General features: G+C 32.2%; 2 protein-coding genes across 3 annotated transcripts; both read left to right on the top strand.

Annotated features, from left to right (window-relative positions):
• Positions 1-24,836: 24,836 nt before the first annotated feature.
• LOC139515844 (uncharacterized) lies at positions 24,837-40,003 on the top strand. Its single transcript, XM_071305571.1, has 8 exons — positions 24,837-24,952; positions 27,897-27,968; positions 28,689-28,776; positions 29,584-29,735; positions 30,451-30,663; positions 33,063-33,185; positions 35,319-35,479; positions 39,704-40,003. Exons 2-7 carry the CDS (start codon positions 27,904-27,906, stop codon positions 35,476-35,478), a joined length of 801 nt encoding a protein of 266 aa, XP_071161672.1. The 5' UTR covers positions 24,837-24,952; positions 27,897-27,903; the 3' UTR covers position 35,479; positions 39,704-40,003.
• Positions 40,004-50,292: 10,289 nt separating this feature from the next.
• LOC139515872 (dnaJ homolog subfamily C member 4-like) lies at positions 50,293-67,965 on the top strand. Of its 2 annotated transcripts, none has more exons than XM_071305611.1 (7): positions 50,293-50,449; positions 55,227-55,312; positions 56,652-56,745; positions 57,941-58,134; positions 59,715-59,888; positions 60,358-60,450; positions 67,615-67,965. In XM_071305611.1, exons 2-6 carry the CDS (start codon positions 55,248-55,250, stop codon positions 60,431-60,433), a joined length of 603 nt encoding a protein of 200 aa, XP_071161712.1. In that variant the 5' UTR covers positions 50,293-50,449; positions 55,227-55,247; the 3' UTR covers positions 60,434-60,450; positions 67,615-67,965. The 2 variants fall into 2 exon arrangements, with proteins under 2 accessions (XP_071161712.1, XP_071161713.1); XM_071305612.1 differs by having other exon boundaries at positions 50,310-50,371; positions 67,615-67,892.
• Positions 67,966-72,089: the final 4,124 nt, after the last annotated feature.

Here is a 72,089-nt window from a genome sequence, read left to right as displayed (position 1 = left end):
GTCGTCGTCGTCGTCCGAATACTTTTAGTTTTCGCACTCTAACTAAAAGTGAACAGAAATCAATTAAATTTTAACACAAGGTTTATGACCACAAAAGGAAGGTTGGGATTGATTTTGGGAGTTTTGGGACCAACATTTTAGGAATTAGGGGCCAAAAAGGGCCCAAATAAGCATTTTCTTGGTTTTCGCACTATAACTTTAGTTTAAGTGAATAGACATCTATGAAATTTAAACACAAGGTTTATGACCATAAAAGGAAGGTTGGGTTTGATTTTGGGAGTTTTGGTCCCAACAGTTTAGGAATAAGGGGCCCAAAGGGTCCAAAATTGAACTTTGTGTGATTTCATCAAAAATTGAATAATTGGGGTTCTTTGATATGCCGAATCTAACTATGTATGTAGATTCTTAATTTTTGGTCCCGTTTTCAAATTGGTCTACATTAAGGTCCAAAGGGTCCAAAATTAAACTTAGTTTGATTTTAACAAAAATTGAATCCTTGGGGTTCTTTGATATGCTGAATTTAAAAATGTACTTAGATTTTTAATTATTGGCCTAGTTTTCAAGTTAGTCCAAATGGGGGTCCATAATTAAACTTTGTTTGATTTCATCAAAAATTGAATAAATGGGTTCTTTGATATGCCAAATCTAACTGTGTATGTAGATTCTTAATTTTTGGTCCAGTTTTCAAATTGGTCTACATTAAGGTCCAAAGGGTCCAAAATTAAACTAAGTTTGATTTTAACAAAAATTAAATTCTTGGGCTTATTTGATATGCTTTATCTCAACATGTACTTTGATTTTTGATTATGGGCCCAGTTTTCAAGTTGGTCCAAATCAGGATTCCATATCAAGTATTGTGCAATAGCAAGAAATTTTCAATTGCACAGTATTGCACAATAGCAAGAAATATCTAATTGCACAATATTGTGCAATAGCAATTAATTTTCAATTGGAGTTATCTTTCTTTGTATAGAATAGTAGTTGATAATATATGTTGGAAATTTGCCAGACATAACTATGATGTCATTTTCTATTTTTATTTGCCAATAACTTTATGTAAATAACTTCATTGGAAATTTGCCAATATAAAATGTTGCTGATGAAGCTTTTTTTCCTTATCTTATCTAAAATGTTTTTAGATAATGTATGTTGGACATTTGCCAGACATGACTATGATGTCATTTTCTATTTTTATTTGCCAATAACTTTATGTAAATAACTTCATTGGAAATTTGCCAATATAAAATGTTGCTGATGAAGTTTTTTTTATTGTTTTATACAATAAACAATTTATATTCACTTTTACTACCAACCAATCTTTACCATTCAGTGATAACAAGCACTTTATTTTACATTTTAATATTTTATGATGTATTTAAAAGAGTAGTTATTGTTGCAAACTCCATTAGAAATTTGAATTGATATCAGTTTTGGAAAAAGGGAAACGGTGATGTGAAAAAAAAATGGGGGGGGGGGGTTAAATTTTTCTCATTTCAGATTTCATAAATAAAAAGAAAATTTCTTCAAACATTTTTTTGAGAGGATTAATATTCAACAGCATAGTGAATTGCTCAAAGGCAAAAAAATATTTTTAAGTTCATTAGACCACATTCATTCTGTGTCAGAAAGCTATGCTGTGTCAACTATTTAATTTTAGATTTAAATAAGTTTGAAGAAGAAATCTTTAATTGATTTGTAAAATCTTGACATTTGTTTTGTGTAAAAAAAACCATGTAATGTCAAAAATTATATTCAACAGCATAGTGAATTGCTCAAAGGCAAAAAAATATTTTTAAGTTCATTAGACCACATTCATTCTGTGTCAGAAAGCTATGCTGTGTCAACTATTTAATTTTAGATTTAAATAAGTTTGAAGAAGAAATCTTTAATTGATTTGTAAAATCTTGACATTTGTTTTGTGTAAAAAAAACCATGTAATGTCAAAAATTTGATCACAATCCAAATTCAGAGCTGTATCACGCTTGAATGTTTTGTCCATACTTGCCCCAACTGTTCAGGGTTCGACCTCTGCGGTCGTATAAAGCTGCGCCCTGCGCAGCACCTGGTTGTTTTTTGATTCTATTTGAATTTAATAGCAATTGATATAAAGATTGACATAAGCAATATCCCAGATGAGTTGGAAAAGTAGCGTTATTCAAATAGTTTGGACATGACCCCTAAATATATTATATATGTGGGAAATCACTACTGAAGTCGCTGTTACACCAAGGTTAAATATATCAGATGAATGAAATTTGTGTCCAATTGGTCATATATGATATTCAAGATGAATAAAAAAATCAGTCTAGATTTGTTTCCAGACATGCCGAATCCCTTTGAACACTCCAGATTGTAAGATGGTACCTAATTCTGAGTTGCAGAAAGTTTACACAGCATTTGATTCATCTTCTACTTACTTTAGTGCTGGTGGAGTTTTTAGTCTCCGAGGGTACAGATCACCAGCCCAGTGGTCAGCAGTTCTGTGCTGACATAAATTATCATTGATATGGTCATAATTACAAATTAACTGTCACAACATTTTAAACTTTTGAAATACTCAGGCTTCTCTACCACTTTATTCTTTATTTGGCCTTTTTACCTTTTTTTTTATTCGCACGTCCCTAATGAGTATTGTAGGTGCGTCTGACGCAAATATTAAATTTCAATCCTGGTATCTATGACGAGTTTATTCAACTTATGTCATCAATTTTGGACTGTAAGCTACATGATGGATGATATAGTGACACGTGTTTAATCATGATCAACACTCTGAGACATATAAAAAACCTATAAGCATGAAAATGTTTTAAGAAAATCCAAAATATGTCTATTATATACTATCAACAAGACAAAATCCGTTTTTAGCTCACCTGTCCCGAAGGGCCAAGTGAGCTTTTCTCATCACTTGACAAATATAATGCATGCATGTATATAAAATGCCTATCTAAATTTAAAAATCAGAGACATGATTATCTGATTATTCAATACTTTAAGTTAATTCAAGTTGAAATTATCAGTAATTTGCCTGAAACCGTAGACAACTTGTGCGTTATTTTTTCTCTCGAAATTATATGAAACAATGGGTTAACTCCCTTATAGTGCCTAACAAGATTTTGTGAGGGAATTCGATGTTTAGTATGCCACTGTTCATTTCAACGCACTTTATGGCAATACCATTGTACCAATCGAAATGATTTTTTTGTAGTGTTTAGAGAAATGATTTTGCTTTGTAGTCACGTATTGTATGTGAAACATTTTATGTTTTTAATTTTCTGTATAAAGTCAATAGTTATGTGGACTTTTGAAACCCAAACTTTGTATTGCATTAAATACACAACTGAAAGATAAAAAAACCTGTACCAATACAGAATGACATGTTAAAGAAATGATAGCAAAATTTTTGGTTGAATTTTTTTATTCGTTATTGCAAAATAATGAACTCAGAATATCTCACGTTTTCTCCCTACCCAATTAACCCCTATTACTTATTATGATGTCACTGTCATTGAATATCACGCGATTTGATTGGATTAAGTTATTATTAGTTTACCTTCAAACTGTTTCTGCTTTTGATACATGACTATTGATTAAATCAAAACGTGCATGGATGTGACAGTAACTAAAATGACCGTTTATCTGGACACTGGATGAATCTTTGTTATGTTTTATCAATGAAAGTATAGGTATGAAAGGTAAGAATTACCAATTCTCCCCTTTTCACAAAATTTTACGAATACACAGTAGATAGATCATTTTTTAATAGAAGAGGGACGAAAGATACCAGAGGGACAGTCAAACTCATAAAACAAAAATAACCTGATAACGCCATGTCTAAAAATGAAAAGGACAAACAGACAAACAAAAGTACACATGACACAACATAGAAAACTAAAGAATATACAACACGAACCCCACTAAAAAACTAGGGGTGATCTCAGGTGCTCCGGAAGGGTAAGCAGATCCTGCTCCACATGTGGCACCCATTGTTTTGCTTATGAGATAACAAATCCGGTAAATAGCTTCTTGCGGAGAAAAAAGATAAAAGTTTACAAATAAGACGTTTTAATCCAATCAAAAAATCATTTTTCAAAGAGAAACAAAGAATTCATTTTACGCACGGCTAAGCAAAGGTAAAATTATTGTTTCAAAAGCAAAACATTTTTCAGTCTCATAAGTACATACTACTTAAAATTAATCCCAAACTAAACAAGTCATTAGATAAAGTTAATATATGTCGGATCTACCTATTTGTGAACCAAAAAACACAATACGATCGTTTTAAGGTCAATTTCGTCTACCTCACAAAATCTTGTTAGGCACTATAGGCAAACATTACCCGAGATAAAATTCGCTATTTTTATGTCCTTTTTGGTTATACAACTCTTCAACTGTTTATGTCCTTATAATCCTTTGCTTTCAATTATTCGACTTTGAGCGTTCCTAAAGAAGGTAAATCAAGAAAAGCGATTCGGATGCATAAAATTTATAACTTTAGTTTATGTTTCATGTTTTACAGCAGTGAGTCGATATCTCTGCTGGTGGACTACTAGTCCACAAGGGTATAATCAGCTCAGAAGTCAGTACTTCGGTATAACGTGTTTTCGTTTTTTATCCTGAACTCTCTCTGCAATGCAACTTGTGTGTTTGCTTTTTCCCTATTATATAGCTAATTTGCAGTATAAAGTATTTGTAGTAGTTTATTTGTAGACAGGAAATATATTGTTCCCGAATAAGAATGAACATCAATTTAGATAAGAATTTATTATTCAGTATTTGGTTGTTATATAAAAATGCAAATTCATTGCTTTTATCTGAAAAATATTGAGTCGAACGTCAATAAAGTATACATTACACCCTCCTGAAAATGTTTATCACCATTCGTGTAAACATTTTATTGAAAAATGTTGATAAAAATCACTGCACTTTATAAAATTCGCTTTCTTTAGGCAATAGAATAGTAGATAACGAAAATAACCTTATAAACCCATCGTACTCGGAAACATATAAATTGTTAAAGAGGCAAGGTAAATAGTATGTTAAAATGAATGATACCACAGAATTTAATGAAATATTGCATAAAACTAGAACGACAGTACAAAGAAAAAAATAATATGAATTGCAATTATTCTCCGAGATTAAATGTTTGGTTATCTAGTCATTTTTATAGATAGAAGGACAATCATTCAATGTTAAAATTGACCACTATCTAATTGCCATAATTGAAGTCAGATCTGCAAATTATTCAACATTGTCGTAATCATCATATGACTCCTTATTGGAGCAATTATCAACGAGTCGTTGTTTAAAGCTTATCTGAGTTTTTAACATTCTTTTGCGTCAGTCGTCCGAGGTAAACTTCTTCAAAAATCTTTACCTCTTGGACGACATTCAACCAAACTTATCCTGAATAGTCGTTAGGTGCATTGTATAAAAGGAGAAGAGCAAGCAATCCAGATAAACGGCCCTTTAAATGCGCATTTGTTGATCCAAATAATAAATGATCTCGCTGTGTTGAATATCCATTGGTGGCATTTGGTTGTTTTATGCTCTTTGGTTGGGTTGTTGTTTCTCTGAAACAATCTCAATTTCCATTCTTAATTTGATATTTATTTATCTTTATTTTTGAAAGAATATTTAGAAAAAGTCTATAACTGGTTTATATATTAAAGATATATAAGCCTGTTATAGGAAGACATTTCATTTTCCATTGAAATTTTATGAAAACTAAAGAATGTGGTATATTAAAGTATATTAACAGATATACATTTTGGCGAAGCATGACATTACTCTTTTAGAAAATTGACTTTAATTTTACAAATTCTTTCACAGAAACAATGGGCTTTATTAACATTTGCTAACAACAAATTTTCACACGCAACATCATCACAGTATAAAGAAAATTGAGTTTCAAGGGAGTTAAAGAATTGTTACTCTTGAAAGTCCTTTTTTAAAACATTTTTTTAAAGAATAAAAACCCAAATCATCATAGAAACGTTTGATTAACAAAGCTCTTTTATCAACTTAAAGCTACAAACAATTTGAAATGACAGAAATGGCAAATCGTTTCAAGAACTATTCATGATGTGTTCAAAGTGTCTCAAATAGTTATCAAAGATAACTTTATTGTATACCGATGTGACCAGATGTGATTATTGCATGTGTATGGTGACCACAGAATATCAAAAGGTAAAAAATATCTAAAAGTTAGGAATTTGTCAGTTGTTTTCTACTCATTTCGTTGATTTCAAGCGTTTATATTTGTATTTTTTTCGACTTAACCGAGGAAACCAAAGAACATATGCATGTGTATGGTGACCACAGAATATCAAAAGTTAATATTTGGTGACGGACCAGAGGTAATCAAAGTTGATATATATATGTTAGGTGACCAGAGGTAGGCAAATTGAATATTTGTGTAAGATGATCAGATGTTACCAAAGTCAATAGGTGTAAGGCGATCAGCGTAACCGAAGTTATATTTTTTTTAAATGAGCAGAAATATGTTATACTATGGGTGAGGTGAAGTAAGTGACAAGAGTAAACCGAAGTCAATATCTATGTAAGGTGACGTAACGAAATCCAATATCTATGTAAGTTAATATTATTGGAAATTTAATGCGACTATCATACAAGTGAGAGGTTTCGCGCTTTTAAACCAGGATCAATCCACCATTTTCTATATTTAAAAATGCCTGTACCAAGTCAGGAATATGACAATTGTTGTCCATTCGTGTGATTTGTTTTATCGTTTGATTTTGCCATTTGATATAGGGACTTGTCGTTTTGAATTTTCCTCGGAGTTCAGTATTTTTGTGATTTTACTTTTGACTAGATGCAACCTAAATTAATTACTACATGTGTATAGTGACGAGATATTACCAAATGTGTTAGGTAATCAGAGATGACTGTGAACAAGTTAATCTATAAACAATTTATTTATTTCATAATGTTCCAAACTTTGTATATCATTCATATCTCTATTTTTCTTTTATATAATTATGATGTACTTTAAAAAAAAATTTTTGCTAATAGGGTAGTGTTAATCAAAAGACTCCATTTAGGTTCTTAAATTTTGACCCATTACTGGCTATAGCACAAACCTCTGAATATATGTTTTCTCTAGTGCTGGCTTTTAACCTTGTATTTTGACTACTTTATTTTTATCTATATTGTCAATGCCGAATAAGGACGATTAGAAGCATCATTATGACCAATATTCAGCAGTAAAAGGTATTATTAATTTCACCGTTTTTTAAATTACTTGTAATCAAGGTTCATATAACAAATGGATACACATTGCTGTATTTACACATAAACAATACTCTGAGTACAGACTACCTGTATAGCTGGAAAAGTTTTAAGGCCTGGCATCCACTAAATTTATAAAAGTTATATGTATTTTGTTTTTCAAAAGCATAAAATCTTCTGGTGATCTTATGGGTATTTTTTTGTTGTTGCTTTTTTTGTGTAAAAAAATAAACAAACACATTATTTGCATTTGATTCTGTCCACTAAGTTACACCCTTAAACTCTCTTATAGCTGTGAAGATGTCGAATTCATGTCTTTTGATCAAGTCAACCAAGGACACTTCGGAGAGAACATTTCAGAGACAGAATCGTCGGCTCTGCCTTGACACCATTTGCGAATATGGTCTTGTGGAAATGACGAAAAAGTCCGTCGGAAGGGGACGATAAACGACTGACCCTTGAAAGAGAAAACCATAACTCTTGCAGGTGGAAGACACTTCTGTAGATTTCGAAAAAAAGTAGGCTGTGGAGCTATAAGACAGCACTCGCACCTGAAAAGTGGAAAGGGATTAATATAAGTTGCAATAACTTGTTTTCCAATCTACTACAAACAAATATGTGTAAACTAAGGACAATCAATACAATACAATACAGTTGTTTACTGAGAAGGAGCATCTGAAAATTGTTCATGGACTAAGGTACGAAAAAATGGCCATAAAAGAGGGACGAAAGATACCAAAGGGACAGTCAAACTCATAAATCGAAAATAAACTGAGAACGCCATGGCTAAAATGAAAAGGACAAACATACAAACAATAGTACACATGACACAACATAGAAAAGTAAAGAATAAACAGTGTTTGGGGAGATAACTCATACAAAGAAAAGTATTCGGTTACGCATGGTAAATTTCAAAGGCACATAATAATCATAAAAAGATTTTGTCTTTCTGAAACACAAAATGCGTTTAACTTTTATATATCTTATGAATGTCACAATACGTGACAGGTGACCAGAGGTGGTAACCAAAGATAACATCTTTATTAAGGAAATTGTTAGGTAACAAGAAGTAACTAAAGCAAATATTTGGTGTAAGCAAGTCAATACTTATTTTAGATGTCCAGAGTAACTATATATAAGGCCACCAGAAGTCACTAAAGTTAATATATATGTAAGGCGACCAGAGGTGACCAAAGTCAATATTTAGATTATCTGCGTAGCGCGGTTAATTAAAAGTAATCTTTGTCTTTCCATGCATTGTGTTGGAAGATTTATTAGCTTTTGTTCTGATGATTAGGCTTTCCACCGTCGAGAAAAGACCTTGCTTGTGTTCTGATAATGTTTTGATCGTATTCCGTCTGAGATGGGTTTTTTTATCTCACGACCTTTTCAAAGAATGTTTGGACAATACTGATGTAGAGTATTTGGGTTTTTCCCCATTCATAATGTGTTACCAAACGCTTATTAAGTCTTTCCACTTTTCTGTGGAAAGACCTATTGTTTTTCTTTTGATTATTAGGTCATTCCACTTTCTGTGGAAAGACCTAATGTTTTTCTTCTTCTGATTATTTTTTTCCCGCCTAATTTTGTTCTTGCGATAAATATTTGTTTCGCAATATGTCGCTAAGATATTTGGTATATGATATTGAACAGTTTATGCGCCTTTGAAATTTACCATGCATAACAGACTACTTTTCTTTGTAGGAGTTATCTCCCCAAACACTGTTTTCCTTGTGTCCAATACTCCTTCGCAACCGTTAAATATTACGGCAAATTTATTTTATAAAATTGCTCGTTTTATCTTTCGCATGATTTGTTGTATTTTGACTGAAACGATATGAACACTCCATATGCGAGTTATTTCCCCTTATGCATTCGATATAAGTGATATGCATTTCTATCTCGTAAAACATTAGTTATAGAGACCTAGGATCTTTTGATTTAAGATCCTTGATCCAAAAATAAGAAAATTAGGTCAAGGTCAAAGGTCAAGTTCTCAATTAGGATTCGGAGGAAATTGAAGTCTAGGTCAACAGTCAATGTCATGTTTTGAATTGTGAACTCTGTTTGGTATCTTTATTCCAATAAATCATAATAGGATATAATGCGTTTGCAAAATGATTGTTACGACATGGTGCAACTTATTTAAGTCGGAGTATTTTGCTAACAATGGGTACCCATTTTATAAGAGTTTTCTACCCTCATGTATTTGAAATCAGTATTTCTCCTCAACCATACAAGTGAATAACCTTCGATCTTTTGATTTGATTACACATTCCTATGACATTGAAAATTATGTCTAGGTCGAAGGTCAATTCAATTTTCTCGATTTTACCCTTTGCTAAAATTCATATTGGTTCATTGCAAAATTATTAGGTCTTAAAGTATTAGGTTGGTAGACATATTACCTTGTTTAAACCTACATGTTCATTTTCAAATGATGTATAAATGACTGTGGTGAAGCATTATTTTTTTTACCGTTTCTTTAAACCTAATTATATTCATATGTTTCATACTTATAATCATTATTTATCTTAAATTTCGGTTTTGTCCTGTAAATGTAGATGGCGATTCAGAATATTTCGCTGCTCAAGTGAAGTTTCAAATTGATATTTGTCGCTATCACAAATGTGTGAGGCAAACTTCTGATATGATAAATATATATTCTATAAAGAGTTAAGTTGAACTAGAGTTTCTGTAATTCACGATAAAACACCATTTGCTCTTTTCGCTACTGTACTTTAGAAAAGTTTACGCAAACTGTCTGGTATAAATATGACTAGTGTAGTTTTTTTTAAGAACCAATGAATTTTTTAAATTTTATTTTCACTGAGCAGAATAGGGCTATTCATAGATCTGACCTCTGAACTTTAATCATAATGTGCAATTTTATAAAAAAAATTGTGATTTCCGATGCGTCATGTTTATCTTGATTTCTTCTCGATTTCCTTTCATACGAAAATAGTGTAACTTTTATTCTATTGAAATGTAAGTTAACTTATGTTGACGAAACGCGCGTCTGGCGTACTAAATTAAATTATAATTCTGGTACTTTTGATAACTATTTACACCACTGGGTCGATGTCACTGCTGGTGAACGTTTCGTTCCCGAGGGTATCACCAGCCCAGTAGTTAACACTTCGGTGTTGACATGAATATCAATAATGTGGTCATTTTTATAAATTTCCTGTTTACAAAACTTTGAATTTTCGTAAAACTAAGGATTTTCTTATCCCAGACATCGATTACCTTAGCCGTATTAGGCACAACTTTTTGGAATTTTGGATCCTTAATGCTCTTCAACTTTGTACTTGTTTGGCTTTATAAATATTTTGATATTAGCGTCACTGATGAGTCTTATGTAGACGAAACGCGCGTATGGCGTACTAAACTATAAACCTGGTACTTTTGGTAACTATTCAAGGGTACACTCATGTCTATTAATTTTCGTTAAACTGTAGATTTAAAAAGTAAAAAATATAATGGATAACTGGTTTTTAATTTCCTAAGCGACAAAAGTATTGCAACGGTTTAGAAAACAGTTGATATGTCGATAATTAAAAAAAAACAAAACAAAAAAAAAACAAACAAACAAACAAACATATCTATGACGCGTTGACTGTTCAACTGAGACAACCATTTGTTTAAAGATTTTCGAACAGTTAACACGGTATATATTAAAGATGTTCAAATAAATCAACTGGAAAAAAAATCAATCAACAAATTCTTGTGTCCAGCTCTAAGTACAGGAAAATCATTTTAATGATTGTTTTAATAGGTATACATTTGTGTTGATTGTTTTGGTTTCAACTGTGGATCTACATGTGATTTCGTTTGTACTGTTCATTTACATAATCTCTGAGATGGTAAGTCTTTTTAATAATTTGCATTGATTAATAATTGATTTATTTCAAATAATTGTCATTACTAAACAGTTTAATCGCATATCAACCAAAATAAGTTTGGTTTCAATTCCCGCCATGTAAATCGTTTTTATGATTTTGTTGTGGAGTTGAATGACACATTATCAAAAACCGTTTTTTGAAGAATGTTAGCCAATTGTTGCTTAATATCACATCATGTGTCAATTCACATAAATAGGTATGAAACGTACAATCAAATAATATTATTATACTTCACGTTAAAATGCCATATTTTGATTAGCTAAATTAAATTACACATAGCCGAGAGGGTGATAGAGCAGATTAGTTCCCCACGAACTAGCTTCGCCGCGGTTGACAATGTTTTCTCGGGGTAACAATCTACTCTTTCACCCTCTCAGCTATGTGATATTCATATAATGTCGCATGAGTGAACAAGGTGTTTAAATACTTTCTGAAGAATTAGATATGTAAAATAATAACATGACGTCGCTTTTATACATCCGTCATTGTGTTATTGTCTTATGATTATTTTTGATAACATGCCTTGTCTATATGCCTTTTTTTGTTTCTTTGATGCATATGACGTGGCTCTGAACTTATACATCCCGGCATTGTGCTATTGTACCAATGTTCGTTTACATATTTGTTGGTTGTGATTGATTGTGATTACATGCAGTCTATAGTTTAAGTTTAGACAACTATTTGTGAAACATCAACGATTTTTTTTAACATTTCTCATTATTGAAAGCCGTATGCTGACGTATTGATGATACCATTAACGTCATTAGCATTAGATTAGATTAATATAGTTGTCTCATCAGCAATCATGTACATGTCAGGTTGATAGATGCAAGGATACTACATCTCCTTATAGGTGTCCTTCCAAAAAAAGCATAATGGTACTTTATGTTTACACAACATGTTCCATCTGTCCGTCTGTCTGTAATTCTGTTTGTCTGGCAAATAAGATTTTTCACACTTTTGTGGCTTGAAGAGATTGATTGGATATTTGGTTTATAGTTGTATCATGAACAGTGTTAGATCATGTCCGAATTCTGTTTAGGTGTGATGATTTTGGACAGAGTTATGGTCATTGCACTTCTAAAATCACGCAAATGATCTTTTTTCAGCACTTCTGTTGTGTTATGCTTAAATGCATTGAACTGACCATGACAAGTTATATTTCAATCTCGTTTTGATTGGGTTCGGATGTTTTTTCGCAGATTTATAGTCCTCGGACTTAAAAAAATAAAGTTAGCGTTTTGTTCCAGTACAACGAATTTTTAACCGGGAGGGGACTATATAAAGTCATCCAATACTCTTAGAATATTTGCTTTAATAATCATTTGAACAAATACTTCCAACAAGATGAAAAGGTAAAATCTGGAGAAAAAGTTGTATGTTTATGTTTAAATGTTCTTTATTTCTGTATTTAACTGGTAAATGTGATCATTTTTTTGGAGTAACTGTAGATACATATACGTATATGCAATGTCTGGGGATAGGTTTTATTGAACGGTGCATCTATGGAAATATTCTGTATGTATGTAATAACACTCAAGTTCTGATAACTTAGAGACCAATTCCTAAAAGATTTCATACTTTTTTTTGGAATCTATTAGTCATTATACTTTCGTGATCACACTATTGCCATTTAAAGTACCTAGCTATTGTGATACATTGATGTGAAACAATCTGAATGCCTTTACCATTGAAAAGACGTTTATTGTTATTTTCCAAGATTCTCACGTCAATAGTTTTGTACTTTACATTTAATATCAACTTATATTCATTCAGATTGTTTTGTTTCAGAGTGAAACAATTAATCAGATTATTTTTCCATTAATTTTCTTCTCAGAATCATCAAATCTTCAAAAGTAATCTAATATGCACAGATTATGTCAAAAACAACACTCCCTTTAAAGTGAACATGAAATCATTCCTTCGTAAATTTAACGGATGCCATCACGAGTTGATTGCCCGTTATGGAATAACCCTTTCACAGATGATATCGGATATGTTTCTTGCGCTGTAACACAATTCCCTTCCCTTTTCACGAATATACACTATTTGTGCATATTTGATTACTTTTGAATATTTGATGATTCTGAGAAGAAAATTAATGGAAACATAATTTGATTATTCAATTCAATTCAATTCAATATTTTATTGGAAAGAGCACAATAGAGGCGTGGTCCAAATAGTTATCAAAGGTACCAGGATTATAATTTAGTATGCCATACGCGCGTTTCGTCTACATAAGACTCATCAGTGACGCTCATATCAAAATATTTTAAAGCCAAATAAAGAATATTATAATATTAAAACAACATATAAATAAAATATAGTTGCATGTAACAACAAGTCATAAGTAAATTCTCTGAATACCATATAACATTATAAACTGATATTGATACCATAAACTTTAACTATGAAACAAAACAAACTTAAGAATCAAAGTTGATTTTAAATGTAAAGTACAAAACTATTGAGGTGAGAATCTTGGAAAATAAACATGAACGTCTTAATTGTTAATGGTTAAGATATTCTGATAATTTCACATCAATGTATTACAATAATTAGGTACTTTAAATAACAGTATTGTGATCATGAAAGTATGATGACGACTGGGTTTGAAATAACACAAGCAACACGACGGGTGCCACATGTAAAGAAGGGTCTGCTTACCCTTCCGGAGCGAGCACATGATAAAACCCCAAGTTTTGATCGGGTTCGTGATGCCTAGTCTGAATTTTTCTATGTTGTGTCTTGTGTAATATTATTGTTTTTTTTGTTTATCTTTTTCATTTTTAAACATGAAGTTAATATTTTCAGTATGTTTTCGATCAATGAGAATGACTGTCCCTTTGTTATTTGTTATTTTTCATCACTCTTTTATAAAAGGTCTTACCAAGAACATTCAAGAAGAACACATCATTTCAAAAGTTGGCTGGTATATTTGTTGTCGAGCCTGCGACTTTTGTCGCAGAAAGCTCGACATAGGGATAGTGATCCGGAGGCGGCTACGGCGTTAGCTCATTTCTTAGAAGCTTTATATTTTAAAAGATAGAAGTCCTGGAAACTTTATACTTTATATATTGATGCCTCATGTTACTACGTTTCCATCTGTCACATGTCAATGGCCATTGCCCACATGTTCATTGTTAAGCGACTACAAGTACTTGAAAAAAATTAAGATTTTTCTGTAATGTTAATTTCTCTCTTATCATGAGTAATACCTATATTTTGTATGTGCGTACCTTACAAGGGCCTCAGGTGGTATGGGATTCTAAAATAAAAATGATAGAATTTGTTCATACTTTTCCAAAACGTAGTATCTATTGATATATGGTCAAAAATATAATAAAAATGATAGGTCACCACGCATTGTCTCAAGCTACAGCTTGTGATAATATGACACATTTGTATGGATAATACAGGGAAAATCAATATTTTGAAGCTTTCAGGCAATGCTTTGAGAATATCACAAGAAAAGTTAAGGTCACCGTACGTTTTTTTCCGGCTGAAAAACAAATAGGAAAATTCCGTGTAGATTCCTTCAGAAAATGCACTGTTTGAGAGTTACCTCCCCTTCAAATGCCAATTTTAAAGCTTTTCCAAAAACTTAAACTAATGTACAAGTGTAAAAATATTAATATTTCGTCATGTTTGGAGACAAAATTTGACATCAGCGCCAACGTAGACCATCTTGAAATTTTCAACCATCAACTGTACTCTGATGTATCTTTCACATAATAAAATATCATGGTGGTCTACGTTGGCGCTCATGTCTAAAAATTTGAAAAATAATTCGACTGTTTACATATTTTGACAAGTTTAAAAATAAAATTTAGTAAATGTTTTGACTAGTTTGTGATATCGAAAACCCTGGTGTAATAATTTTTCAGTAATACATAAATTTCTCTCGTTAAAATCTAAAACATTGTTACATACACGAGCGAATCGTACTAGTTCAGATATATAAACACCGTAAGATGGTGACAAGGGAACGTCACCATCTAAAAATGGATAATTAACGATAGGAAATCAGAAATCATCTCTTTTATCATAAATTTTAGTATTAAGCTTTCCGTTAATGATATATATATCAAGATCGAGGAAAGGGCAGTGGTCATTGTTAGTATTAGCTTTATTGAAAGTAGGTTCAACAGGATAAATTTCTTTAGTATACATACTGAAGTCGTCATTATTGAGAGCTAAAATATCATCCAAATATCTAAAAGTATTATTAAATTTGTGTATCAGATGTTGTTTCGATGGGTCTTTGCTGATTTTTGTTATAAATTGTAACTCATACCAATGCAAAAACAGGTCTGCAATAAGTGGTGCACAGTTAGTCTCCAATGGAATTCCGATACCCTGACGATATACGGAATCACCAAAGCGAACAAAAATAATATCTAGTAAAAATTCAAGGGCAGATATAGTATCAAAGCATGTCCAATGGACATAGTTTTTTGTTTATTGCTACTAAAAAATGACCTAAAAGAGTTTGAACATATATATTCACATTCTGACTTTTAAATGCCCATTTAATTAGGTGTGTGAATTTTTTTCTTAATGAGAATGTGAGGCAATGTGGTAAATAGGGTAGAAAAATCAAAACTTTGAACAGATTCAAAATCACCAATATAAGCATGCAATTTATCAAGTACTTCCAACGAGTTTTTGACACTCCAAAAGTAGTTAATTCAACTATTTTCGAAGGCCTTATTTGAACAATTTATTATCAAGTTTTTAATTGTACCAAGTGTAAGAAGAATAGATAATTTAGTAGTGGAACAATGGCTTGAAGACGAAATAAATCTATATTTGAAAGTGTTTTGTGTAGTTTCGGAAGCCAATACATAGTTGGGACTTTCATCGTTTTTGGTTCTGCCTGTAAAACGGTAGATAAAAGTTTATGTTTGTTACAGATGTCGTTTTCTTAAAATGGAGTCAGTTGGAATGTTGGTGAATTGGTGATTTCTTTTTGTAGAACCTCAATGTAAAATTTACGTCAAACAATAATAATATTATTAGCAGCTTTATCGGCCGGGACAAAAACAAATTCCTTGGCTAGTTCTTTTAGTTTATGTTTGATACGAGAAATAGGTATATTGTGGTTATTGTTAAGAGTAAAATGTTCTTTAAAATGTTGAATACGTATATCAACAATGTTTATTACTGAATTAAAAAAAGAGTCCAAAGATTTTATGTCAGCTTTTTCCCGTTTTATCCATTTTAAACAGTAAGTACGGAGTGAGTCGTGGATGATATCACGACACTCATTCCAATCAATAGTTGAAGGGGGCGATATTTAGGTTCTTTAATGAGGAATGATTTAAACTCTCGGTCTCTTTGAATGTCTCTTTGGTATACCTTTCAACTCTCTCCTCTCATCTTTCTATTGGTGATTTGGGTCACTTTGATTTTCAGAATAAATACATTTTATTCTAAGAATTTCATAAGCTGAACGGGTTATTGTAAAAAGGAAAATAACTCAGGGTGTTTTTTTTTATATTTACACATCTATTAATCATAAGAAGGGTCTAAGTAATCACGTGTGTTTGAAGTTTCTGTTACCGAACGACATTTCTGACTGCGAGTCAATAATCGGACGTGGATAAAGATAAAGTATTCTTAAGTTTTCTGACTTCGTCCCCTTTCACAGGAAACACTAGTCCTATAACATATGAATTCGCATTCTTATTCAATTTTTAACATTTTTATACTGATATTTGGTGACACATTGATAGTTAAAAAAATATCAGAACAGTAAATAGAAATAGTAAATAATGCCCCAAGGTCATATGTTATAAGACTAAGGTAACACCTGCCTCATATTACTTTTTATCATATACTTAGCATTGATATGAGAGATTTTGCATATGTGTAATGAGCGGAAGTACACAAGCCATAATTTTCCACTCAGGCTGATAACCTATATCAGCCCGGGCTGATAACCCATATCAGGGGCGTCTCGTGCAAAAACCCATAACAGTGCTTCTCGTGCAAGTTGTTTCCGGTGTTTCTGGTATTGATTTTTTACTTTTTCATTGTGACGTCAGATATTTTTTATGACGTCAAAATTTACGGGAACTTTTGTGGGGATAGTTTAGTACTTGCTAACAAATGCCATTGACAATTAAGAATAATTTTATAGTACAACAAACATGGAGTAATAATGATCATAAAACTTTTCAATGTTTCAAAATGCCTCATTAGGAAATGTACCTATACATATATATGGAGGTACTGGTGCTGTTGTTGGACAATTATAGTACATGTATATTTGATTCATAATTCAACTTCTTTATAATAGTCCGGCGGCTACAAGCATATTTCTGACGAATTGTGCACATCCTGCTACAAGCATGAAATTTGGCATAGACCTTCCGCAACTATTTGTCTTTTATTTCAGATAGGGAGGCATTTGAAAAAAAATGTCTCACTTCCGGTAAAATTCAAAATGGCGGACATCATACTGAAATCAGCCCTATATCGAAGGCTAGTATGTGAAAAGGTGTTATTATCATATACTTAGACTAAATAACATCTGATTTTTACTGTATGATAATAGCATTAAATTTACGTAAATTCCATATTTTTCGAATTGGTGCTTAGCAGGCTGATATGAAAAGTTTATCGCATGCTTCGATTGTTATCACATGCCTTTCCGTAACGTTATCGCATGGCATTCCGGTGATACTCGGTAAATTCCGGAAAATACACATCAATGCTACGTTTTCAGTAAAAAACATTACAAAATAGTGTACAAATCATTTATTTGGATACTCAAAAGTATATTGTGTAAAATAATAATAAAAAATAACAAATAAAACAAACAAATTATTAAATAAATGCATTTTTTATAAGTTTCAAACATTATTATTTATTATTTAAAAATTATTTTGAAAAGGTTAACTTTTCCTAACAGTCTTCATAATGTATATTGTTGAATTTTTTTTGTCGATTCGTCCATATTAAAAATAAAATTCTCTGTTGGTAGAAAGATTTCATATCGAATGTACTAAATTTGCGGTCTGACGTCCGTGAACTTTTCACTCTTTGAACTTCTATTTGGGAACCACGTAAAAGGATCAATATATGAATCTGTTATTTGTCTCAATTGTTGAAGCATATGATAAAAAGATCATAACATGTCATTTTTCATATCGCATGTATTATCAGCCCTCGGTCAATATCAGCCCTCGAGCCATGCGGCTCTTGGGCTGATATTGAACCTAGGGCTGATAATACATGCGATATGAAAAATGCCATGTAATAATCTGATATTATCATGCTACTAACATAATATTTAGTACCAACCTTTGTTATATACTACTGTTGGATATATAATATAGATAAGATGTCTTCAAAAACCCTACTTCCGGTAAAATCTAACATGGCGGATATAGTACTAGAATAAGCTTTTTTTTATGGAGGGTAATTGAAATGTGTTTTAATGTAATGCTACTATCATTACATTGGGCAGGAATCTATCTTTTGTGCTTCTCATGGATACAATATATAAGACATCTCTTTAAAAACCTTACTTCCGGAAATATCCAGAATGGCGGACATAGACATATCAATTTTCTATTTTAATATTCAACTTTTTTCAAAATGTAAAGAAAATGTTTTTGTTGTGGTTTTTTTTTTTTTGCTTGTCATTAAACTATTGGTAGTTAGTTATCCTCAAAACTACTAATTTTATTCTATTGTAAATTTTTACATCACACTTCCGGTAAAAAAAACAACAATATGGTGTAAATTCCAAAAATGAGTCTTAGATAGATTGGTTAAAACAAAATGAAATTACTGAAGTACTAAAACATTTTTTCAAATTACTACTATTTGGCTAAAAATACATGTTTATTCACAGTCACCACCACATGCAAACACAGCAGTGCACGGGAGACCCGATTTTCCACATTAACAACGACCGCGAAATCCTCTATATCTGTATATGTTTGCATACGTTGTCGATACCAATTATGGCTTTAACGGTTTGAGAGAGCGCCGCCGATTTATTGACGAAGCGTTAGAGCAGATTTGACGTTTTCTACGCTTGATGCACGCACTACAGTGTCGTCTAGCTGATTCGACGCGATCACTGTCTTTACAAAGAATGAGATTGAGTATTGTGGTGTTTTGCTGTGTGGAATGTCAAAACACTTAGAGTGATTCTTTACTTGCTTTTCCACAATATTTGTTGCGTGGTATTCTTCGAACTTCTTGGCAGTTATGATTCTCATAGGACGTCTTTTTTTGAGAAATTCGTCTGGTTCAATAGCGGGAATCAGCCCCTAAACCACTTTGTACATAAATATCAACTTCTAGCTTGTTCGTCTTGCAATTGTCTGGAGGTATGGTAGTTCCAGTTGGGAAAGCATATTGAAGACACACCCGTCCTCTCTTGACTTGTAATCTATGGTGATAAATCTTGCCGCTTGCCGTTGTATCCTTTCTAGCTTATGTATGTTTGTTACCGTGTATGGGTCCCATACTATGGATCCATATTCAATCTTTAATCAACAAGCGAGATGTAAGCTGTTTGTTTGCAATCTTGTGGGCAGTATTTCAAGTTTCTTCTTTGAAAGCCTAGTGTTGAATTTGCTTTCTTTGCCACTTTAACATGTGGGTGGTCCATTTGAGGTCTTCCGAAATTTGTAGGCCTAGGTACGGGTTATATTTGACTTGTTGTAGTATGTGTCCATTTAAACTGTAGATTTTATGGCTTTTGTTTCTTATGCTTAGGATGTAGCATTTTTTGGCATTGAACCGCATTCCCCAGTACATCCACAATGTACAAGCTTCTGACAAAATGATGAGGCCTTAGAAAGAGTTATTTAAAAGTTATCATCTTTGTCCCTTCGCCATCCATTAGAGCCTGATCTGGGTAGCATAAGAGTCAATTCCCAGCTCGTCCCCCTAAACACCTGCCTTAGTATATTGCACGTTTTATATGCTGGAAAAAACTAGACCAAGTTTAAAGAATACCCTCAATTAGTCTTCCCTTTTGCGCAAATAGTTATTTTCTTGATTCGCTAACCGTGTATACCCCATCTGATAAGTTTGTGTGATCTTACAGTTAAACCTCGATGATTTAGGCTGATCAATCATCATTCTTTATTTCAAAATCACATTTTCAAATGCCATCAATGTCTACCACGCAGTCTTGTTTCCTTTTCAAGCAATCAGAGAACCATATCACAACTGGTAAAGACATGGATCACAATAAGTATGTGTTATCACTCATTGCCAGGTGCATTTGAAAGGTCATTGATATATATTTATCCAAAGCTTTTTGCCCTCCCAAACACAATCCATAGTTCGTCTACCCCTGTCAAGGAATAGCGAAACAGTAACGACTATTCGAATCATGACTCGTTTTAGTTCGTGTTTCATTGCATCAGACACATGCACCATGATTCTATTGTTAGCCCCTTAATGTGAACATTGTGATAAACTTGAAATACATCTCGAGGTAGATAAGATAGAATATCATGAGCACTTGTTATAAGAAGCAAGAGCTACATTTAGGGGAAAAGGGAATACACAGACGAATCAAGAGTCAAAACAAGATTACGACAATAAGAAAGAACTTTTAAGTTTTCATTCGCAACAGCTTGCTCAATAGATTTTGAGGAAAGGGTAGTTGTATCAACAATTGCTCAGGATGTTCTGTGTTATCCACCACATGGTGATATTTCAAGCTTAGCATCATGTTCACGTGAAGAAGAGGCTGACACTTGAATCATGATGCATGTGTCTAATGCAGTGAAACACAGACTTAACTGAGTCATGACTCGAACAGTCGATACTGATGTTGCTGTCATTGCTGTTTCGCTTTTCAGTGACATAGGGGCAGACAAACTTTGGCTTGCATTTGAAAGTGGGAAAAGCTTCAGATATATATCTATCCATGACCTTCCAAATACACTAGGCATTGAGAGATTACACGTTTGCTGGAAAAGGAACTGCGTTGGTGACATGGATGGTGTTTAAAGATGTGACTCTATCATTTAGAATGATGATTGATCAGCCAACATCACCAGATATGAATTTGACAATGTCATTGATAGAACGATACGTGGTTGTGTTGTAAGATCGAACAAACTTATCAGATGAGATTAACGAAGCAAGAAAAAATGTGTTTTCGGAAGAGGAAATACTAATTGAGGCTATTCCCACGACTCGGTCTAGTCTTTTTCAGCAAGTAAAACGTGCAATATACCATGGCGGGTACGAATGAGTAACAAGCTTGGTATTGGTTCCTATGCTAACTAGTCCATCGCTTATGAATGGCGAAGGGGAAAATATGATCCATGGTAACCCATTTGGACAACTCTTTGTGAGGCCTCTTCATCTTATCAGGAGCTTGTACATTATAGATGTAAGAAACAATACCACGATCTTTGTAAATTTGGAAAATAAGCACTCCCATTTTGAATAAACATGTATTTACGGCCATAAATAAGTCATTATAAACTTAAGATGTTTAAAACATTAGTGATTTTATTTTTGTTTTAATCAGTCTATCCAAATCTCTACACCGAAGATATGGATTGAGGTCTCATCTTTGTAATTTACGCCATATTGGTTTTTTACCGGAAGTGTTAATTTTGTATTTAAACATATATAGCTGAATAGAATTAGTGGTTTTGAGGATGACATAAAGCCAAAAAGTTAATGAACAGCTAAACAACACCATTTTAGATAAATTTTGAAAAATGATTAAAAAAAAAAATGAAAATGAAAAATTATCATTATTTCTATGTCCGCCATATTGAATATCACCGGAAGTAAGAGTTTCAAAAACATATGTCTTATACATTGTATCCATGAGAAGCACCAAAGAAAGGTTCCTGCACAATATAATGATAGTAGCAATACTTTAAAACACATTTCAAATACCCTCCCTAAAAATAAGCTTATTCTAGTATTATATCCGCAATGTTGGATTTTACCGGAAGTAGGGTTTTTGAAGACATCTTATCTATATCACATATCCAAAATTAGTACAAAACAAAGGTTTGTACCAAATATTATGATAGTAGCATGTTAATAACACCTTTTCACATACTAGCCTTCGATATAGGGCTGATTTCAGTATGATGTCCGCCATTTTGAATTTTACCGGGAGTGAGACATTTTTTTCAAATGCCTCCCTATCTGAAATGAAAGAGAAATAGTTGAGGAAGGTCTATGCCAAAATTCATGCTTGTAGCAGGATGTGCACAATTTTTCACAAAGCCGTCGTACTATAAAGTTTTTGACTGTTTTAGTTATTGCATTTGTTTATTTGCATTACATAAAACTATTGTCGGAAGTATATGATAAAGCGATTACTGATCATTACTACATGGCATTTTCCATATCAGCCTGGGTATCATCCCTCGACCCATATCAGCACCTCGACTCCGTCTCGGGCTGATATGGAAAAGGCCATGTATTAATCTCTATGTGTATAACTGACAATCCTAGGCTTGAGTCATTATGTCATCCTGGGAAAAGTATATCTAATATATTTATATATGTTCCTGTGTCATCTATTTGCTCGTTCATCCGCAATGCGGGGACGTTTGATCTGGATTATATAAAAAAGAAGATATGGTATGATTGCCAAGGAGACAACTGTCCGGCACAAGAGACCAAAATGACACAGACATTAACAACTATAGGTCACCGTACGGCCTTCAGCAATGATCAAAGCCCATACCGCATAGTCTGCTATAAAAGGCCCCGATAAGACAATGGAAAACAATTCAACGAGAAAACTAACGGCCTTGTTTATATATAAAAAAATGAACGAAAAACAAATATGTAACACATAAACAAATGACAACCACTAAATTACAGGCTCCTGACTTGGGACAGGCACATACTTAAATAATGTGGCGGGGTTAAACATGTTAGTGGGATCCCAACCCTCCCCCTAACCTGGGACAGTGGTATAACAGTACAACATAAGAACGAACCTTACCTGTTACCTGTTACCTAGTCTTTATCTTCCTCCTCTAGCAGGAGCTTCGCTTCTATAGCGTAATTCCAATTTGCACCCTTATTTGCACCCTAACCCTTACACACGGGGCACTCATAAAAACAGTATACGTAGGTAGTTATTATAATAATTTATATAACAGTAACATATATACAGCATGCGGACTAATCCATCACCATGTAAACGTAGTTAACTATATATCTTACACAGTCCAATCGTTTCATAGCCGGATCACTATTATATCTCCATATAACATAGTGTTATAGACTATAATTAAAATACTCCTGCCCTCGCAATAGCATTTACTGTTCAAAACACTGTCCTTGGTATCTTTAAAATCTAAAAAACGTTTCACTGTTCATCTTGTAGACAATTATTCCATATAAAACACGCTAATAAAATATTTAAAATCTAAAACCACTTGATATTTTACAAGCCTTGGATACGAGTTTTCAGTTCAAACACTATCCATCTCTCAATATTGCAGAATAAATCCTGACACAATCCAGTAAGTGCGAATCAAATTTACTCAGACATTAAAAGTAAACGTTTGTGATATAGTTTGTAACACAGACCTCTGGTTAATGTCTCTATACGGACCTGTTCCTTGTAGGTAAGAAAATGATATGATGTACAGTCTATAATTAGATGTAAAAGATTCTCCTTGTCATCAAATAGTTCTTGAATTAGCAAAGGTGGCTTATTACAATCTACGAGAAGAGATTTCAACTCTTGCATAAAGCGATTTCTTATGCTTGACAGTTTTTCACATTTAAGTATAAAGTGAGTCATATCTTCTGGTTCAATGTTACATAATGGACAGATTGCTGAGATACAGTTTTTTGAAAATCTAGACCTCTGATACTGAAGAATCATTATTCCGGTGGCGATTTTAACTTTAATTGCAGCCATATTAATAGAGTATGGGTCAGTCCCATTGCTTTTCCAAATATTATGCACAGTTCCTATGTTGGAATCATTAAAATTAATATATTTCAAGGATGACTTTTCTTTAGCTTCCTTCTTTAAATTTTGTAAAAAATGATTATTTATACAGTTATTCACAAGTCTATTCCAGCTTATTTTTGATGGTGGATTCTCAATGATATCATAAGGCGATGGCAATCCATAAATTACAGTTAAATTGTGTAGTTTTGTAAACCAACTTCCAGATTTTTCATCTTTCATAGCCAATTGTCTAAAAGCAATTTCTCTTTCAACAGACTTATCATTTCTAATTATATTTCCAAATGTTTTCAGAATTTTCTTATGAATTTCTCCCTCTATAGGAATACGCCCTAATAATAGTAAAGTTGCAGCTATTGATGTGCGTTTAGGCAAGTGCTGAACTCTAAAAATTAGTTGAAAAAGGCTTAACTTATCAGATGGACAAAAATGCAAGTGGAATGAATTTTTATGTGGTCGTGTTTGGTCTAGGCATGGAAATGAGTCTTTGTGGTGGCATATTTGTCAAGCATGTTAAAAGTTAACTCAGAACAATTAAACTATGCGGTCCACTATTTTTAAATAACTGTTTCAACTAAGGGAAATCCCGGAATTCCAACCATGACGTGAATGAGGGTTCCGAATAAGTGTGCTATATTTAGCCCTTCATTACTTCAGGGTAAACGGGTACGTTGTTACTTATATTGTTTCAAACTTTTTGGTTTATAACACTTTCATTCTTGTTTTACGACAGCCGAAGTTTGGTCGCTGCGGTTTCGTAACATATCCCTGCAGAGGACAAAACAATAGTTAGGCTGGGTTTGGGTTTAACTACAATATCATGACTTGAACATCTGGTTAAAAAGTAATGTGATTTAAAATACTCTGGTCCTATAACTTCCGTTTCTGAACGTCTATCTCCTATGCATTACACTCATGAACTTTAATTACAAGCTTACAGTGTTGATCATCAACTTGATGTGTAGGACTTCAGTTAACTGTTATGTATAAGTACCAAATTCATTATACATGATATCTTTCTTTTTCTCCCAATGACGAACAATTTGACAGAGAGACAACCTTGACCAAGAGGATCAGAATGCACATTTCTGTCAGCCCTCAAACAGAAATTTTCAGCTACCTTTCAGTTTTATATCATATTTGGTTAAAATTTTATCATGATTTGTCAACACATCCTTATCATGACTTGCCAAAGTTCCCAAATTATAGACTCCTTCACAGTAAGGATAAGTTCAGGCTCGTAGCCAGGAATTTCCTAAAGGGGGTTATTTGGCCTCAAACACTCGACTTTAACAGTCACAATTCGAATAGAACATTGACTTTAACAGTCAATATTTGTTTGCAAAAAGGGGGGGGGGGGGTTCGAACCCCCCTGGCTGTGGGTATGAAGTTGGACCATATCAGAATAACTAAAAAATACCAGAAAACATCATTAAAACATAGCATAATAATTTGTCATTGAAGTGCTTTGAAACATGCACAGGATTTCTTGTACTACTATACTAATTTACCACTTCAACCTCTGTAAAAAAAATATGCCTCCTTTTAAAAAAACATTATAATCATGCTAATTCTTTAAAATTCTGTCAAACAACAATTTTATTATTAAAATTTATTGTTTTTTTTGGTGTGTCTATAGTATACATGTATATAGTAGGATTTCAGATGACTGTTATATATAAGTACCAATACATTTTATCTTTCCTTTTCTCCGAACTGAACAAAGAAATAACACGACAGGTGCCGTATACACCATGCAGGAAATGCTTACCCTTCCGTAGCACCTGATTTCACTCCCTGTTTTTAGTGGAGTTTGTGTTGTTTCTTAATTATTACATACCTGTCAACCGACCCGTATTTTGCGGGTGTGACCCAAGATTTTCACAACTCTGAGTGATCACTCAGGACACCCGCCCGGTCACTGAATAACCCGGGAATTCCGAAAATGAGCCGTTTTCACCTGGATTTCTAAGCCTAGAGAATGATTTCATAAGTGATTTTTCTTTGAAATACCAGCAAATTCGTAATTCTTCCATCAACAGAAGTTCAGCTACCTGTGTAATTTGTCAAATAAAGTGACCCATCAAGTGCATTGCTTCACTTGACAGCTTTTGGTGTCAAACACACTGTTAATTAACACCAATTACCTTAGCTTTAGGTGGTAAATAAATTTCACTGTTGTCACGTTTTACAAACATTTTTCAACTGAGTTACTTCTCCTTTTTTGTCACCATTCAAAATTGTTCCTTATATTTACGTTTTTTGGGGTAAAAAGATCAAATCTACTACAAATAGAATTCAAATACATATTGAAATATAACTTTTAATTTAATTCATACTGTTGTCACAGGCTGTACTGTACCTTAATACAATTATAAAAATAATAAAGTTGAAAATTATTTTTTTCATCTGTACTTCCTTTCATGCCTTTAACTGTTTAATTTTATTTTACTATACTCTGATTAAGAAGACAATATGAGCAAAGACTGAATAGTCAAATGATAGTCAGTCACAACTTTCTAAAAATAATTTAAAAAAAAAGCCAGTCACAACTTGAGGGTGAAATACTATACTTATAGAACAATGTAGAAATGTCAGTAATAACATTAACCAAAGAAGAGGAGAAAGTGTCACAAAGTTATCAAAAGCTTTTCAAAGTGCAATGAAATAATGATTAATAAAGTGAACGTGTTAGGCAAACATTTATTTAAATTATAAAAAAAATGTCCCCTAATTACTGAAATTCAGCTCGAAAAAGTTCGTACGCGTTATGACCTGTTCATTCTTCAATGCTGGTCATGACCTGCATTTTCATCGTCACAGGTTGACAGGTATGTTATAATTTATAACTGTTGATGTTAATGTCCTTTGGTTTTGTGAGTCTTTGTTTACTCCTTGGTTTAGATTGTTATTGTCTCTATTCTGGAATGCAAGACCGAATCTGATAATCAAGAACCCTTATCATGCTTGTTAGGGCCCCGCCCTATAGTGATCAGTCTGTCCGTCCGTAACACTTTAACTTTGTGTCCGCTCCATATCTAGAGAACCATTATGATTTCATACTTTATACTTTACATGTTTATTAACCACCACCAGAGGGTGTGTCATGATGTATGTACAACTTCCTAGGTCAAAGGTCAAGGTAAAAAAAACTTTGGTTTCAGTTGACAACCCTGTGTCCTGTGGTGAATATCGTGTCCGCTCTATATCTTGAGAACCGTTATGATTTCAAAGTTTATACTTGACTTGTGCATGTATATGAACCAACAGCAGAGGGTGTGTCATAATTTATGAACGACTGCCTAGGGCAAAGTTCAAGGTCAAAAACTTTGGTTTCAGTTGACAACCCCATGTCCTATGGTAAAGATTGTGTCCGCTCTATATCTTGAGAACCGTTATCATTTTAAAGTTTATACCTGAAATTTATATAAACCAATATCAGAGTGTATGTCATAATTTATGTACAACTTCCTAGGTCAAAGGTCAAGGTCAAAAACTTTGATTTCAGTTGACAAACCCATGTCCTATGGTAAAGATACAATTTTTTAATGCATATTATTCACAGCGGGGCCCACAGAGATGGCTCCCATCTCAATGATATCTAGTTAAAGATAATTACACCATAATATTATTCTGAATTTACAATCTCTACTCACATGACTAAGCATGCCTGCAATTATCTTAATTTTACAAAAAAATATAAATTAGTAAGACTTACGAAATTGTCTTCGAGATGTCTTCCATGGCTTGTGTTTTTTTTGTAGTTTAATTTTTGCTTTGCATTTCAGGTGAATAATGCTCAAATGTTTCACTCTTGGGAAGTGCTTGAAGCTAACAATCTGGTCTTTGCAGTCAGTCAGGTAATTTATTGTAACCCCCTATGATCATAATGATACATGTATAAGTGGGTGTTATCATTGTTATAGTCACATCAACTTGAAAACTTAAAATTAATTACAAAAATGTAATAGACACATATATATGAATAAGGAGATTTGATATGCTTGTCAATGAGACAACCTTCCACCTGTCCACAAGACATGCTAGAGACCAAAAACAAGATAAAAAACCCATGTTAATTGTACTGTCAACTCATGACAGTGAACATTTACAAAAATTTATACCAAATTATGTTTATTTTTCCCCAACATGCCAAACATTAACATTGAAACATATGGAACATTGAAGAGTTTGAGCTTATTACATTCTTATTTTTTGTTTTACATGTACAGTACATTTAAGTAGTAAACTATGTATTTGTGGTTAAAAAAAAATCAAATTTCAAATGATATTTTTACACTAAAGCTACCAAACTATCCTAATGCTTTTAAGTGATTTTGAAGCAATTATTTAGGATTTTACTTTATTTTAAATTCAATGGATAAATTAATACGCTCTTAAATTTTCTTGTACTGATGACAATTGAGTTAAACAAAAAACTTCAGGCTTAATTTGAAGAATGTATGATTTAAAGTGAAACAACTTCTATTAAACAATCTTTTTAAAATTTATTATCATGGCTATTTTTTTTTTACTTGTGAAGATAACAACTCTAGTTACTTATAAATTTCTTCTTAAAGGCACTTAACCCATTATGAAATTCTTGGAGTGAAACCAGATGCTTCGAAAGATGAGATTAAAAAGGCATATAAGAAGAGGTCCTTAGAGGTAATATGATATACTGGTAAATTCAATGCTTTTCAAGTTTAGGATTTTCTGATCATGTGATCACAAGGAGAATTAGCTGGCGTAACACTGTTGTGTGCTAACAGGGGATGAGACATAGTTTACTCTGCCTACTTGTCCATTTAATTTTATTTGGAACTGTAGAACTACCTAGAACTATGAACTGCCAAAGAAGACAGTAGCTCATAAAATCAGGGTTGCCTCGATGGCTTAGTGGTGTAAATAGTTCTGATAACTTCTGATACACATAGTAGGTGTGTTTTACTCCAATCCTAATTGATTTGGATTGGTAGTCTTTCATTCTAAAGGTCATGATACTTCTCAGGTCACTTTGGCTTCCTTTGTCCAGTAAAATTGTCTGCCACTAAATATACTATAATAAGTCATTGTAAGTGCTGACTATGCAGTATGGGCTTTGCTCATTGTTGAAGGCCGTATGGTGACCTATAGTTGTTAATGTCTGTGTCATTTTGGTCTTTTATGGATAGTTGTCTCATTGGCAATCACACCACATCTTCTTTTTTATATTTAACCTAAAAAAAAAAATCAATAGTTCCATCAATTATGAGGTTAACCTTCTTTGGAACATAAAATTAGTTTACCGTTAAATAAGAAGATTCAACTTTTTGCATAACAAAAGATATTCAAAGACCTTTCAGTGAGAACCAATGTTTATCTTGTTTACAGAGAATTGTTAATTTCTCATTGAAACAGTACTTTAACAGTCAATATTGAAACCAAGCTGATTGTTTGATGAGTTTTAAATCTTTTCACTATTTTATTTTTTAGCTACATCCTGATGTGAATCAAGATGATCCAAAAACACACGACAAGTTTGTTGAATTAAAAGATGCATACGGTACACTGCTCAAAGAAGATTCACGAGAACAATATGACAAAGACCTTAACATGGCTTTCATATACCATCGACATAAGACAAGGTATGACCAAGTAAATTCAAACATACCCCACCCCACCCTTTCATATAAAAACAACATCTATAATGCAAGTTAAAAGCAACAGATATAATCTGTGAAAAGTTGAAAAATTTATCAAAACCACCTGCATGAAAGCATACATGCATGTTCAACTCACCTTTTCTTCACGAATCAAATCAAGAAAGCTGCTGGATTGTGATTCCTTTTTATATGTCTATGCATATTCATCAGAACGTATATTATAGAATCTTAGACCTGTTGGATTATCAACACAAATCACCTACAATCATCCTGATTCACAGTGAGTCACTCCACACCAGCTAAAGTGATGTTTTGACTCTATCTCCTTGTGGGTTCTGTAAGGGCTATTCCATTAAAATGTATTTTGGAGGGTAGGAAGAGACTTTCAGAATATCCCTACAACCTAGAAATATTTTTTATAGATGATTTTGCATAATGGGTATACTGATAGACCATACTGAAAAAGACCCATGACCCACATTCAATAATTAAACTTCCTACCCTCCCACATGCATTTTAATAGAGTAGCTCTAACCCGTAAATGTTAAATCTGGTAATATTTAGTGATATCCACCTTTGGTGATGCTCACCAGTAGAAAAACCAACTTTCTCCAACATGTTTGATAATTATATAATTATATAATCAGCTTTCAGTACATGGTGATCTTTTGATCATTTTTAATTAAATTTTTTACAGAAACAGATCTCTTGAAGATGAACATGATCTTCAACATCAAAACTTTGAGAGACATTTTAATGTGAAGATTGATAAAGCTGATTTTATAAAGCAAGTGGAAGAGATGGAGAAAGAATCCCGCTCTGCTGCTGGACCTAAGATAGATAGAAGTGTTGGGAAATATATTGTGGCATTTTATATATGTGCAGCAGTTTTTGCCCTCTTTGTTGTGTAGTAAGTTCATAGTTTTAGTTAAGAAATAAAGACTTTTTAGTGAAAAGGTAAATGCAGACAAGGTGATGCAGTGAGAGCAATTACTGTTGATTTATTATTATTCATAAGATACTAATTATACCCCTGCTTTTAAAAAAGTGTGAGCTTACTGTAGCTGGTTTACTGTTTTATAATACAAAAAAGAGGAATATGTCCAGCCATATAACAAGAAATAAAATAGAAATTTTATAATAAACGAAAATAAGATATAGGTTACACATTGTGCTTTTATGCCCCACCTATGATAGTAGATGGGCATTATGTTTTCTGGTCTTCGTCTGTCTGTTCCGCTTCAGGTTAAAGTTTTTGGTCAAGGTAGTTTTTGATAAAGCTAAATTCCAATCAATTGAAACTTAGTTCACATGTTCCCTATGGTAAGATCTTCCCAATTTTAATGTTAAATAAGGTTTTTGTCGAGCCTTCGACTTTAGTTGAAAAAGCGAGACTAAGCGATCCTACATTCCATCGTCGGCGGCGTCCACAAATATTCAATCTGTGGTTAAAGTTTTTGAAATTTTAATTACTTTCTTAAACTATACTGAATTTCTACCAAACTTAGACAGAAGCTTGTTTATGATCATAAGAAAGTATCCAGAAGAAAATTTTGTAAAAATAAAATTCCATTTTTTCCGTATTTTACTTATAAATGGACTTCGTTTTTCTGCGAGGAAACATTACATTCACTCTGTGGTTTTAAGTTTTTAAAATTTTAATAACTTTCATAAACTATCCTTGATTTGTACCAAACTTGGACAGAAGCTTGTTTATGATCATAAGATAGTGTCAAGAAGAAAATTTTGTAAAAATAAATTTCCACTTTTCCGTATTTTACTTATAAATGGACTTAGATATTATTCAGAAGTAAATTTTGTAAAAAAAAAATCACTTTTTCCGTATTTTACTTATAAATGGACTTAGTTTTTCTTCCAGTTAACATTACATACAGTCTGCAGTTAAAGTTTATAAAACATTTATTATATTCATAAACTATCCTGGATTTTTTGACCAAACTTGGAAGCTTCTTTCAATCAAAAGACAGTATCCAGAGGGACATTTTTATTGATGTCTTTCCTCATTTTTGTTGAGTCTGCGATTAACAGCAAAAGTAGGCAAGACACTGGGTTCCGTGGAACCCTTACAAATTTTTATGCCCCACCTACGATAGTAGAGGGGCATTATGTTTTCTGGTCTGTGCGTCCGTTCGTACGCCTGTCCGTCCGTCCGTCCGTCTGTCCCGCTTCAGGTTAAAGTTTTTGGTCAAGGTAGTTTTTGATGAAGTTGAAGTCCAATCAACTTGAAACTTAGTATACATGTACCGTATGATATGATCTTTCTAATTTAAATGCCAAATTAGAGTTTTGACCCCAATTTTACGGTTCACTGAACATAGAAAATGATAGTGCAAATTTCAGGTTAAAGTTTTTGGTCAAGGTAGTTTTTGATGAAGTTGAAGTCCAATCAACTTGAAACTTAGTATACATGTGCCCTATGATATGATCTTTCTAATTTAAATGCCAAATTAGAGTTTTGACCCCAATTTTACGGTTCACTGAACATAGAAAATGATAGTGCAAATTTCAGGTTAAAGTTTTTGGTCAAGGTAGTTTTTGATGAAGTTGAAGTCCAATCAACTTGAAACTTAGTATACATGTGCCCTATGATATGATCTTTCTAATTTTAATGCCAAATTAGAGTTTTGACCCCAATTTTACGCTTCACTGAACATAGAAAATGATAGTGCATATTTCAGGTTAAAGTTTTTGGTCAAGGTAGTTTTTGATAAAGTAGAAGTCCAATCAACTTGAAACTTAGTATACATGTTCCCTTTGATAAGATCATTCTAATTTTAATGCCAAATTAGAGAATTTATTCCAATTTCACAGTCCTTTAAACATAGAAAATGATAGTGCGAGTGGGGCATCCGTGTACTGTGGACACATTCTTGTTTACTCAATTTCAGGGTCGATTGAACATGAAAAATAATAGTGCGAGTGGGGCATCTGTGTACTTTGGACACATTCTTGTTTTTAACTAATTTGCACAAAACACAGAAAATAATGAGCTTGAAACACATTGATTGAATAAAGACTGTGCATAAGGACAAGAATGCCCCTGCACATGCCCAAGTTGAAAAAGACGAAAATGGGACAGACTGTTAAGGCTAACACTTAATGCTCCCTTTGCCTACAGTGGGGACATAAAAATGACAAACAATGTTGCATGAAAATCTATACAATCTTTGATCTAGAAGTAGTTCCCAAGAGTACAATACATTCATATCAGAATTCAGCAAAAAAAGAATTATCAATGATATTTTTAATCAAATTAATAATTTATTGAATTTTCTTTTTTCTTTTAAGTTCTGAGATGACGAAAAGGAAGTTTTCTGAAATTCCACCACAACAGAGATATGTACATCCAAGTCAAAAGGCCATGAGTCATGAAAAAGAAGCATTCATGAATCATTATAAGGACCAACAAGAGTAAGTGTTATCAACCTAAGTGAATCAGAATAATTGAAGGATCTGGGCTATTCCAGAAAAGGGGGAAGGCACTTTATATAAATAATAAATCAGAAAAAGATATCAGAGCATCTTTTCACAATTTTATGCACTTCCACTGTCAATTACAATTGTTTTGGTAGCATGTGCTGAAACACACTGCCTTCAAACCTCCATGAATAGCCCTCATGTAATTATAAAATTAGACAGAATACAGCAGTGTTAAAGTACCATAGAATTCAATACTGTAAATACAGAAATTGATGTGCAGTTTTATTTATGAGAATAATGGGACATTTTAAGTATCACAATTTTAAAAACTCTCTTTCTGATATGTGATACCCAGATATGTATAAATCTTTTCCTAAAATCTCAATAATAAAACTCACATTTTTGTAGATTCTTTAAGAATTGCATTAATAAAGGCATTTATCATATATTTATTACAAAATACAGCAATTTTGTATATCTAATAAAGGTTCTTTTTTCCAGTCTGTATCACCTACCCTAGGCCTGTATCACATACCCCATATCACATTCCTGGCGTGACATCATAATTAGAATGACGTCAACGTTTGACCTATGACGTCCAGTTGCTGCATTTTCAGGCTTAGGGGAAAAAATGATTTCTATAAAAAAAAAAAAAAAACGTCCTATCATTTCAACTGAAATTGATTTTTTTCCAAATAATTATAACCCAGTAACTTGACAAGCAATTTTTATATAAAATAGTACACTAAGATGTAGAAATATCTGAAGTTTTATTGTTTATTTGGTCATAATTTTCGTGAAGTTTGTTTCTGCACAAATGCATTTTTTTACAATTTTAATTTGGTTTTAAAAAATATCTGATAAACAGAATAATACATGGCAAAATCTGTATCACACGCCGTATCACCCTCGACCAATATCATCCCTCGGGTCTAAAGGCCCTCTGGCTGATATTGGTATCTCGGGATGATACGGTGTATGATACGGATTTTGCCATGTATTATTCTCTATGTAATATTTTCTGAATTTACAGTATTATCCAGTGTTCTAGGATTTTTTTGGCACCTTGACTTACCACGGGTAAGATCAATAAAAAAATTACTTACCCACATCTAAAAGTTAATTTACTGAACAAAGCTGGATTCGGATACGATTGAATTTTGTACAAAATTTAAAAAAAACGATTTCTTACTAAATTTGACAAATATGTTATAGTTATTACTATGTCATTTATTAAGAGCTATAATAAATGCAACTGTAAGTCTATTTTCCTCCGATGACAAGAAAAAAAATCGTTTATGTCCCGATTTAAGCACCAGTTATCAATCCGGATTTCCCGATTTTACCGACACCGTGACCGACTTTTAGAATGATAGGAGAAGAATGTGGTCTCTTTTGCCCTTGATTACACCTAGTAAACGAGTGCTTGAATAAAAGCGCCGATAGACATCGACAAAATCTTCGATCTTTTATCAAAGTTTTTTCTCATGATTTAATAAAAATAAAAAGCAGATATGGGAAAATTGAAGAGGACCGGGAAATTTCAAGAGTTTTTCGGCTTCCCCGAACTTGAAAATTGACTTACCACCGGGTGACAAAGGCTAAAAAATGACTTACCCGTTGTCCTAATCCACTTACCCCGGGTAACGGGTAATGGGAATCCTAGAACACTGTTACACTGTTATCAGTATTTTTTTGTCTTTGTTTTGGTAAATTAGAACTTTTGAAGCCTTTTTAGCATGATATCAATACTGTAAACACAGAAATTATTGTATTAGGTAAAATATATGTGGGAGATATATGTCAATGAGACAGCAAACTAATGAATCAAGCAACAAAAAGACCGCCAGTGGTCTAATAAAGGCAGCTGTAGTATACCGCTGTTCAATAGTCTTAAATTGATTAACCAAAAATTAAGAGAAACACATCAACTGTAAGAGGAAAATAAACAGAAATACTAAAATACAACACAAGCAAACGTCAACATAAAAAGAAAAGATGGAAGATAACATTTTTTGAAGAACTAATGTATGATCAACTATTTAATATTTCTGGAAATGCTACATGCTACTTATACTAATTTACACAATTAACAAAAGATCACATAATTTGTATATGTTACAGTAAAGAATTGGGTCACATGTACATGATGATGCGTGCCAAGAAAATAAAGGAAACAAAAGAAGACAATATAAAGCAAGCAAAATTTGCTGAAGAAAAGGTTAGAAAGAACAGAAGACTAAATATAGGTGGTTCAAAAAGGAAAGAAGAAACTTCTCAGTAAGGTAAATACACATAGTAAATTCTCCATGTGTGTTGTGTATTGATTTTTCTCCATGCTGTCCCTTTCTCAGTGACAATAGCATTCAATTGGAAAATATCCTATATTTTATGAAAACTGAACAGAATTATACCTTTAGATTTATTTTTGATCAGATTAATATTGAGGTTCCTCATAACAAAGACGTTTTGTATATGCAAAATGATTAGTTTAAAAGTGCAACTTGAAAAAGTCTCAAAATGGTATTCTGAATCGCCAAATCCTCTTTCAGAATCACAGTTACTAGAACAGATCAGCAACATTGAATGTCTGTCACTGAATTGAAGTACCGACAACTTATTTTAGTCTAGATTTTTTTAGTAACCGAATTGTCATCTGATAAAGTCATACTGATGAAAAGGTGCACATTTTTGTCTGCATTCAAAATCTTTCGGTTTGAACCTGTCCTGGTTTTATTTACTATTCTAAATGTTCATATTAAATCTATACCAGTACATTGCAGTGGCAGATGCAGAAACTTTCATAAGGGAGGGCCCACTGACTGCCTTAAGAGGGTGCCCACTCCAGTCATGCTTCAGTGATACCCTATATAATGACCCCTTTTTAGCTCACCTGGCCCGAAGGGCCAAGTGAGCTTTTCCCATCACTTTGCGTCCGTCGTCCGTCGTCCGTCGTCGTCCTGCGTCCGTCGTCGTTAACTTTTACAAAAATCTTCTCCTCTGAAACTACTGGGCCAAATTAATCCAAACTTGGCCACAATCATCATTGGGGTATGTAGTTTAAAAAATGTGTGGCTTGACCCGGCCAACCAACCAAGATGGCCGCCATGGCTAAAAATAGACCATAGGGGTAAAATGCAGTTTTTGGCTTATAACTCAAAAACCAAAGCATTTAGAGCAAATCTGACATGGGGTACAATTGTTTATCAGGTCAAGATCTATCTGCCCTGAAATTTTCAGATGAATGGGACAACCCCTTGTTGGGTTGCTGCCCCTGAATTGGTAATTTTAAGGAAATTTTGCTGTTTTTGGTTATTATCTTGAATACTATTAAAGATAGAGATAAACTGTAAACTGCAATAATGTTCAGCAAAGTAAGATTTACATATAAGTCAACATGACCGAAATGGTCAGTTGACCCCTATATGAGTTATTGCCCTTTATAGTCGAATTTTTAACCATTTTTAGCTCACCTGGCCCGAAGGGCCAAGTTAGCTTTTCTCATCACTTGGCGTCCGTCGTCCGTTGTCGTCCGTCGTCCGTCGTCCGTCGTCGTCGTCGTCGTCCGTCGTCGTTAACTTTTACAAAAATCTTCTCCTCTGAAACTACTGGGCCAAATCAAACCAAACTTGGCCACAATCATCATTGGGGTATCTAGTTTAAAAAATGTGTGGCGTGACCCGGTCAACCAACCAAGATGGCCGCCACGGCTAAAAATAGAACATAGGGGTAAAATGCAGTTTTTGGCTTATAACTCAAAAACCAAAGCATTTAGAGCAAATCTGACATGGGGTAAAAATGTTTATCAGGTCAAGATCTATCTGCCCTGAAATTTTCAGATGAATCGGTCAATCGGTTGTTGGGTTGCTGCCCCTGAATTGGTAATTTTGAAGAAATTTTGCTGTTTTTGATTATTATCTTGAATATTATTATAGTTAGAGATAAACTGTAAACAGCAATAATGTTCAGCAAAGTAAGATCTACAAATAAGTCAACATGACCAAAATGGTCAGTTGACCCGTTTAGGAGTTATTGCCCTTTATAGTCAATTTTTAACCATTTTTCGTTAATTAAAGTAATCTTTTACAAAAATCTTCTCCTCTGAAACTACTTGGCCAAATTAATCCAAACTTGGCCACAATCATCTTTGGGGTATTTTGTTTAAAAAATGTGTGGTGTGACCTGGTCAACCAACCAAGATGGCCGCCACGGCTAAAAATAGAACAAAGGGGTAAAATGCAGTTTTTGGCTTATAACTCAAAAACCAAAGCATTTTGAGGAAATCTGACATGGGATAAAAATGTTTATCAGGTCAAGATCTATCTGCTCTAAAATTTTCAGATGAATCGGTCAATCGGTTGTTGGGTTGCTGCCCCTGAATTGGTAATTTTGAGGAAATTTTGCTGTTTTTGGTTATTATCTTGAATATTATTATAGATAGAGATAAACTGTAAACAGCAATAATGTTCAGCAAAGTAAGATCTACAAATAAGTCAACATGACCAAAATGGTCAGTTGACCCGTTTAGGAGTTATTGCCCTTTATAGTCAATTTTTAACCATTTTTCGTAAATTAAAGTAATCTTTTACAAAAATCTTCTCCTCTGAAACTACTTGGCCAAATTAATCCAAACTTGGCCACAATCATCTTTGGGGTATCTAGTTTAAAAAAAAATGTGTGGCGTGACCTGGTCAACCAACCAAGATGGCCGCCACTGTAAAAATAGAACATAGGGGTAAAATGCAGTTTTTGGCTTATAACTCAAAAACCAAAGCATTTTGAGGAAATCTGACATGGGATAAAAATGTTTATCAGGTCAAGAACTATCTGCCCTGAAATTTTCAGATGAATCGGTCAATCGGTTGTTGGGTTGCTGCCCCTGAATTGGTAATTTTGAGGAAATTTTGCTGTTTTTGGTTATTATCTTGAATATTATTATAGATAGAGATAAATTGTAAACAGCAATAATGTTCAGCAAAGTAAGATCTACAAATAAGTCAACATGACCAAAATGGTCAGTTGACCCCTTTAGGAGTTATTGCCCTTTATAGTCAATCTTTAACCATTTTTCATAAATCTAAGTAATCTTTTACAAAATCTCCACTGAAACTACTAGGCCACAATCATCTTTGGGGTATCTAGTTTGAAAAATGTGTCCGATGACCTGGCCATTCAACCAAGATGGCCGCCACGGCTAAAAATAGAACATAGGGGTAAAATGCAGTTTTTTGCTTATAACTATGAAACCAAAGCATCTAGAGCAAATCTGACAAGAAGTTAAATTGTTAATCAAGTCAATATCTATCTGCCCTGAATTTTTCAGATGAATTGGACAACTGGTTGTTGGGTTGCTGCCCTCCAATTGGTAATTTTTAAAGAAATTTTGCCGTTTTTGGTTATCTTGAATACTATTATAGATAGCGATAAACTGTAAACAGCAATAATGTTCAGCAAAGTAAGATCTACAAATAAGTCAACATGACCTAAATGGTCAATTGACCCCTTAAGGAGTTATTGCCCTTTATAGTCAATTTTTAACAATTTTCATTAATTTGGTAAATTTATGTAAATTTTTACCAAATATAGTTCTCTGTTACTAATGGGCAAAGTTCATGATAGATATAATTGTAAGAAGCAAAATCGTTCAGTAAAGTAAGAACTTCAAACACATCACCATCACCAAAATACAATTTTGTCATGAATCCATTTGTGTCCTTTGTTTAATATGCACATAGACCAAGGTGAGCGACACAGGCTCTTTAGAGCCTCTAGTTTTTAAAAGGGGGGACTGGGCCCCCTGAAAAACCCTCTAAATCCGCCTTTGCAGAGTACAGTGTCTTAAATGTGCTTTACACCAAAACCCATGGTGATACTCTTAATAAAGGGAGAAGTTGTTACTTTATCATATGGTACTAAAATCATTAAAACAAATCAATTCGTTTTTGCCCTAGATGACTTTTTAAAATGTATATATCATTGAAAAAGCTCCAAATTATCTCCCTTTGGTGCAGAAATGCTATTTTTTGGCATTAAAATCGGTGACCTATATTTTTTATTTTTATTTTCAAATAAGCTGTTCTCAAACTAAACTATTGTAAAAATTTGAGCGATTTTTGTAATTTACTTCTTTATTTATTTTGATATTACCTCTATTTCTCCCATTAGTTCAACAGGAAAAAAGTGCATGCACCAAAAAGTATTCTTCTTTCGAAGGCAGATTGTGAGTGTAAATGAATGATGACCCCACTTTTTTAATTAATTGATTAAGACCTGCCCCTTAGGTAGTTTATAGATTGTAGTGTGAATATTGAGAGGAAATTATAGACTATCGCAAGTATTTAGATTATTCAAAGAGTTCATAGATATGTATTCAACATGTGATTTTAAATCATGAATGAAGAACTAAACATTTTATTTTTACAAAGAAAGCTTTGATATTCCATATTATTGTAGAGGTATACAGTAGTTCTTTTATTGAATTTAATTTGTTAAATATTTTTCTATTGTAGGACACTGTTTGGCTTATCAACAACATTATCTAATTTGATGTACAGATTCTGGACTTCTAATGAGGCTTTACATCATGAAAACCTATCTATGGAGATGGATACGGGCAAAGGAAATTTAACTTTTGGTTATTTGTATCATGCTGACTCATTGAAGAAACACACCTCATTTTAATCATGATAATTAAAAAAAAAATGAATCCCGTGTTAGAAAATACTTTGCAAGGGTAAAATTATTAAACTCAGCAGTGTGCTTAGTAAGAATGATACATTGATTTTAATAAGAAAAAATAATAATTTAAAATGAAAAATCTCAGTTGACCATCCTGTTGGTATGTTATTTTGATGTTTGAATTAGATGCAAAATCAGGATATTAATATTTAACATTCCCCATTGTAAGTCAATCTATCTACCAGGCATAAAAGTGGTAGAAATATCTGTAGGTTGTGTACTACTCTGTGATTTAGTAACTCTTTAAATTTATTGACAATTGGTCGAGTGATTTTTTTTCTCTTTTATTATTTGTCTTAAAATCTTCCTGAAATGTATTTTTTATTAACTTGCTACTGGTAGTGCCTAGTTAAAATTGAAACAGACTGTTTATAAATAACAGAAAGGGATCACCCGGTACACCTGCCGGGTCATTGAAATAACCCGGGAATTCCGAAAATGACCCGATTTCACCCATATTTCTTAGCCTTGAGATTGATTTTCATAAGTAATATTCCTTTGAAATACCGGCAAATTCGTAATTCTTCCATGAACAGGCAGTTCATCTAGCTATGTAAACTGTCAAATTAAGTGACCCATTAAGTGCATGGCTTTACTTGACAGCTTTGGTGTCAAACACACTGTTAATTAACACCAATTACCTTAGCTTTAGGTCGTAAATAAATTGCACTACTGGTTTACAAACATATTTGAACTAGAGTTACTTCCCCTTATTTGTCACCATTCAAAATTATTCCTTATATTTACGTTTTATGGGTGAAAAAGATTAAATCATAAAAATATAAAATTCAAATACATATTGAAAAATAACTTTTCATTATTTTTATACCTTTATACAATATTTTAAAAAAAAGTTTAAAATTATTTTTTACATTTATACTTCCTTTAAATGTATTACTATATTTTATCAAAGTCTAATTTCCTTGTCAACTAAGAGATGAATGTTCATAGATGTAATACCTCTATGGTATGTTTAAAAGCTACATAGCCAGAAGTATCATTTAAAAATTACATTTAAAAAATAAATTTTAGATGATGACAAAAAGTAAAGAACATAAATTTATAAAAATCTTTAAAAGTGCAATGAAATAATAATAAATAAGATTTGAAATGACTTAACCAAGTGAACATGCATTGATGTTTTGGTATCTTTGATATACATTATAAGAAAATGTACCATAAATACTGAAATTCAGCTCGAAAAAGTTTGTAAGCGTTATGACCTGCATTTTCATCGTCACAGGTTGACAGGTATGAGAACCTGTCAACTGGGTTCATGATTTTGATCTTTTCCTTGTTTCTCTATCTATAGTTTGGTGGCATTGGTAGCATGATTATTGTCTTTTCATCTGGTGCTGTCCACCTTTATTTTAAACTTATCATAATTTTTATGCCCCACCTACGATAGTAGAGGGGCATTATGTTTTCAGGTCTGTGCCTCCGTTCGTCTGTGCGTCTGTCCGTCCGTTCGTCCCACTTCAGGTTAAAGTTTTTGGTCACGGTAGTTTTTGATGAAGCTGAAGTCCTATCAACTTGAAACTTAGTACACATGTTCCTTATGATATGATCTTTCTTATTGTAAAACAAAATTAGACTTTTCACACCATTTTCATGGTCCACTGAACATAGAAATTAAAAGTGTCAGTTTCAGGTTAAAGTTTTTGGTCAAGGTAGTTTTTGATGAAGCTGAAGTCCAATCAACTTGAAACTTAGTACACATGTTCCTTATGATATGATCTTTCTTATTTTAAAACAAAATTTTACTTTTGACACCATTTTCATGGTCCACTGAACATAGAAATTAAAAGTATGAGTTTCAGGTTAAAGTTTTTGGTCAAGGTAGTTTTTGATGAAGCTGAAGTCCAATCAACTTGAAACTTAGTACACATGTTTCTTATGATATGATCTTTCATATTTTTAAACCAAATTATTTTCCCATGATTTTGCAAATTAAAAAAGTGTCTATTATTTTGAATAAGAAAACAAACAAATTTTTTAAAGCTTCCTTGTATCTGTTGCTAGGAAATATAGTCCATCATTATATTAATCTTTTTAATAGATTTTTGGGTTTTTTTCTATCTTGTGTGTTTTACCATGTGATTTGCTACAGTAAGGAATATATTCTTACTTAAATTGTATTTGTGATTTCATGTGTGAATGAGTGTATGTGCTTGCAAGTATGTGTGTTTGTTTATGTGTTCGTGAAATATTTTAAATGGAAGGGCATTGGTGACATGAATTGAATTTTTTACTCAATATTTATACATGATGAATAATGTGCGAAGATAACTTAATGTAAATAGTATGAAAGATTAAAATATAATATAATAATTATGTGATTTTAAGTTAAACTTGTATATTAAAGACTGAATGATTAAATAACAATCTTTAGAATGAGAGAGAGAGAAAGAAAGTGTGCATAGGAACTAATTATGGATGCCAATTAACTATTTTATATGACTTGTTAACAGTGTTTCTTGTGGTAACAAACTATTGGATGCTACAATCATCACAACCATCAAGTCAGTGTAATAATCATGTATAGATTATGGAATTTATTTTGTAAAAAAGATAAACTAATAAAAATTTGACATTATTTTTAGGTTTTATTGGTGCCACCTTAGTATATGAATGTGAGACTTATGGATTCTAATTTGGCAATGGAGTGCTCTTGGTAAAGTTTTTTTTGTTCCCTGTGCGATGTGTTGCAGGGGATATAGATATACTGGGCATCCAACTAGTTTACAAATCTTGTCAGATGCTTATAAAACTTATAATGTAGAATTATATCAGCAAATCAGTGCCTATCAATTATTTTTAAAAGAGTTATGCCCTTGGAAGTGTTAATGATATGGAAAATTGCATCATTAGTGCATGTGAACAATTCTTGCCAAATCTTTATGAAACTTATATCAAAGGTTTATTTCAGCATTGTCTCTCACAATTTCAAAAATCAATGCAAATTAAATATCTTAAACGAGTTATGCTCAAAGGAAAAATTAATATCAGAAATTGCAATGCATTTGCTCTAAAGACTTCATTTCTCTAAGGTATTTAAAAACATTTTTTTTGTAATTGCCCCTGAACCTTTGACTAGATAAAATATATGCAAGGTGAGGGACATTGGAACTTTTCTTTTACTATTTTAGAAGCTATAAGATAAAGAGCTTCCTCAAGCCTGAATTTCGGTCTTCAATATCATTTCATGGTTCAATAAACATAACAAAAAACTTATGAATATGTTATTTTCACCACATGTTAATTTCGGTTTCATTGATACAAACTAGTTAGCTTTATCTGGTATACAAAATCTGTTCCAAGTATACAAACTGTTGGACAGGGTTCAACTGAATTTGACCTTATGTTAAGGTTCAGCGATTGTCTTGTAAGTTTGACATGTGAAGAGGAGTTTCTCAGAGTGAGAGTTATAGGTCAACTGTAATTGCTCCACATAATGATTGCGCCACGATAATATGGATCTTACAGGGTTCATATGACTATGACCTCATAATTATCTGACTGTACAAGTTTCTTTATTTATAGTGAAAGAAATCAGTCTACTATATTTGGTATGTAGAATAATTTTGAGAAGTGCATTTGTTTCTGAAAGCCTTCACTTGACCTTGATCTCATTTTCAAGGTTTATTGATCTATCTTAATATGAAAATAAGGAATTGTGAAAAAATGGCCAATTGTATTACATTGTACATACATAATCAAACAAAGGAAATAATTATTTGGAGGGTCTTTACTTTCTTTAAAGAATTCGTAAAACATTCCTCTATTCATAAGTTGTGATAAATGACACCAGGAAATTACCAACCAATTTCCATATGGCCCACGCTCTCTAAAATTTTAAATTCACAATCAGACTTTTGCTTTAATTACTCGTGCCAAAAAGCCCTAATGAATTTAATAGATAACCGCATTTTAAATATTGATACCTGTGTATTTTTAGATCTTAAGGAAGCTTTTGATTTGGTGGATCATCATATGCTATTTCAGAAATTAAGATACTATGCTGATCTCAAAACGTTCGCTTTGTTGGTTTGAATCTTATCTTTCTTTAGGAACACAGATGGTTTGTGTTGGACATTCTCTAAACTTGCTGAAATTGGAGGTCTTCAATGATCACTATTGGGTCCTTTGTTGTTTATTTTGTTCATGATTGATTAATTATTAGAAAATATGGCTGTCATATTGAAAAGTTTGCTAATGACTCAACTTTTCACTGTCGTGGTAAATGGTATCCATTCTATCAATTTTTATTCAAATCATGATTCAATTTAGTAAACATTTGGTGTTGTAGGATCAACATGTTAATACATTCCGCAAAAACACAATATAAAAATAAGGAGATGAGGTATAATTGCCAATGAGACGTATACAACTATCCACCAAAGATAAAAGAATTTAAATTTAAGTAATTATATAGGCAATCGTACGGCCTTCGACAATGAGAAACCCATACCGTATAGTTGGGTTTAAATTGTACTGACAAGTCACATTTAATATATGTAACAATTAAATTGAAAAAACTAGATGGCCTAATTCATAACAAGAAAATTTATGAAAAACGAATATATAAGTCATGAACCAACGACATCCACTGAACTTGATGCTCTTGATTTGGGACAGTCACATACATAACGTGGCGGGTTAAACATGTTTTTGAGCTGTCAACCCTCCCCTAACTGTTGACAGTGTTGTTAGAGCTCAACATTACGTAAACTATAAAAATTAGACGAAAAAGGTCTATATTTAACTCTGTCATCAGATCGATACCAAGCAGAAAAAACATCAAACATAAACACAGATTGGAAGTGGCATGGTATGTATCCATCCCTCATCACAAACAACAAAAGGACACTAAAGTACAGATCTTAGAATACTCAGTTTAATACCAATAGTTAGTTTAAAGCCAATAGCAACTAACAAAAAAGATCCCGGAGTAAACTGAATTGGACATGTAAATAGCTGTTGGTATAGATCATAGCTGAATTATTAAAAATATGAATACAAAAATGTTTTAAGAATAAGAATAGATCACGACCTTACGTGAAAAAATCAAGTTCATCAAATTTCTTAACCATTGGTTAAAAGTTCATTTATTTTGCCAAAAATTCCCAAATTGTTAAGGCAGTGGCTATTTTGCCGGCTCCGGCAAAATAGCCTCTTATGTGCTATTTTACCGGCTCTGGCAAAATAGCCTCCTTGGTGCTTTTTTGCCGGTTCTGGCAAAATAGCGATTTATATAGAGATTTGCTATTTTGCCAGTCCTATTTTAGATTTTTAATCAAGATGATATGAAATATATTTTTAGGGAAACTATTTATGCACATGCAAATGATATACACATGTATGTGGCAAGATGTCAATAACCTTTTCATCTTCATCTTGCCTTCCTGGTCTGACAGTTAAATTCGGAGTACATACGTTACTATCTGTTGAACATTAAACGTTCAAAAATAGAAAACAACAAATGAATGTGATGTTATAAAACAAACTTGATTTTCGACAGATATGAAAAGCTTCAGCAGGTTTTGGTGCACTTTTGAAACGACAACTATTTGTAACTGAGGAAACGTGAAACGAGGACTACAAAAATCATGAAAACCAGACAAAACGTTAACGATTAATACCAAAAAAATGACCATCGGTAATGATCATCGGTATAAAATGTGTTTGTAATAGTTTTGACAAGTAGGTAAAATTACTATGTGAAACTTCTAATTTTTATTAAGCTTATCTTTTTATTGTAATATAATAATAAAATTACCTATATGATAGCGTCTTTTTTGATGAACGGTCATACCGGTCATACCATATAAAGAGTTTAGAAGTATTAAAAGTAAACTGTAACAGAGTGTTAATTATCCCGATCATACACGTACGGTCGGACCATACGCGTAAGGTCGGACCATATGTTTATGCTTCATTTTAGACTTCCTATTAAAGAAAAAAGTACAAGTATCAATTTTGATGCTTTTCTTTTTAGATATTTAAAAATATATTCTAAAAGTAAAGAATATCAATTTAAGGATGTACACCTCTGAGGAGCCAAACATTTCAAGAATTCCTGCAGGGTCAAAAACGACCTGCGACTCGTGGGCTTTTTAGAGGCGACTTCCGACCTAAGGGTCTTTTAAAAACGACCTGCGACCTGTAAAATTTGTTAAAAAACGACCTCCAACCGACTTCCGTCCTCTGTGTTGGGAAAAACGAGCTGCGACCTTTACATTTCCCTTAAAAACGACCTCTCGACGAATTTAAATGCAACCTTGCGACCTGAGGGGGGGGGGGGGGGGGGTACCCTGTGGGAGCCTCATCAAACGTTTTTTCGTAACCTGATTTTTGGGTTTATAAGACTGTAACAAAATAATTGGTGAAGAAAAAAATCATATGGTGGTGCACTTCTTATTTTTGCTACGACCCTTTGAAAATGCTTAATTTTGATGATTTTTCCATTTTTCATCGATTTTTACCTGTCTTTGGGCTATAGTCCTGAAAAAAATCACAGTTCCACATTTAAACTTTTTTTCATACTTTCTATAAAGATGATGTGGACTAATCTGAATAAATTTTACTAAAAAAACTATAGGTAGGTGTTAATATAAGAAAGTTTTATCATATTTTGACGCTTTTTGTGTAAAATTTACCATGCTGTCAATTTTGTATTTTTGTGATTTTTCTCAGTTTTAAGAACAAAATGCATATTATTTCAACTTTTTTTGTTATAAATGATCTAAGAAATTTGAAAAGACCAAAAGGATATGGGATGTACATGATTCTTGTAAAATCATTTTTTGTATCCCTAACCCATTTTCTCAAAATTTTGGCTAAAAATACTGACTTGATTGGTCGTAAAATTTGAAAACTGAATTACTCAAAAACCGTTCATTGTAAGTACACAATTTTTTCACCGATTTATATTTGATTTTAATACATGTATTTTTAAAATTCATTGATGATTTCCACTTGTATCACATGTTTTGGAAATAATTCAAGAACGAGATTTCGACGAGACCGAACGAGACTGAAAAGTCAGAAGACTACATCCTTAAATAAATTTTTAAAGTAGACATTTTGGTATAGAGATTCATTTTTAAAGTGTATGTTTGTATATTTTCTATTCTTAATTTTTTTACTTCAACTATAATCTTAATTAAGACCGGCAAGATAGCAAAACTCTATATAAATCGTTATTTTGCGGGAGCCGGCAAAATAGCGCCAAGGAGGCTTTTTTTGCCGCAGCCGGTAAAATAGGCCACTGCCAATTATTAAACCACAAAAGTAAAATTTATATTTTATTATCTTTATAGACTACCAATATTTGACTACAAATGCACAGTATTGGATAACTGTAGCGAGAAAAAAACCCAACAAATAATAAAAAAACAAAAAACAAATACAAAGTGCAGCAATAATAGTTTAAGACACCCCTTTCTTCTACTACAATCGATTTATTTTTTACAGACTATAATGGTGAAGATTTTGAAACAGAATTTCATATCATAAACTAATTCTAGTATATAAAACATTTCACAGTAAAACTCCTAATTATCCTGACGGAAAAAAAGTTGTGTGTTTAGAACTTTGATATTTTTAACAAAAAATTAGGATACTTCTCAAAAACAATTTGGTAATTATTCAACCAAACACTTCAATAATTAAAACATTACTGAGCAGAATAATCATCGTAACTTCAAAAACAAAATATACAATACAACATAATATTTGAATTCATAAAAAAAGTAAAATAATTGGAATTATGATAAGTTTTATTGTTATAAAATAGGCACTGGCTACGGTTACATGGAAATGTAACAATAATAAAAATATTATTGTTACATTGGAGACTAATTGCCGGAATGCAAAGTTGGATGAGGAACCGATTAATTACAAATGTAACAATAATTACTGAGGCTACGGTTACATTACGTTATTGTTACATGAAAAACAGCAATGTACGCTAGATTGATTAAATTTAAATCTTCTATAGTTGTATTGCTTCATTCTCTCATATGTACTAAACAATACCTGTAATTCAATACTGATAAATAATAAAATATTATTATTCAACAAATGATGAACAACTTGAATAGTTTTACTTACGTATTAATGGTTTTGATGTTCTTAAAGATACTACTCAAGATTAGGAGTGTGACTGTCAAAGGCGAAAAAAATAGTTCAATGGTTTCACTTTTTTAAAGTATTTAACTGCCCACTTACTCTTATTACTGTCATTAAATATTATTTTGCTACCTGTAACTTAAATACTAAGAAATTCTGTATGTACACGTATCCGTGGAGGACGTAATTTCGTTCATCAAAAATGTGTTGGACTTTAAAAACAACTTACTGGATTTGTAGAAATTGTCATTGTAAATAAAAAATTACAGTAAATAAATTGTATGTTATAAATGTATGTAATAAATGTCCTCAACTTTTATTATTTAGTACATATTATATACTAGTCCCATCGTACATTGCTTTTTTTTCATGTAACAATAACGCAATGTAACCGTAGCCTCAATAATTATTGTTACGTTCGTAATTAAACAGGTGCCAACCCAACCATGCATTCCGGCATTTAGTCTCCAATGTAACAATAACATTTTTATTATTGTTACATTTCCATGTAACCGTAGCCAGTGCCTATAAAATAAGGTTTAATACATATTGAATGTAGTAAATTATGATAAAATTGAGAATGGAAATGGGGAATGTGTCAAAGAGACAACAACCCGACCAAATAAAAAAACAACAGCAGAGGGTCACCAACAGGTCTTCAATGTAGCGAGAAATTCCCGCACCCAGAGGCGTCCTTCAGCTGGCCCCTAAACAAATATATACTAGTCCAGTGATAATGAACGCCATACTAATTTCCAAATTGTACACAAGAAACTAAAATTAAAATAATACAAGACTAACAAAGGCTAGAGGCTCCTGACTTGGGACAGGCGCAAAAATGCGGCGGGGTTAAACATGTTTGTGAGATCTCAACCCTCCCCTATACCTCTAACCAATGTAGAAAAGTAAACGCATAACAATACGCACATTAAAATTCAGTTAAAAAAAGTCCGAGTCTGACGTCAGAAGATGTAACCAAAGAAAATAAACAAAATGACAATAATACATAAATAACAACAGACTACTAGCAGTTAACTGACATGCCAGCTCCAGACTTCAATTAAACTGACTGAAAGATTATGATTTCATCATATGAACATCAGGCACAATCCTTCCCGTTAGGGGTTTAGTATCATACCATCATAACATATATGAAAAGAACATAATCCGTGTCATGCCAACAACTGTTTTTAGAATAAATGTGTTTAGTTCCGATGCAAAGACCTTATCAGTGACTCAATATTAACGCCAAAATATGCAACCTTTAATGACTTGACAACAGTATAGTAATTATATCCCTTCTTAATAAGTCTATTCAAAGGTTTTGTAAGTTTCTGAGGTGAATACTGACACCTTTGTGCTTTATAAAGAATATTTCCATAAAAAATTGGATGCGAAATACCTGAACGTATTAGAAGTCTGCATGTTGAGCTATATTTACGAATAATGTCTTTATACCGATGATAAAATTTAGTAAATGTTTTGACTAGTTTGTGATATCGAAAACCCTGGTGTAATAATTTTTCAGTAATACATAAATTTCTCTCGTTAAAATCTAAAACATTGTTACATACACCAGCGAATCGTACAAGTTGAGATATATAAACACCGTAAGATGGTGACAAGGGAACGTCACCATCTAAAAACGGATAATTAACGATAGGAAATGAAAAATCATCCCTTTTATCATAAATTTTAGTATTCAGCTTTCCATTAGTGATAAAGATATCAAGATCGAGAAAAGGGCAGTGGTCATTGTTAGTATTAGCTTTATTTAAAGTAAGTTCAACAGGATAAATTTCATTAGTATACATATATATATACTGAAGTCGTCATTATTGAGAGCCAAAATATCATCCAAATATCTAAAAGTATTATTAAATTTGTTTATCAGATGTTGTTTCGATGGATCTTTGCTTATTTTTGTCATAAATTGTAACTCATAACAATACAAAAACAGGTCCGCAATAAGTGGTGCACAGTTAGTCCCCATTGGGATAATACATTTGTAATGCAATGATAAAATTGCAGTCAAAAATTTGGAAGTCTGGGGTAGAATACCCCCAAAAAATCAAAAAGTTTATCAAGGAATATAGCAGATAAGCTTTCAACAGTCATCCAAAATTCTGCATTATGTTTCTTATCGATATTAGTGTTTAATGAGTACGTTGTTAAACATGTTTTAGGTTAATACGGTTTGGTATTTAACTTTATTTTGCGACACCCGCAATTTGGTCTTACTTTCGCTTTCATTTCGGAGAGGGCACCAATAATATTTCATCATGTTTAGCGGTGTCAAGTGATCGGTATGTTTTGAATGCTACTTACAGAATGTCATCGGCAGGATCAGTATCTATTACAGGTCATCTGTAGTTGGGGACGAGGTACATTATATACATATTTTAGTGCAAATTATTCAAAATGTTCTACTGGAGGATATAGATAAAAAATTTCAAAATTACATAAGTAAAGGAGTAAGTTCGGTAAGGGCCATATTTGGCCCCAATTATAAAGTTCATAGTTACAAGACAATAAATGCTTTAAGTTGCCTTTAAGACATGTGAGAAAGTTAAACAGAACTGTTTTTGTCAAAGTTTAATTCTAACACGTTGATTTTTACATCCCAAAAAGGTCAAGATAAGGGATTTTTGTGAAATTTGACAAAATCAGCTGGATTTCAACCAAATAAAGGACCAGGAAACATAGAGCGCAGGTGTCGACAAGCTTAATATTCAAATAAGACATGTGAAATGTCTTCACAAACATTTTTTTAAAAGATCTTTGTTGTCGACGTATGCGCTCTATCTTTCCTGTCCAATAATCTATGGAAAATTACCCATTTTCATTGATTTTTTTCGTAAAAAATCAATATGAGTACAACTTGTGACGTCATAATGAAACGCAGAAACATGAAATTTTCAATAAAATGGCTTATATCCTATCTAGTCAATGTATTAGCTATAATTTATCGTGATATTGGTCAATAAATCCGAATTTGAAATTTACGCCAAAAAAGGGGGCCATTTTAGGACCTTATCGAACATACTCCTTTATGTAACATTTTCACATGTTAGGTCAAGTGTGTTATCTGATTGTAGAAGTTTTACATACATCTGTATTTTCACACATAGCCATTTGATACAGTTGGTGATCATCAGAGATTATACTAATTAAGAGTTATAAAAAGATTTCTTTGTTTGAATAGTGAGCCTTACAAATGCCCTAATGATTTGCATATGGCATGTATGGTGCCCTAGTAAATTTATGTACATGTAAGGAGCATGGAACACTAGTAGCCTGGATTACAGGAGCACCTGGATTTCTGGAGCACGGAATACACGGAGCCTGGTTGCCCTAGTAGTCTATATTTGTATACGCCCGCTTGTAGAACAGTCAGGGGTGCTACTTAAACAAGTGATTTCATTATCACCTATTTCAGTGATTTGATAAATTCAGTTATCACCTATTTAAGTGATTTTGGTGTTTCCTTTGATCTTCAAATGCTAATTTCATTGATTTTCCATATTTTCCTACATAGATCAGTTATCCCTTTTTCTATGGATATTAAAATTTCACCAGTGCGCTTGGGCAGTAAGTTAGTGCGCTAACGCTTTTAAAAGTACCCTTGGGAATTGTTCTGTAATCAAATATTCATTAACTACTTTGACTATCAGACAAAGGTCAACAATATTAGGTAACCTGATTGGTTTTCTTTAGAGCTTGAATGATATACTTCAAGGTTATGTCCTGATCTACAAATTATTCCAAAAAATGCATATTTTCAATAAATTGTAAAAACTGACAGGCTTATCAAGCAAAAGACAATTTCTAGATGTACATAGTTGTTTTTTTCAATGGAATTCTTGTTTTTTTAACAATAAAAAAATTCAGCTTGTGAGAAAAATATCAAGAAAAAGTTATAAACACTTATTGAAGTGATCTTCTCAAATTACTTGTTTCAGTGATTTTAAAAAGTCTGTGTCTATTTATAGAATTTTTTTTAATATTTCACAGCCAAAATCACTTGAAGAAGTGATTCTGAAATCACTTGTTTAAGTAGCACCCCTGACTGTAGAAGTCATATAAAAGAGAGAAAGAGCTTGATATAAGAGGGAGAGAATTTAGAGGAGAGGACAGTAGCGTTTATATAGTAGATAGGAGACCTGTATTGTTGAGACTGAAGTTAGATGTACTTTTTGTTATACTTGTAACTTTTTTATTGTCATGTGATTTTAATAATACAGTTTTGAACTTTAATTCGACTTCAAGATTATGTTCACTTACAAGACATCGTTCAGACTGCACCAGTATCCATTTATTTAATTATGTGACGAGGATTTCCTTAATCATGCTACTAGTAGATTTCAAGGGTAACCCTGTTAAATAATATACAAGTTTGGCATTTGTCGCGATCGTCCTTGTACGAGTGAACTTAGACACCCAACAGCACAACACAACCACAAGAATACACACTTTAGCTCAAGTACCATACTAAAAATTTTCCTCACAGTCATGACAGTACCACTATTAAAATAAATAAATTTATACATGTTATATCAGTTTAAATAATTCAATAGTTTCGGTCATATTTGTGTATTTTTCACATCCTCAAATTAACTGAGAATGACCTCAATTTTTTTTCAGAATGACAAAAACCTCTTAATATAAGATATAAAAATATAACTGCAGTCTATCTTATGAATTATAGTTATCTCGTACCATTGCAGACTTGTACCAATGTCAACTCCTACCACTAAAAACAAACTCTTACCAATGCAAACTCGTACCACGGTAAATTCATATCATTTTAAACATGTACCAACTTATTTACATGACTTCAAATGGTGTGTCAATAAGGAATTGTATATATCATGTATATACCAAGTTGAACTATTTTCCAGGCACTCCAATTCAGCTGTTTTTTTTTACCTTTTTTAACTGTCTATAATTAACCTAATAACCAGACAGTGTTGTCTGTTATAGGTGTTTCCCCAGTATTTTCCCCACAAAAAGTGCACATGTGACATAGTCGTCAACAAAAGAAACATGTGGTCAGGGAATTCTTTGATATCTAGATTATATATACTGCTTTTAATAAATTAGTTTGGATATATATGCATCCCATTTAAGGTATAGTCAAGCATTTGTATTTACAAACAATATTAACTTTTCAATTTGACAAAAACTGTGTCATTATCGTTCATCATGTTCATTAGATGTAATCTTGTTCTTGCATGCCAGACTATGTAAATAAAGCGATCAGCTGTTAAGGTACGTCCCTTGAGATGGTGTTTATAATTAGAATTTTTCAGTTGCCACTGACGTTATATTTGATCTAAAAAAAAAAATGGAAATTAACTGCCTTGTGTATCACTGGAATATATTTTTTTTTATGTGGTACAAGTTCTGAATGGTACGAGTTTACCTTGGTACAAGTTGACTTTTAGTGGTACAAATGTACAAATTGACGTGGTACGAGTTTGCAATGGTACCAGTTAATTTGCTTCCAATTGTCAACGTATATTTGTTCCTGCTAACAGAAGTTCCAATGGAAACTTTGTTATAACATTGTCATAATATTTATTCCTGTTAGACATGTTGGAACAAATATTCTATACCATTATTCCTTTAGGAACATTTACTGTAATATTTATTCCTGTGGAAATAATATTCCAGAATATTTTTTCCTTTTGGAACTTATGTTATGAAGGAACTTCTATTCTGTGACTCTATCATATCTAATTAGCAAATTTCCAAAACTAAGAACTTCTTGAACAGGTTGGGATTGACCCTCTGAATATACCTCTATAGAGAGCTAAGCCTGTATTTCTTTAGACTAGATTTAAAGCAGGAAGATGACGTATTGACATTTTCAAATTATATATATTGGTGTTGCAGGTTCTTCCAATTGCACAGTTAAAGTTCTGTCCACCATCCGGCGTATTTATCAAATTGGTGTTTATCATGTTTATGTCATTAAATAATATTGAAAAACTTAACAACCATTGACAACTGAAATTTATGCAAATAAAGAATGAAACCTATGGTAAATCTCTTCTTCTATTATTCCTAATCTGATAAAAAAAAATATAACCAGAAACGATTGAGAAATTACCATGCGATAATTAAACAAATTTAAACATGCTAACATACAGTTAATATAAAATTTATAATTCGAAGTTAAGTATGACGTCCATTATCACTGTACTAGTATACATATTTTTAGGGGCCAGCTGAAGGACACCTACGGGTGCGGGAATTCTCGCTACATTGAAGACCCATTGGTGGCCTTCGGCTGTTGTCTGCTCTATGGTCGGGTTGTTGTCGCTTTGACACATTCCCCATTTCCTTTCTCAATTTTATGGTAATGAAAAGAAAAAAAACTATGTATACATGTATGGCCATACATTTTATCTTTATTGTGTTCTGTAAAAGCTATTACACAAGTGCCATTTATTTCAACATGTGATAGGCAGTCATGACAGACTCAAAGTAGAATATGGTAGAAAGGAAAAAAATCACTGTACCAAATTGTACCACGTAGTATGTACACACTTAATCCCATTTTGCCCCCAAAAAAGCAAAGGAAATATAATTGTTTTTTCTAAGAAACTACACATTGCTTATCAATTTTTGTATAATATTCCATCCTGATGCACCTCTTTGAACATCACTAAATATTAGGAATGTCAAAAGATCTGTAATTTAAAAATCTGGTACTCGGTCATGATACTCATGATACTCGTGAGTACTCGATTAAATCTTTAATATCCAGTGAAAAGATTTGATTTTTTGTTGGGATGTGGTATTTTGGTGATATCTTTCATAAACTTAATTATAATATGATGACATCGACCTACCAAGCGAGTACTCTACTCGTTGCCATCCCTACTATCTATACCTAAAGACAATGATATGTACACAAAATAGTCATGATAATCAATAACATGAATAATGTACAATTGTACAATCATGACAATGTATTAATCTAAAGATGAATTCTCAAGAAAATTACTCAAAAGTCCCATGCCTTTTTTTTTTTGAATAAATGAAGGTGAATTTGGTACCATGAAGTGTGTCAAGTTACCAGAGCTTATAAATGTTTGGAATGCTATATACATGATATAACCAACTTTAAATAAATTTTTTTTTTTTTAACAGCTGCATTGTGAAGGAATAACGATGTTTGGACAAGTTATTGCAAGGAACAATGGAAAGATTTGTCCTTGTTTACTGTACACAGTGAGGTAAATTGACTTTTTTATTCTTACCCGCTCACCTGGTGGAAAGTTCAAATGATGGGACAGACTTAACCAATCTTTTTCACAATCATCATTAGGGTATCTAGTTTAAAAAATGTGCTGGATAACAAAGATTGATGTCTTGGATAAAATTGAACATAGTGGTAAATGCAAATTTTGTCTTATATCTTGAAAAACATTTTGAATGGAGTTAATCTAAAGGGCTAGATATGTATGTTCATTTTGAAGTGATCTATCTGCTGTCTATTTACATAAAAAATGTCGTATGTCATCTTATTTAGAGTTATTGCCTATAAATGTCAAGTTTCACTACTACTTTTTTTTTAAACTTTGGCTGATTATTTTGAAAATTATATTAGATAAAAAGTGATCAGCAAGACAAGATCTTTAATTAAGTCTATCAGCGAGACAAGATCTTTAATTAAGTCTAATGGCTGAAATTGTAAGATGACTCCTTATTGGACTTATCGCACTTTGGTGACAATGTTTACCAGCTTTTTGCATTGTCACCTAACATTTCAAATAGTAGGGAGAAACTTAATAAACATGGTGAATAGCCAAAAATGATCAACAAGAAAATATCTTCAAATAAGTAAAAAGGACAAATATTATCAGACAACTCTTCACGGAACATGTTTATCATGTTGAAGTTATTGTCCTTTAATGATGGTTTTTCATATTTTAAAAAAAAATCTTGATATTTTATATTACAGCCAGATAAGAAATTTAGATAGCAAAAGCTATCAGCAAGACAAAACCAACAAATAAGCCACATGGTGAAATCTTTGGTTGAATCATCTTTTTGAGTTAATGCTCTGTTTTAAGATGATTTTTACCAATTTTGTTTGTCTATTATCATTAACAGTATAAAAGATACAGTACAAGTGTAGATAGAATCCTTAAAAAAATCCAAAGAAAAAAATCAGCAGGACAAATTATTTTACAAGATCTACAAATATGTCAACATGACTGAAGTTGTCAATTAGCTCTCAATAAAGTAATTCCCCTATAACATGTATAATGATGATATTTTAGTGACCTACAAATGACCATTGTTGAAGATGAACATGTTGAAGGTGAGCGACACAGGCGCTTTGGTGACTCTAATTTATTATCATACAGTTTGTTTTAATCATTGAGGTTACATATTGCCTCTTCTGAGTTTGCAGTATTTAAAAAAACAGTCTCTTAGAGACTGTTTTTTTAAATACTAGTCTTGATGTCCAGATTAGCTCTCTTACCCAAATTCATTACACGTTTTAATTATATGATAATTATATTTGTGTAATCTTTGCCAATTGCTTCAATGTTTATCCCTTTGTAGATGTATGTCAAAGACACATTACCAGCTGCTTGGTGTGGAACAAAAAGCATCACAAGAGGAAATCAAGGCAGCATATAGGGAAATGTCTAAAAAGGTAGGATCATGTATTGCAATGTATTGATAAAGAAATAAGGAGATTATTTAATTTAAAGTTAAGCATGTTAAAAGTACTGTGGATTGATTATTTTTAAATATCTACCAATTTTTATTTTAAAATGTGTACTTTAGAAATCTGTTGTTATTTATGTATTATTGTCATTTTGTTTATTTTCTTTTGTTTCATCTTCTGACATCAGACTCAAACTTCTCTTCAACTGAATTTTAATGTGCGTATTGTTACATGTATGCGTTTACTTTTCTACATTGGCTAGAAGTATAGGGGGATGGTTGAGATCTCATAAACATGTTTAACCCGCTGCATTTTTGTGCCTGTCCCAAGTCAGGAGCCTCTGGCCTTTGTTAGTCTTATATTATTTTTAATTTTAGTTTCTTGTGTATAATTTGGAGTTTAGTATGGCGTTCATTATCACTGAACTAGTACCGGTATATATATTTGTTTAGTGGCCAGCTGAAGGACGCCTCCAGGTGTGGGAATTTCTCTCTGCATTGAAGACCTATTGGTGACCTTCTGCTGTTGTCTGTTCTATGGTTGGGTTGTTGTCTCTTTGACACATTCCCCATTTCCATTCACAATTTTATTTTATTCATTGTTTAGCATGTTTAACAGTTTTATTAAGTTGTATATTTCTTTCCAGGAAATCATCTAAAATTGAAATTCCACAAGTTATAAATGCTACTGAAATATGTCCTTAAATAATAAACTGATGTAGTATAATTACAGAGGAGACCAGGAGGGGCGAACTCAGATTGGGTGTGGCAGGCAGGCATGCCCCCCCCCCTAAAATTTGCATAGCATGGGTGTTCCTAACCTAAAATCTTGAATACCCCTGACAGCAATCCAAATAAAATGCAGATTAAAGCAACAAAAGGTCACCAAAAGACCTTAAACAATGAGCAAAACCCATACCATATAGTCAGTAGTGAAAGACTCTGACACGATGAAACTATTCAAGTGAAAAATAAACATGATAAACAACTTGATTTATGACAAAACAATAAACAAATTAAAAAGCGAATATGACAGACAACAACTAAAGACTGTACCACTGTCTGAAAAAGAGGCTCCCAACTAGAGTCTTGCACGTATAGAATGTGACAAGGTTAATTATGTTAGTTAGCTTCTAACTCTTCTGTATTTTAATTTATTTTATGAATACCGTATATTTCAGCTACATCCAGATTTGAATCCACAAGATCCAAAAACACACGACAAATTTATACGACTTAAAGAAGCTTATACAACTATCAGTACACCTGCTAAGAAAAAGACTTATGACAAATATTTAGCTGGTGTACAGAGGGTAATAAAGATGAAAATAAAGGAAAATGATTCTGAGAATGTAAATCAAGGTGGAGGCATGAGGTCAGTAACATTTTTTTTTTGAATTTTGTATTAAGCAGTCTACTTTTGTAATTGTAATGATTTAACCCTTACGAAAATAAATACTAAAATTTGCCAATGACATATAAATGTAGAATCTAAAAGACTTTAAGTAGTATTGTATTGTTTTTAAAGTCATAAGAAACGAGTGAGTGGTGAAAAATAATGTTTATCCAATTCTTGAACCAATGCATGAATATATCATAAACTTAGTTCTCTGTGCACGATTATATCATTTTTTACGCAAATATATCGTATAATCGTCAATTTTTGTTCTCTACAGTGTCTGTTGTGATTTAACAAATATGGCTGCTCATTAAATGTCGTGTTTTGAAGCCGAAGTTTACCGATTGTCACCTTATAGTAAACAAATAACAAAAATCATGGGTATTGAGCACGTGTTTAACATGTATAATCAGATAATTGTATATTTTAATGACAGATCCATGCGTATTGCGATCACTGGATTTTTACGAGGAGGGTCACGCACAGGTCACTATGCATACAGAGAATTTTTCGGCGAATTGCTTCCTGGAAGCATGCAATTAAAAATAAGTAAACTTCTTCTAAATATGGACAAATTAAAGAATTTTCCTCAGAAAAAAGTATATGTACATATGTTGTATAATGTAAACTATCCATTTAGTTATAAAAAACATATGCATTTTTTTTTTATTTTAAGGTTTCATATGACTTTAAAGCTTTAACTCATTTTTTTCCCATTTCCATTGTTTAGGATGGTCACATTTGACCCAAAACCTAAAACCCTTCAAGAGATAATAACGTTTTTCTTCAAATCCTTTTTATCTTTATAATATTAGTGTATCTGATGAAGGTGATCCAGGATATCTGTTATTGTTATCACATTTTTTTATCAAGTGTTTTTTGCTGCTACTGTTACATGTGTTGCTTTGGCTGTTAGTAGATTATAATTATTAGTCCCTTTAAACTGACATGTTTTAATATTGAAACTTGCAGAACTATTTGGGTCAGGATCCCTAATAGACCGTGAAATGAGGAACTCAGATGACGCAATTAAAAAAAAATATTAGTCCGCCATACAATTGTGGATGCTGTGATTTTAAAAATGGACATAAACGAACAATAAGAACTGTTTTATAGAGCTGATGTGATGAGAAAAGAAATATGTAGATTTGACCTGAAAGGACATTTTTTTTATTGAATTTTATGATCAGAATTTTGGGATTATTTCATGAGGAGAGTGACATTTTTCACCATCTTCCGGGTCCAGCAATTTGCGAAAAAGTAATCTCACTTGCCACGGAAAATTTAACCAGACATGTATAAATATATCAGCTTCGATATGAGCCATCATACATGTTCAAGTAAACGATATGGACTGAGCAACGGAGGAAAACATTACCATTACCGCCTATGGAGAATTAATTGTAAATGTTGACCCATTTAGCCTGTGATATAAACATGCAAAAACTTTTTTTGTTGTCATGACAATTACCAATGAAACAAAACATATCATAAAAACATTGGAATCATAAAATGTCAGAAGGATATTTTTAAAACCTATTATTGTTTTTTTTCAGGTACACACATGGTGCACCTTCTCCAATGGATGTACGTCGGTTCCGATCTCCGTCACAGAAATATCAACCAAAGAATTATAAACAAAGTTTTCTCATGTCAGAAGATTTTTCTAATCAACGATTGCTTGGTCTTATGCTGTTGTTTGGCCTCAGTCTTAATTTTTTAATAGGGATGTAGGTATATTTGTAATTTGTAGAAATAATTTTAGATGTGAGGTAAACAGTAAGGGAACTGTTACTACAAACATGGTTTGTCTAGAATAATGTTAGATTTTAGACTTTGTTGATTCTACATTAGTAGACTTAAGTTTTGGAACATTAAGAGATAACTGTATTGCTGCTTGAGGATGTCCATTAGTAGTTTTACTGTCGCAAATTTAGATTTACAGACAGCAAGTAGCAAAGTGCGTGCAAAAAGCTTCATATACATTTCATTTATAAACATTCTTATGCAAAATAAACAAATCATTCAATTTTAGTCATTGATTTAGTATAAAATTTTCATTAAACAAATATGAAAATATATAATTATTTAAGGTGCAATTGCTATATTCACAGTCATCCCAAACAATTTACCAAACTATTATTGAACAATATTTTTAACATTGAATTTTAACTGGAACCTGTTTTAATTTTTTTTCAGATATAATAAAACACAGGAAATAGAAGTCAACAGGGGAAATAAATCTACCACAAATGAAAGTAAAGGGAAAAGCTGACAGTAACTTAAAACTAGGTACTATTGTAGTACACTCTGCATGGTATTGTTAAGACTTGACACATGGCATTTAGACTTATTTTACCTGAAAGGATGAACATTATTTACAGAGAGTTTGGGAAATATTCTGTGAGCCTACTTAAATGTTTATTACACTTATTCATTTTAAAGGAATGGTTCTTGATTGATGATAAAGTTGGTCATTTTTATGCCCCACCTACAATAAAAGAGGGGCATTATGTTATCTGGTCTGTGCGTCTATGCGTTCTTCCATTTGTCTGTCTGCCGTGTGTCGTACCGTGCGTCCTTCTGTCCTGCTTCAGGTTAAAGTTTTTGGTCAAGGTAGTTTTTGATGAAGCTGAAGTCCACTTGTTGCTTATGATATGACCTTTCTAATTTAAAACCAAATTAGACCTTTGATCCCAATTTCACGGTCCACTGAACATAGAAAATGAAAGTGGGAGTTTCAGGTTAAAGTTTTTGGTCAAAGTACTTTTTGATAATGTTGAAATCCAATCAACTTGAAACTTTGTACACATGTTCCCTATGATATGATCTTTCAAATTAAATGCCAAATTAGATTTTTTATCCAATTTCACAGTCCATTGAACATGGAAAATGGTAGTACAAGTGGGCATCCATGTACTCTAGACACATTCTTAATTGTTATAGGTAGTTTAACATTATTTGGTTGGCAATCATATAATATCAGTGTCACAGATAACTAATGATAATCATGCTCAATTTTGCTTTTCAAAATCTTTTCCCCCTTGTTCACATGTATGAATTGCTATTGAATAGAACTTGTCACATTTGGAAAGATGAATTCATAAAAGTAGAAGGTGTAAACGCAATATTTGGGACTAATTTTAGAATTAGACATAAAAACAAAAATCAATTATGTTTAATCATACAAATTTGGGATCTTGCTTGGGTTTATATACCCCTCCCCTCCATTCAGATATCGATTTTTGCAAGAATCCCTACCTGTAGACATATTTCATAGAAAATGTTTATCCATTGATATTTTTGTAGCTATCAGAAATACAATCTATGTAATCTTATTTAGACCTAAACAACATGGGTTCATTTATATTATTTGATAAAGGACCAGTGTAAACAGTTTTTCAGACATCTTAACATAAGATAGTCATGTATGATCCATAGACATTTATATTTATGCCCATTATTGTGTTTCCTCTTTGAAACTTTACCCCATTGGAATATTTTTCATTAAAATAAAGTTGCCCGTACAAGGGAAATTTCCTATATGGCCTAAAAGATTTTCATTATTCAAATTTGCTATCTTGAGAATCACACATACACTTAGTTAAGGTTGAATATTTCCTATGGCTTATACACATTTTATTTACAAAGTCCATGTTGTGTTGATCACACATGTATATGTTTAGTCAAGGTTTGAATATTGGCCATGTGGGATATTTGACATCAGTAACTGTTATGCTGATTATAGGAGAATTTTTTCCCCAAATTTGGAAGCCTTTATTTTTCAAAAATTCTGTATAATAAAAAATATAATTGTTGTTGTTGTTGTTGTTAAATAAATGTATTTAACTTTATAAATATAATATAAAAAAAAATCATGGAGTTGCACACTCTAGATTTGGGATAGGCGTAAAATAAATGTGGTGGGGTTAAACATGTTTGGGACTGCTCAACCCTCACTAAACCTGGGATAGTCCGTAAAAATTTGTTGAAAATGGCCTGACTTAAATAGATCACTGCAAAGGAAAATAAAAATCAGCTTCAATAAAAAAAAAAAAAAAATTGTAAGGGTTCCGCGGAACCCAGTGTCTCGCCTACTTTTGCTGTTAATCACACACTCATAAAAAATGGTGAAAAAATCAATAAAATTATTACTCTCAATACTATTTTTTGATTGTCAGAAGCTTCTGTCCAAGTTTGTTAAAAATCCAGGCTAGTTTAAAAATCTTAAAAATGTTTTAAATACTTTAACTGCAGACTGTATGTAATGTTAACCGGTGTCATATGGTATTTTGAACCCCATGGTAAAATGACCCCGGGGTCAAAATACCGCTATGGTAAATTGAACCCCCCCATGGTAAATTGAACCCCCCCTGTATGGAAAATTGAACCCCCATGGTAAATTGAACCCCCCTGTTTTTTTAATTCTAGATGATTAATAAAACATTTAACATTATATAAAAGCTAATCAAATATTAAAAATCATTAATACAAGAAGGGGAGGTCAATTTTCAATGATTGGTTTAAAGAAAAATATTTCCTTGGTATAAGTGCTCTGAAGTCTTAACCAACAAAATTTCAATCAAAAAACTTCTGAAAGCATTATAACTAGACCATGTAGCTTGGACACTTTAATTTTTTGAAATTTGTAATATTTATATAGAATGGTAGACTTAAGTTTTGATTCTCCATGGTAAAAAAAGGGGGAGGGGGTCAAATTACCATGGCTCAGTTAATCTAAAAAGTAAAATTTTCAAAACATCTTTTCAAGCTACTAAAATAAATACAAACTTCTTATTGGAGTATAATAAATATGGAAAGGAGCTAGATATTTTAGCATTAAAAGTCTTTAGATGTATAGTAGGGGGCTCAATATACCATGGTAGGGGGGTCAAAATAACATGCCATGGCAAAGTAAAATTTTCAAAATATCTTTTCCAGCATAATTAATACATACAAACTACGTATTGGAGTATAATAACTATGTAAAGAAGCTAGAATAGATTGAGTTTTTGAAATTCAAGGTCTATAGTAGGGGGTTCAATATACCGCAGGGGGGTCAAAATACCATGGCTAAGTAAAATTTTCAAAATATCTTTTCCAGTATGTTTAATACATACAAACTATTTATTTGGGTATTATAACTATGTTAAGGAGTTAGAATAGCTAGAATTTTTGAAATTCAAGGTCTATAGTAGGGGGTTCAATATACCGCAGGGGGGTCAAAATACCATGGCTAAGTAAAATTTTCAAAATATCTTTTCCAGTATGTTAAATACATACAAACTACTTATTGGAGTATTATAACTATGTAAAGGAGTTAGAATAGATTGAATTTTTGAAATTCAAGGTCTATAGTAGGGTGTTCAATATACCGCAGGGGGGTCAAAATACCATGGCTAAGTAAAATTTTCAAAATATATTTTCCAGCATATCTAATACATACAAACTACTAATTTGAGTATTATAACTATATTAAGAAGTTAGAATAGCTAGAATTTTTGAAATTCAAGGTCTATAGTAGGGGGTTCAATATACCGCAGGGGGGTCAAAATACCATGGCTAAGTAAAATTTTCAAAATATCTTTTCCAGTATGTTAAATACATACAAACTACTTATTGGAGTATTATAACTATGTAAAGGAGTTAGAATAGATTGAATTTTTGAAATTCAAGGTCTTGAGTAGGGGGTTCAATATACCGCAGGGGGGTCAAAATACCATGGCGAAGTAAAATTTTCAAAATATCTTTTCCAGTATGTTTAATTCATACAAACTACTTATTGGAGTATTACAACTATGTTAAGGAGTTAGAATAGCTAGAATTTTTGAAATTCAAGGTCTTGAGTAGGGGGTTCAATATACTGCAGGGGGTCAAAATACCATGGCGAAGTAAAATTTTCAAAATATCTTTTCCAGTATGTTAAATACATACAAACTACTTATTGGAGTATTATAACTATGTAAAGGAGTTAGAATAGATTGAATTTTTGAAATTCAAGGTCTTGAGTAGGGGGTTCAATATACCGCAGGGGGGTCAAAATACCATGGCTAAGTAAAATTTTCAAAATATCTTTTCCAGCATATTTAATACATACAAACTACTTATTTGGGTACTATAACTATGTTAAGGAGCTAGAATAGATTGAATTTTTTAAATTCAAGGTCTATAGTAGGGGGTTCAATATACCGCAGGGGGGTCAAAATACCATGGCAAAGTAAAATATTCAAAACATCTTTTCCAGCATATCTAATACATACAAACTACTTATTGGGTTATTATAACTATATTAAGGAGTTAGAATAGCTAGAATTTTTGAAATTCAAGGTCTATAGTAGGGGGTTCAATATACCGTAGGGGGGTCAAAATACCATGGCTAAGTAAAATTTTCAAACTATATTTTCCAGCATATTTAATACATACAAACTACTTATTGGAGTATTATAACTATGTTACAGTACACACAGAGAGGATGTAATCTCATACTCCCTACACTGTGTAAAAACTTGGTGTCACACCAGGAAACTTTTACTTAGCCATGGTATTTTGACCCCCCTGCGGTATATTGAACCCCCTACTATAGACCTTGGATTTCAAAAATTCTAGCTATTCTAACTCCTTAACATAGTTATAATACTCAAATTAGTAGTTTGTATGTATTAGATATGCTGGAAAAGATATTTTGAAAATTTTACTTAGCCATGGTATTTTGACCCCCCTGCGGTATATTGAACCCCCTACTATAGACCTTAAATTTCAAAAATTCAATCTATTCTAGCTCCTTAACATAGTTATAATAATCCAATAAGTAGTTTGTATGTATTAGATATGCTGGAAAATATATTTTGAAAATTTTACTTAGCCATGGTATTTTGACCCCCCTGCGGTATATTGAACCCCCTACTATAGACCTTGAATTTCAAAAATTCAATCTATTCTAACTCCTTTACATAGTTATAATAACCCAATAAGTAGTTTGTATGTATTAAATATGCTGGAAAATATATTTTGAAAATTTTACTTTGCCATGGTATTTTGACCCCCCTGCGGTATATTGAACCCCCTACTAGACCTTGAATTTCTTAAATTCTAGCTATTCTAACTCCTTAATATAGTTATAATACTCAAATTAGTAGTTTGTAAGTATTAGATATGCTGGAAAAGATATTTTGAAAATTTTACTTTGCCATGGTATTTTGACCCCCCTGCAGTATATTGAACCCCCTACTATAGACCTTGAATTTCAAAAATTCTAGCTATTCTAACTTCTTAACATAGTTATAATTACCCAATAAGTAGTTTGTATGTATTCAATATGCTGGAAAAGATATTTTGAAAATTTTACTTCGCCATGGTATTTTGACCCCCCTGCGGTATATAGAACCCCCTACTATAGACCTTGATTTTCAAAAATTTTAGCTATTCTAACTCCTTAACATAGTTATAATACCCCAATAAGTAGTTTGTATGTATTAAATATGCTGGAAAATATATTTTGAAAATTTTACTTAGCCATGGTATTTTGACCCCCCTGCGGTATATTGAACCCCCTACTATAGACCTTGAATTTCAAAAATTCAATCTATTCTAGCTCCTTAACATAGTTATAGTACCCAAATAAGTAGTTTGTATGTATTAAATATGCTGGAAAAGATATTTTGAAAATTTTACTTAGCCATGGTATTTTGACCCCCCTGCGGTATATTGAACCCCCTACTATAGACCTTGAATTTCAAAAATTCAATCTATTCTAACTCCTTAACATAGTTATAATACTCCAATAAGTAGTTTGTATGTATTAAATATGCTGGAAAATATATTTTGAAAATTTTACTTTGCCATGGTATTTTGACCCCCCTGCGGTATATTGAACCCCCTACTATAGACCTTGAATTTCAAAAATTCTAGCTATTCTAACTCCTTAATGTAGTTATAATAATCCAATAAGTAGTTTGTATGTATTAGATATGCTGGAAAAGATAATTTGAAAATTTTACTTTGCCATGGTATTTTGACCCCCCTGCGGTATATTGAACCCCCTTCTATAGACCTTGAATTTCAAAAACTCAATCTATTCTAGCTTCTTTACATAGTTATTATACTCCAATACATAGTTTGTATGTATTTAATATGCTGGAAAAGATATTTTGAAAATTTTACTTAGCCATGGTATTTTGACCCCCCTGCGGTATATTGAACCCCCTACTATAGACCTTGATTTTCAAAAATTTTAGCTATTCTAACTCCTTAACATAGTTATAATACCCCAATAAGTAGTTTGTATGTATTAAATATGCTGGAAAATATATTTTGAAAATTTTACTTAGCCATGGTATTTTGACCCCCCTGCGGTATATTGAACCCCCTACCATAGACCTCAAATTAAAAAAAATTATAGCCAATAATTTGTAAATTAAATTATCTGCAATATTATTTATCAAAAACAGGGGGGTTCAATATACCGCAGGGGGGTTCAAAATACCATATGTGAAAAATGACCCCGGGGTCAAAATACCATGCGGTATAATGACCCCGGGGTCATTTTACCGCATGGTAATTTGACCCCGGGTTCAATTTTTAGGGGGTTCAAAATACCATATGACACCGGAAGAAAAACTAAGTCCATTTATAAGTAAAATACGGGAAAAATGGAATTTTATTTTTACAAAATTTACTTCTGGATACATTGTACTATCTTCTGATCATAAACAAGCTTCTGGCCAAGTTTCTTACAATTCCAGGATAGTTTAAGAAGTTATTAAAATTTTAAAACTAACGACGGAGTGAATGTAATGTTTCCTGGCAGAAAAAACTAAGTCCATTTATAAGTAAAAAACGGAAAAAATGGAATTTTATTTTACAAAATTTACTTCTGGATACTATCTTATGAACATAAACAAGCTTCTGTCCAAGTTTCGTACAATTCAAGGATAGTTTAAGAAAGTTATCAAAATTTCAAAAACTTTAACCACAGAGTGAATATTTGTGGACGCCGCTGACGCCGACGGAATGTAGGATTGCTATGTCTCGCTTTTTCGACTAAAGTCGAAGGCTCGACAACAAGACACATGCCCCAATATAAGAGTACTTTCAGCTACTTAAAGCTAGTTCAAAGCCAATTCACTGTAAAAATACATCATGTCCTGCCAGTATTAATCAGTACATATTCCATGAATTTAGTGTTAAGAAGTAATAAACAGTCTGAGAAATACCTGACCTTGTGCAATGCCAACATATTAGTAAATAGCATCAACAGAACATAAGAACCTTTTTTTTTTTAGCAGTAAGATAAAAAGTTTATTGATATAACAGTATGAGTTTACAAGTTCATTTTAATATACAAAACTAATAACTTCCTTAAGTTATTGTAAAACTATGCATAGTTTCTGAAAGAAAGTTAACTAATCAAAACAATTAAATAATGCTAATGATTTGCTTTATTTCATTTATTTTCAGGTATTTTAAACATATTTGTGACTGTGATTAGAAAAAAAATATCAGCAGGGAATTTCTGGTAGATGAATCCAGAAGTTTTGAGTGTTAAAGAAATAACATGTCTGTAATTCAATTTTGTTGTAAATTATTGAGTTGTTAACAGACATTTTGTTGATGGAACGCATAGTTTATAGGAATAAAGTGCATACCAATTCCGATGATGTTTTGTAATGTTACAGTTACATTAAACAATGGAAATAATTTTGTTTTATAGATTGATGTGATGTGTCAATTAAATTGGTCCAAATCCGGGTCCAAAATTAAACTTTGTTTGGTTTAAAAAAAAAAAAAAAAAAAAAAAAAAAAAAAAAACGAATATAAGGGCTTCTTTGATATGCTGAATCTAACCATGTATTAAGATTTTTGGTTAGTTGGACCATAATAGGTAAATTAAAAACTTTTGAGTTCTTAGACCACATTCATTCTGTGTCAGAAACCTATGCTGTGTCAAATATTTGATCACGATCCGAATTCAGAGCTGTATCAAGCTTGAATGTTGTGTCCATACTTGCCCCAACTGTAAGGCTTCGACCTCTGCTGTTGTATCAAGCTGCGCCCTGCGGAGCAGTTTATTAATTTTGAAAATAAATGGGCATACAGTAAGATGTATACTGGGACAGTATCCGAATTGGATATGTCATATAATCTTGTATGTCCCTCTGGTATATTTCGTCTCTTTTGCTCATATGTCACAAAGCACCTAACACAAAACCAACATGCTGATGTTTACTGCATCAAAAGGAAAATGTCAAAAGAGACAAAATGTCTGAAGTCTACATATAAAATGTGACCTGCATGCTGCAAAACATTTTAACATTCATTATCACAGAGGTATTGCTGATCCAAAGGTACCTCAATCTGAGAAGATATAAGGAAAATAGTAAAATAAAAAAATTTATATCTGTGGTTTTCATTTTGATTATATCCCTTTGAACGTTGCTGTACTTTATTTGTGTAAATATTGTAAATATGTATAAAGTGTGTGCATACATATGTAAGGATTGTTTATTTTTTAACTGGTGTACCTTTTGAAAGCATTAAATCAGGGTATGACATATTAGTTTTGCAGTAGACAGGATACGGCATATTTGACGGTCTTTGGTGACATGCTCTGGTTCAAATGAGAGATGTTCATCATTTGGACGCCGATTATTATGACAAATGTGTGACACCTGCATGTTTGAAGGCACTTCAAAATTGTCTGTGTGCAGCATGAACAAAGTAAAATAACAAAAAGCACAGAACCTCAGAAAACTCGAATCGGAAAGTCCTTATCAAACGGCAAAAAATGAAAGCTCAAACACATCAAACGCATGGAAAAAACTGTCTTTTTCCCTGACTTGGTAAAGACATTTTCTTATGTTGAAAGCTGGTTTTATAGCTAGCTACACCTCTCCCTTGTATGACAGTCGCATAGAATTCCATTATATTAACAATGTGTGAGCAAAACTAACAGACAAAATAGGTAAAAATGACAAAAATTTTGGAACAGCAGTCAACTTTGTGTTATAATCTTGATCACTATAAACACAAATAACTATTTCAACAAAGAAAAATAAAAAGCACTTCCACAAAAATGAAAGACAAGAATACAAAAATAACCAAAGCAAAATAACAAAATAGCGGAAGATATAAATACCTAGCCACACCAGAAGTCTATACAAAACATTGGACTAAACAGTAAAGGTTAAAATATTTTCGCGGGGTGTAAATTTTCGCTTATTTTCGCGGATAGAACAAAAACGCCAAAATAAATTCCGTCAAACAAAAAGTGCACATGCAAAGGTATTGATTAAAGTTTGAATCCGCCAAAATATTTGGTATACCCAATGAAAATCTCGAAATTTTACACCGGCGAAAAAAACCCGCTATACGGTATACAAAGAAAAAATAAAAGAACACCAGAAACCCCAGAAACGAAAAATACTCCAATTAAAAGCGTATTGGTTAGATATAAACATCCACTCTAAAAACCTTTCTTCGAAAATATTACAAAATGCACATGTCAGCTACTTTTTATACGTGCACACATGCCCTATAAAACACACAGACCTCAAATAGTTAAAACCTTTTACTTCGTGTGAATAATTACTTTCAAATCAAAACTATTGAGTCATACAATTAATATCTCTACATCTTAATTAAAATGTTCTTTTATAGTTTGATAAGTTTGCAATATGAATACCCTTGTATCGACTTGAATTCTTTTTTGTTTACACAATTAGTGTGAATAAAGAGTGCATAAGGCAATACAACACCTAATACTATAAAAACGGTAAACCGATCGGTTCATTTGGTTTACAATCCACAAATAAATGCACCTTATGTAACGTTTAAACAGTTTTTTACCTCAAAATCTCTTTATGTTGTGATTTTTCAACAATTTTAGTGGTTAATAATACTCTAATCAACTGAATTGGTTTGTATCGGGTTACTAGGATAATAGATATAGGGTGTAGGACTAAATCGCGTTTTGCAGACATAATTATTGTTATTTGAATCGACCACTATTGGACTATATTTATGAAATGTAATATATAAAGAGTATCAGCAATCCTGTAATATAAAGTCCTGTGACAACATGAAATATCATACTTGCGGTTGATTTCTGTAAATACACTGTTCATAAAACGTTGCATTTATTCGGAAATTTTTCTAAACCAATGCATTTATAGCAAGAGTCAAATTTGGTAAACATTTCTCATTTAGTTTAAAATACTTTTAAATTTGTTATTTATTTGGTTAATTTTCAATTAATTTCGGTTTAAGAGCCACTGAAAAATCTTATCAAGACTAAATGTGTCTCCAACATTCAGAATTAGAAGCCTAATATTTTTGAATATTTTTTGTTACTGATTATATAATTAAGATATTGGTGATAGAAATATGAATTATAATAATAATAACAACAATAATAATTAAAATTATAGATCAGTACAGTAAGATATACATGACCAATTTTTGTTTATAAATATTAAGATTAATGTTAATTCAAAAACTAATGCATGAATTTGTTGTTGCAATTGTTGAAAAGTTGACAAAAAGTTTAAGGTGAATCCACAAACTATGAGTTTGATTTTAATCAAGAAATAACATGCCTCTCATTTGAACTTTTAATATAAATTTTTTGAGGTGTTTATCATCAGATATTTTGTTGGTATTAACATATATTTTTAGAAGAATAAAGTATACAAATTCTTATGAAGATTTGGAATGTGGCAGTTATATTGATACCTGTAAATAATTATAAAAACATTCATATAATTGATTTATGCTTATGATGTGTTAATTATATTACAGCATTATGTGTGTTCACTATCTGTGATTTTCAAAATCAAAAGTTGAATCTATGTACTTTTATAAAACATACCATTTTTTCATGCAGTATACAACCATTAAATGACATTAACTTTAATAAAAGTAAAATGATAAAATATATATAAAGTCAGAATTGTTTTACTTGCACATGCTTATGAATAATCTTGGGCAAGCAATTTGCCCAATTTGATATTTAATCAATACGCGTATTTCATAAAAATCTGACTAGTTCACCATATATATCAAATTTTAAATCAACCAATACATGTTCTGTTTTCTTAAAAACATATTTAAAAAGTAACACTTTTGCACCAATTTATGTCAGTTTTGTAAAAATATCAACATATCATTTGTAGTCATTTGCGATCCAAGATGGAAGAATAATCCAAAATAGATGTAAGGAGATGTGTTATGATTGTTAATGAGACAACTATCCGCCAGTGTCAAAATGATGAGGATGGAAGCAACTATAGGCCTACAACTGAGAATAAAACCTGTATCATATAGTCAGCTATAAAAGGCCCCGACATGAAAAAATGTGAAACAATTAAAAAAAAATCTATGTTACATTTATTCAATTACATTGTTATCAAAAAGTACCAAAAACCCAATTGATAAAAAAGAAATACTTTATAACATAACAAAAACATGCTGAGGTTACCAAACGCAAGGTTAAAGTACTTTAAATGTTGGTTATGCGATGATGCCTTCATATACCCTTAAATACCCACTGTCATTTTAGACCGAGTAAAAAAAATGTTATTGGTAATTGTCCTTAAATAATAAGGATAAACAAGGAGGAATGATGATAAGAACCATAAGCAGACCCCTGAAATTAAAAAAATAGCCAAGCCCTCAAAATTAGGTTAATTTAACTGATAATGGGCAGCTGAATTTATAACATATTAAAGTGTTAATAAGCAAACCATATCAATCACAATAGTCAATTGCAATGCCATTTTGAGATGTAGAACAACAATAAAAGTTTGCTTTTAGTTTTATCATATGCACTAATTGCATGTAATGGTTTTGTGTCATAAATTGTCATACCATATCCTTTCTATCCCATTACAGTGCTAGACAAATTGTTTACCCCTATCACATGTTCATGTGCCTGT

The sequence above is a fragment of the Mytilus edulis genome, chromosome 3 (genome assembly GCF_963676685.1).
Source record: "Mytilus edulis chromosome 3, xbMytEdul2.2, whole genome shotgun sequence".
Taxonomy (NCBI): domain Eukaryota; kingdom Metazoa; phylum Mollusca; class Bivalvia; order Mytilida; family Mytilidae; genus Mytilus; species Mytilus edulis.
The sequence above is the reverse complement of the archived record's forward strand: the minus strand, read 5'-3'. Positions and strand labels throughout refer to the sequence as shown.

Coding starts and splice junctions, on each gene's coding strand:
- LOC139515872 (XM_071305611.1), top strand. CDS start 55,248: ATGTTTGGACAAGTTATTGCAAGGAACAATGGAAAGATTTGTCCTTGT. Junction 55,313..56,651: donor TGTTTACTGTACACAGTGAG/GTAAATTGACTT, acceptor ATCCCTTTGTAG/ATGTATGTCAAAGACACATT. Junction 58,135..59,714: donor AATCAAGGTGGAGGCATGAG/GTCAGTAACATT, acceptor GTTTTTTTTCAG/GTACACACATGGTGCACCTT.
- LOC139515844 (XM_071305571.1), top strand. CDS start 27,904: ATGCTCAAATGTTTCACTCTTGGGAAGTGCTTGAAGCTAACAATCTGG. Junction 28,777..29,583: donor ATAAGAAGAGGTCCTTAGAG/GTAATATGATAT, acceptor TTTATTTTTTAG/CTACATCCTGATGTGAATCA. Junction 29,736..30,450: donor TACCATCGACATAAGACAAG/GTATGACCAAGT, acceptor AATTTTTTACAG/AAACAGATCTCTTGAAGATG.